At 37.6% G+C, this 72,089-nt stretch overlaps 2 protein-coding genes, 1 long non-coding RNA gene and 1 pseudogene across 3 annotated transcripts; 1 reads left to right on the top strand and 3 right to left on the bottom strand.

The window, feature by feature from the left end:
• Window positions 1-8,774: 8,774 nt before the first annotated feature.
• Window positions 8,775-15,663, bottom strand: LOC125261939. The gene is made up of 5 exons (XR_007183474.1): window positions 14,855-15,663; window positions 14,498-14,594; window positions 14,166-14,216; window positions 10,348-10,441; window positions 8,775-9,115 (listed from the first exon to the last, which is right to left on the bottom strand). It is a non-coding gene; the product is annotated as an uncharacterized LOC125261939 (long non-coding RNA).
• Window positions 15,664-19,928: 4,265 nt separating this feature from the next.
• On the bottom strand, window positions 19,929-21,219 carry LOC125261935 (somatostatin receptor type 5-like). Its single transcript, XM_048180520.1, has one exon. It carries the CDS (start codon window positions 21,002-21,004, stop codon window positions 20,069-20,071), a length of 936 nt encoding a protein of 311 aa, XP_048036477.1. The 5' UTR covers window positions 21,005-21,219; the 3' UTR covers window positions 19,929-20,068.
• A 4,283-nt stretch (window positions 21,220-25,502) lies between these two features.
• On the bottom strand, window positions 25,503-53,139 carry LOC125261936 (annotated as a pseudogene).
• Window positions 53,140-53,147: 8 nt separating this feature from the next.
• On the top strand, window positions 53,148-55,680 carry LOC125261938. Its single transcript, XM_048180521.1, has 8 exons — window positions 53,148-53,166; window positions 53,421-53,583; window positions 53,658-53,836; window positions 53,945-54,104; window positions 54,207-54,319; window positions 54,600-54,807; window positions 54,915-55,008; window positions 55,587-55,680. The coding sequence occupies exons 2-8, from the start codon at window positions 53,424-53,426 to the stop codon at window positions 55,597-55,599; spliced, it is 927 nt and encodes a 308-aa protein (XP_048036478.1). The 5' UTR covers window positions 53,148-53,166; window positions 53,421-53,423; the 3' UTR covers window positions 55,600-55,680.
• The last annotated feature ends 16,409 nt before the right edge of the window (window positions 55,681-72,089 follow it).

Raw genomic sequence — 72,089 nt, 5'->3', positions numbered from 1 at the left:
GATGATAGGAGTTAACCTGCATGGGTTCAGGCGTCTCTTCATGACGCGGTGGTGCAGTGACAACGGGGCGTCGCGCGCTGGTGCGGCGCGCCCGCTGCAAATTATCAATGGTAATAGCCAGTTCAATGAAGCTGTTGAGGTCCCTGCCCTCATCACGGCATGCGAGTTCGGTTTGCAACTCATGAGAAAGACCCTTGCGAAACAGAACTTTTAGCGTGTCACTCACCCAGGTAGTCTGTGCGGCCAGCGTGCGGAAATTCATGGCGTATTCCGCTGCCGTTAGTTTCCCCTGGGACAATTCCAGCAAACGTTCGCCTGCTCCCTTACCCTCTCGGGATGGTCAAAGACCTCACGGAACTGTCCAAGGAACTCGTTAAAAGAGGCAAAAGCCATTCCCTCAGCGGACCAGACAGCAGTAATCCAGTCCAGAGCTCTGCCCGTCAGAAGAGAGCAAACAAAAGCGATCTTACCCCTCTCTGTGTTATAAAGGGTAGGCTGTTGCTCGACGAACAAGGAGCATTGCAGAAGGAAACCTTTGCACTTGGAAGCATCCCCGTCGAACTTCTCCGGGAACGCCAGGCGGGGGTTGACGTGGGATGGCGTCTCCGCCGCGTGTGTAATGGCGGACGCTGCCGGCGGTGGCACCGCTGCCGCGGTGCTGTGAAGACTCTGAACGGCCTTAGCCAGCTCCTCCGTGATAGTGGTCAGGCGGTTCAGCTGGTTTTGGTTGGCAGCGATCTGACTTGCTTGGGCCGCCATGTGAGCACACAGACGATCATAAGCCGCTGGATCGGATGTGGGCGAAGTCTTCTGTAATAGTTCATCACTCGACATGGGATCCATTTTGCAAGCTTTATTAAGAGATATCGTGATCGTACAGGCAGGGGTCAGAACCAGCAAACACAGCAATGTAGAACAGACAGAATCGTGGTCAGGGGCAGGCAAGAGGTCGAGGCAACAGGCAAGATACACAGTCCAGAGAACAGGCAGAGGGTCGGTAGGCAGGCAGCAACGGGTCAATACACGATAAGCAGACAGAAACAGCAACAGGTAATCCAACAGGGTACAAACGCTCAGAAATGACAGCCGGGGCAATGATCAAGACTTCGCGTCAGACCAGTGTCTGGGAGCCGCTTAAATAGCGGTCTAAACGAGCTGCAGCTGGCAAGCAATCAGAGTCCAAGGCACGGGGTTATGGGAAATGTAGTGAGGATCAGTATACGTGGCTGAGTGGATGCGTGAGTGTCAGTATTCTGGGGATGGGGCCCTCTGCTGGCCAGTAGAGGGACTCACGGGGTTCGTCTCCGTGACAGTGACATTGTTGCAGTATTGTTGAGGTTAAAAACAAGAAAATTAAATTAAAAGAGTAGTTTGTCACCTGAATAGTGAAAGCCCAGTCTCTGGATGTATATATGCATCTCTGTGCTTGTAGACACTGACTTCACGAAATATATATATATATATATATATATATATATATATATATATATAGTAAAGGGGAGGGGGGTGCACTGTACAGAAAGATACCAATGTGGCAACTGAAATACATGAAAAATTTGTGAAAGAAGTGACGTTAGATGTGCGTGTAAGTAGAATGAAGTTAAAGTGTGTTTACACCAATTGTGGACACAAAATAACAATAATTGCACTACGTGCCTGATTTCATCTGTTGATTTTAATGGCTGGCTTAAAAGTTTTTACACATGATTAGAATTGTTTCCTTTAATGTCTGCAACGCCATGATTTTACATTATAGCTCTAACTTTAATTTTATGGAATTTGAAGGTGTTCTGAATTTGTAACTTATGCTATCCACATGGTGTAAATTAATGTCTGTCTGTAACCGAGAAGAGCAGCATGAAGTAGTTTGTAACATGTAGACATCAGTTTAAATTTTGTTCAATGCATGCATTTATTTTTGTTCAAAATATGTTTTATAGCATCCCCAATCAATCCCTACAACACCACTGCTGTTTCAAAAGTTTAAGAAAATCAATTAATTAAAAAGAGCTAACTTTAAGAATCAGCATGTTGAAAATACTGGATAAATATATAGCATATATTCCACAACAAAAAAATGTACTATAAAAAACAACTTGATAAGAGACTAAAGTGTATTTACAGAGCACTCACAATGTATCACACAGCATGTTACATTTAAAACACAGTTTAACCTTTAAAAAAGGCATTTTCCAGCCCGGCGCAGGTAAAGAACAGGCTGAACAAAACCACCCAGCACATAACAAATCAAACCAGTGAACCAAAGTGAATTAATAACCTGTTGTTTCAGAAAGGTAACAACTCCTATGACTATATATGGGACATACATGATAGTCATGCTCACAATAGTTATTAGAATGAGATAAAACGCTCTTCTCTTTAAGTGGTTTTCCTCCTCTCTCCCTCTCTTTCCTGGTCCTGACTGCTTCAGAGCTCTGAGAACAGCCACAAGACAAAACAACTGGATGGAGAGGAAGAGGAGGAAATTCATTGTCAAGAATAATGTATATTCAAAGTTTTCCAAAGCGAAAGTAAACATGCTTACAAAACAAGAGCCAAGAATCATTATCCAGACCACAGTGCAGCAGATCACTCTATATCTGAGAGGTTTGAACTTCAGAAAGGTTACAGGATGAACCACTGCCAGGTAACGCTCAACACAGATCAGACACTGAAACAGAGGACGACCAGTGAATGTAAGGCCTAGTAAAAATGCTTTTAATATTGAAAAACTAAAAAAATAATTTGACAGTGCAAAGATCAAACCATTCAGACAGATACCAATCTCACAAACAGAGAGATTGAGGATGAAGAACTCTGATGCAACGCCACTTCCTTTTCCTGTGATGATGAGCCAGATAACATAGGAGTGTGTAGGAAGACCAAACAGAAAAGCGATGCTGTACCCAATATCCAGACTGTCTATTAGCCCAATGGACTGATTTGTGGAATTTGTAGATGCTTCAGGTGTGGTGAAGTTCACTGTAGAGTTATTCATGTCTTGTGTGTTTGTCTTCTCAAATTAACAGCTTACAAAACATATATAATGTAGCTGTGATTTATGGGAGGAGACGAGAGTAAATTAAGTTTAAATCCAGTCTGAAAGTCTACAAAATTAACAATTTAATCCCAAACAACCAATGCACATTATTATTATTAAATCTATAAAATATTGTTCTACAAATGCAGTATTTAATTGCGTATACTCATATGAAAACCACCATTTTTTCTTGAATGGATTTTGCATTATTTTTAATGAAATATAATACTAAGTTTCTATTTACTCAAAAAAACTTGCCCCAGGGGGGAAAAGCAGCACAGTGGCAATGCTGCTTCTTATTAAAATCGAAAAATAGAATAAAAATGTAGTTTATCACCTGAAGAGTGTATGTTCAGTCTCTCTGGTTGTGTATAAATCTCTGTTCTGTATTTTGTAGACTGACTTCACAGCTGTCACAAGAATAGATGTGCATGACTTCATCTGCTACACTCACATAAAACATCTGATATGCAAAAGGTAACATTTATAATAAAAAGGCAGATAGTCTCAGTAAATATTTCAACAGCAAATGCAGTTTACTTCTATGCAGAAAACATTCATTTGAATGCTTGTGATACTTTATTTAAATTCATCTGAATAATATGAAATGTGAATTGATTCATATTTATGGAATGTTGTGCTCAAGTAAAATCAGTTAATATTAAATAACATTTAAATCATTAATTATGTTTCATGACACTTTATGTCTAATATTAATTTGCAGACTTGTGGTTTAATTCCTCCAAACTTCACTGACTTGACTTTGAAAATGTACATAACATTTATCAACTGACAGCAGCAGGATTATTGTTTTACATTACATTTTATTTTTAAGCTTTTGGCAGACTTTTTTAAGCAAAGTGACTTATAGCACACTATAAAATTAGTTCCTGTCCTTAATTCTTCTTAATTTTAACAGTTAAGGGGTTTTCCCGTGACTGACAGCGCTAGTCAAAGCATTTGTCAGTTGCGTCTTTTCAATGTAAAAGTCTTCGCTACTGACTGACACACTCATGACAGTCTTTGCCGCCATCTAATAGCATAATAATGTAACTTCTGTTGCTGTTCACGGTCAGGGACTATTTTTTCGTGCGGAAGGAAGGCTTTTGGTGAAAGTTTAATTCATGAAAGTTGCATTTATACATATTTTTGGCTTTAATATGTGTATTGTGTGGTAACTGTTTTATAAAAGCAATAAGGTACTCAAGGCTAGTGCTGTATCGTGAATAAGTTACGGCTGAAGGGCGTTGTTTGGCATGACGCAAAGCGGAGTGACTTATTCACGATACAGCACAGCCTCTCTTACCTTATTCCTTACTTCAAGGTATGCATTTTGCTATTATAAATATTCAAATCAATAATGACTCAAATCTGTAAAAAAAAAAAAAAAAAAAAAAAAAAAAAAAAGAAAGAAAGAAAGAAAGAAAGAGAAAGAAAGAAAAAAGGAAAGAGCACAGGTGCCACTTATTCAGCACCAATGCAAATTCTTAGACTGGGCGTTTAGAAATCAAAGAGGGAATAAATACTTTAGACATTTGTGTTGACAGGAAGCCAAGTTTATTCATTTCTGTGGTAACAATCAATCAGTAAATCAATTTGTGAATAAACAGTGAACACTAACATATTCTGAAGCACTTTACAATGCAAAGACTCAGATGCTGCATTGACGTAGCATATATACTACAAAAAGGTACATTTACACAGACTCTTCAATGCGAAACTCAGTGCATTTTGGGAGGGATCACAATGCAACGTGTATGTTACTCTTATGACACAATGTTGCTATATTAAATCTAGTAAAGGGTGATGCAGCAATTGGCATGGCATCAGAAACTTTAAGGTGACTCTTATGATGGACCACAACCAGAATTTGGAAACAGCATTGAGCTGCTTTAATTTGCCAGAGTAATGATGATTGAGGCGTCAAAGACACTAATTCAGAGAAATTACTCAAAAACTGTTAGTTGGAGTTTTCACAGAGCAATAAACATTATCGATAAGTTCACTATCTTAATCTACTAAAATATTGCAGTTGTAAATTATGGCAACCGTATGCATTATGATAAATCTATAGAAAAAAAATATTTGACTCTTTTTCTTTTCTTAGAATGGCTTTAAAAAAAAATTGGAAAAAAATATTATTTTAAGGTACTTTATGATATGTTGCCATATGGCAACAACATACAATAGTGGAAATAACTTAGAATAAGTATAAGTGTATATAGTTAATATTTTTCCTCAGAAATGTTTTTTGTATTGAATCAATTGGTGCTATTATAAGCTTTAGCAGTAATTATAAACAACACCTTATACATATTTTCCAACATCTTGTGCTTTTATTTATTCCATTCTCTTTTGTTGAATAATGCTTTATATTCTTTGAATTTCATTACGTTTTTTGTGAATATTATTTAAATTGCAAATGTAGACAGTTAAAAACAAATATAATACTGTTTATCATGTATCATAAAACACGGACATAAAACGTCTCAGGTTACGTATGTAACCATGGTTCCCTGAGAACAGGGAACGAGACTCTGCGTTGACAGAACGCATTGGGGAACGTCACGTGACCCAGGTGTCTGAAAGCACTATCCAACAACTCCAATTCCTATTGGCCGGCGACAGCCTATGACGTCATACGGCGCGACCCGAAAGTATAAAGGAGCGCCTGGAGAGACAGTCACCATCTATCGTCTTGAGGGACTGTTCTGTAGGCAGGCAACCTGAAGCATGGCAAGGAAACGCAGAGTCTCGTACCCTGTTCTCAGGGAACCATGGTTACATACGTAACCTGAGACGTTCCCTTTCGAAAGGGAACTCCACTCTGCGTTGACAGAACGCATTGGGGAACGATATACCCACGCCGCCATGCTGGAGGGGAGTGCCTGCCAAAAATATGGCTGAGGCAAAGGCCTCAAAGCAGTTCTCAAACTGCCCAGCAACTCCCCCTCGCGTCACACCAGGCTGTCAGTGACAGCATTCCCTTTGGCCAACAGCCCAAGCTGAACTTCCCAAAGGCTTCTTTCTTTCTCTTTTAACAAATAGAGCCTAGAGAAAATGCTAAGGCGTCTAGAACCCAAATTTTCTTGTAAGAAAAGTGGTCCCTTTAAGGGAATATGGCCAAGGAACCAAAGGGAACTTCGGCCAGTCACTCTCGAGGGGAACGGGGTCACCCTCATTGCCACCAGGGAGGCCGACCTGGTCTTCTCAGGGAACAGACTCAGTTCAGGCCAACCCTGTCTGAATACAGAGCCTCTAAAACGCATTCTTCAGGAAGATAGTAGGTAAGAGTGACTGCAGAAAGGCAGAAACCAGCTCAGACCCACACGTAGAGACGGGCATCCTGGAGAGCAGAACTCAGCTGAGTGCTATGAACCCTCATATCGAGGGGAGATAATCCGCGCAACCTAGGATCTACCCAGTGCTTAATTAACGCACTGAGGAGGCTGTGCGCTGAAAACCCTGAAAAGGGGAGCACAAACCAGCCTGGGGCTGACTTCTAAGACGGGGCCTGATCAAGGCCTAACCATCATAATCAGCTTAGGGAGCTAAGCACTATTACAAACCCAACCCCAAGGGGGAAGCGCAGAGCTCACCTAACAGGTAGACTATGCCAAGAGCACATACTCATGGAGGCCCGAGAGGGGCTTACAACATGACAACAGTTTTATATATATAAAAACAGAAGTAAACTTCAGAAAGTGGCCTGTTTTTGGTAAAGCCATTCTGAACATCTGTCTAAGCCTGCGGCAGACAGACAACTTCCATGGCAGCAATAGAAAGCTGCACAGTGCTCTTATGATAATCCACCCAACACAATCCAACAAGCAGTGTACTCAGTAAAAGCACCTTTTACTCTTTAAGCAAGAGGAGTACAGCGTACGCCAACACGTATTAAGGAAGGCCTGGAAGGCCTATAACCTCAACAGACACGTGGCATCAGCTCGTGGCAGTGTTTAGGTCCCAAGCCTGGTAAACAACCCGCAAAAGAGGGGGTTGAATCTACCACTTGGGCCCCTGGCCAACGAAGTGTATAGAAATAGTTCTCAGAGAGAAATACACCTAAACAAACACCAGTGTATCCAAAAAAGGCGGCCCGCAGGCTTAGCATCCTTCAGGACACATGGCGTAAGTCTCGTGGCCGTTTCCAGGAGCACAAAGATCCAATCCTAAGTGCTAGGTGGCTCTTAGCTCAACTAGAATCATCGACTCAAAAAGGCAACAATAGGTTAAACCAAACCTCAGTAAGGTTTCACTACTGACATCTCATCCTGAGCCGCACAGAAAAAACACAATCTGTGCCAACATGTAAACTAAAAAGGAGGCCTGAAGGGGCCTGCTGATTCAATGACATGTGGCTTCAGCTCGTGAATTCCCAGGGAACCAAGCTACAGGGAACCAGCTCTAACCCACTAACTATGGGAAGCTATCTACTACCTGTGCTAGGCTACACTTTCCAAACAGGCAAAGTACCCTAAGTTCTGTGACTAAAGGGAACCAACACAACCAACATGGTCTAAGGGAGGCTAATTAAGCCTGCTACCTCAAACAGACAAGCTGCAGGGCCTGAAGCAGTGTAATAATAAAACAGTATGTGAGCAAACTGATATCCATTAAACAGCCAATACGAAACTATTGCTAACTAGAAGGAGGCTGAACAGTCCAGCCTACAATCACTGTTATATGCAATATAGCTGATAAACCAGGGGTGTCCAAACTACGGCCTGCGGGCCGCAGTGAATTTTAAGCGGCCCGCAGCTTGTCTATTAAAATATATTATGTGTGGCCCGCCATGCATTATTTACAAATCGTGCAGTTTCACAATGTCAACACAAGGCGGCAGTACTAGATTTTAGGCAAGGGAAGCATTAATGCACCAAAAGCGGAACGAAACAGCGCTACTTGTGCACACCGCGCGACTCACAAGCTCACAAATGTGTTTACTTGCTGAGCGTCTCGAGACCACCAAACAGCTGGTGAGAAGTGTTCAAGTTCGGCGTAGAGGTCTCAGGTACAAGCTGCAAATCTCTCTGTGATTTAATTCAGTTTATAGCCAGCCAGTTGAAACAGCGCTGACTATCAACAACACTAACGTGCAAATCAGGAGAAACATTGAGCCGATCCATACTTTTAAACCAACAATTCACCATGGATTTACTGTGGTAACACTAACTGTAACCATGGTATATTGTCAGAAATTTAAGTTAATATCTTATTTTATTTCATTTTAAATGTAGACTTGTACACTGTAAAACCCGATAAGTTGCGGTAACTCAAACCATTTGAGGAAACTAATTGCTTCAAACCATTTAAGTTTTAAAACTAATATGTATAAGTACTCTAAACTCATATGCATTGAGTTAAATTCACTTAAATTTTAGAGTTGGTTTAGTCAATCATAAGAGTAAAGTCAACTTAAAGATTTTAAGTTTATTCCACTTATTCAGTTTGAGTTCAGATAACAAATCTAACTAAGTCTTAACAACTATATCGTTACTTAAACGGTTTTAGGAAACAGATTGCGGCAAATGGTTTAAGTTAATCCAACTCAAAGTAATAAAGTTATGTAAGACTAAGCAAAACTTAACATTGGCACAAAATTATGACAGAACAAGAGGGTATTCTTAAGTATTTATTGAAAAACAACAGTTACTTCACAAAATGTTCAAGCATAAAATAATTGGGCTGTCAAGTCAAAAATATAACTTTAATAACAATCTTAGATTTTTTCCCCTCCAAGTATAAGACCGCACAAACAAGGAAATATGTTTGTTTAAAAATTTTAATTTTAAAATTGTAAAAGTTTGTAAAATTAAAATAATAATATAAAATAACTATGTTCTAACACCACCAGAAACAGAGTAGATAATTTTTATGTAAGAAAGGAAATTCAACAGTACTTTCTGTACGAACTAAGTGTACTCCAAAGGCAGTGCACTGACTTGGCAGACATCACCTCATCTTCAAAGACAATCAAAATATCCAGTGGGTTAAAAGGTAAAAAGTTCCCTCTTCCTCCTCAACAGCAATGATGGTGAGTGTTGCCTTCTGCACCTGGTCAAGCTCCTTTTTCTAAACGCATTGGAAAAAAAAATTGTGTTAGTGTATGTCACCACACATAAAAACAACCCTTGTCAGAGCAGACACCATATTTAAATTTTCATAAATGAAAATAACATTGTGAAGGTTTTGGAGTATTGTTTACTCAATAGGGTGCGCTTATTTAAAACCCTGTAGTACTTTAATTTTCACAACATGTCTTCCAGAGTTGGTTGAATGTTCATTTTTATTAATAAAAATTTAATTTGGCATCAACCTAAAGTTATTAATTTTTTACACTAAAGAAAAGTGGTGCTTAAAGGGTTAGTTCACCCAAAAATGAAAATTCTGTCATTTATTACTCACCCTCATGCCGTACCACACCCGTAAGACCTTCTTTCATCTTCAGAACATAAATTAAGGTATTTTTCATAAAATCTGATGGCTCAGTGAGGCCTGCATCGCCAGCAAGATATTGAAGACTTTCAGATGTCTAAAAAGCTACTAAAAACATATTTAAAACAGTTCATGACTACAGTGGTTCAACCTTAATATTATAAAGCGATGAGAATACTTTTTGTAAGCCAAAAAACAAAATGACTTTATTCAACAATATCTATTAATGGTCGATTTCAAAACACTGCTTAATGAAGCTTTACGAATCTTGTTTCGTATCAGTGGTTTGGAGCGGCTATCAAACTGCCAAAGTCACATGAACCATTGACATTTCAAAACACTTGATGTAACAAAGCCTCGTTTACTGAAATCAGTGACTTCGGCGCTCTGAATCACTGATTCGAAACAAAAGATTCGTAAAACTTTGAAGATTCATGAAGCAGTGTTTTGAAATCGGCAATCATTAGATATTGTTGAAAAGTAGTTATTTTGTTTTTTTGGTGCACAAAGTATTCTAGCCACTTTATAATATTAAGGTTGAACCACTGTAGTCACATGAACTGTTTTAAATGTTTTTAGTAGCTTTCTGGGCATTAAAAGTGTTCAATATCTTGCTGGCGATGCAGGCCTTACTAACATCTGATTTCATCAAAAACATCTTAATTTGTGTTCTGAAGATGAACGAAGGTCTTACGGGTGTGGAACAACATGAGGGAGAGTAATTAATGATAGAATTTTTGGGTGAACTAACCCTTTAAAAGGATAGTTCAGCTTCAAGAGGAACATAAAAACCCACACCATGCATTTATGCTCATGTCAGCAAAAAGCTTAAAATGTTGCTAAGTAAATATAATGTTGTTTTGACCTACCTTGTGTCTTAAAAACATCGGCAGACTCTTCTTTACAGATAGTAAGACCCGCCAGATCGTAGTTCGAATGACATCAAAGCCAAAAAATGCAGCCCTTGAAAACAAAACAAAAAATTAGGTTAGTTTAACTCACAATTAAACAAAATTTATGGTCAGTTTATTTTTATGATTCATGATAAGACAATTTTCAATCACTGCAACCTAGGATTAGCAATTAATTGACACCTTTATACAAACCCAAGTCAACTTCAGGATAACTGCCAGTGGAAAATAACACAAAAGATAATTTTTCTATCCATATTAATAAAGTCAGCTATAACCAGAACTTAAGACGTAACCAGTATTCTTCTGAAGCAATACAACATGACAAGACAGACTGAAATTTAAGTTGTTATTCACTCTGCCAATACAGAAAATGGTGACAATACATTATCAAACATCATTGGTCCTTGGAGGTCATGATGCCATTCATGTGGTGTGCAAGAACCAATATAGCTTGATGTTAGTTGAGGTTTGTATTATTTTTTGTGTGGGCTGTGTATGCATTGATCAATATGTTTAGATTTAAATTTCATTATAATAAGTTGCAAAAACAAATATTGTATTGCTTCAGTATACTTACCATTTGTGCTGCAATAAAATTCTGATCATCATACATTTGCAAAAATTATGGAAGTAAATTAATGCCAAATGTTTTTGAAATAAAAAGCTTGTTGAATTGCTCTAACTGAAAAAAAATATGCATTACATTAGCTGTACTTGCATTTAGATGCACTGTATTTTTAAGGCTTGCATTTTTATGGGATGAAATTCAACACAGTCGTATATTTAAGCTGTGAATATTTCAATTAAAAATATTTCACACACATTTTCATTATTAAAAATTAAATAATTCATATTCACATTTCAAATTTCACTTCCAAGATATTTATTCTGTTTAAAAATACAACCTATAAAATTCGACTAGCAATTTTCAGTCCATTTTATTTCACTTTACAAATTCGCTTCCACAAATTCAGTGGCTCAAATTCGGCAGAAAATTCAACATTTCACATCCGGGAACTGCAGGAAGAGCAGTAGAGTGCCGATGCATCATCTCTATCTGCTGTTAGTCTTCTTCACCAGCAGGTGCCGCTAGCGGCTGTTTAGGAAGACCAAAGCAACGCTAGTAAGTCATTCATTCATAAAAACGGATTTACAGAATTAGAGCAAGCGGTAAGTGAATGTGTGATGATTATCAGGGCCAGTATAAATGCAGAAAAGCTGATAAAGACACAAAAGCTGCATTTATGTTTAATTCAGTGTCTTTACGCTTACTTTCCCTGTGTAGCTACAGCTTTCTCTACAGTGAACAAGATAACGTTATTGCCCGATGCTGGTGTATAGATCAAACGTTAAATCTGAGATAGACATATATTTCTCTCTGTTGTTTAGTTTCCTTAACTTTATATCGCAGCGCTGTGTTGTAATACTAGGGCTTCCCTCATCCGTCATAGCTGCCATCAGGACATATAAACTCTTAACACAGCTTAATGGACTCGTACAGTGATATAAAAGACCAAACTCGCACCTCATTTGTGATGTAGGTTAGACTATATAGGCTCCAAGAAAGCAGATACTGGCATAAAGTTGATTTGACGCTGAACGTTTGATTATGATATTCGCAAATTTAGGGACTGTCTCTAAAGTTACAACATTCTGTATTCACGTTTCTACCTTCTACCAAACTCTTGTAGACACACATGCACATATACATATTCAAACACACCTCACTCAAAGTACATGCATATATACTATTTCTTTTCTTTTTTTTTACACGTTCATCACACAATTTTTTTACTTTGTTCATTTTTTATTTTACCTGATCATAGATTATCCTGCTTATACAAATTTTAAATAAAATTTAGAAATAAAATTAACTAAGTAGAACTAATTGTGTGATGAATGTGTAAAAAAAAAGAAAAAGTATATGTGCATGTACTTTGAGTTGAGTGTGTTTGAATATGTGTGTGTGTGTGTGTGTGTGAGAGAGAGAGAGAGAGAGAGAGAGAGAGAGAGAGAGAGAGAGAGAGAGAGAGAAGGGTGCATCACTCTTCGACCTGGCACCTATAGATGAACACTTCACAGGTAGTTTTGGTGATTGTAAATCATTCTCATCAAATGCTATTGAGCTTTAAATTATGGCATTTTTTGTATGATCCAATACAGTAGTGAAATACATAGCAATCTTTACATATTACTTGACAGTTTATTTGGAAACACTTTACAGTAAGGTTCATAATGTATTAACTAATGTGAACTATCCATGAGCAACACATTTGTTGTTGTATTTGTTAATCTTTGTTAACGTTAATAAAAATACAGCAGTTCATTGTTCATGTTACTTCACTGTGCATTAACTAAAGTTGACAAATACAACTCTTGATTTTAATACTGTATTAGTAAATGCTGGAATTAACATTAACAAAGATTAGTAAGTGCTGTAGAAGTGCAGTTCATTGTTCGTTCATATCAACTATTTAATATAAAGTGTTACCTTTTATTTTAATAAACATCAAAAATCTAAAAGGTTTGCATTATACCTGACACCTAGATGAACAATTTACAGTTGGTTTTGTGACTAAGTCATTCTCTTTAAATGCTATTGAAGATAGAAACGTGAATACAGAATGTTGTAACTTTAGAGACAGTCCCTAAATTTGCGAATATCATAATCAAACGTTCAGCGTCAAATCAACTTAATGCCAGTATCTGCTTTCTTGGAGCCTATATAGTCTAACCTACATCACAAATGAGGTGCGAGTTTGGTCTTTTATATCACTGTACGAGTCCATTAAGCTGTGTTAAGAGTTTATATGTCCTGATGGCAGCTATGACGGATGAGGGAAGCCCTAGTATTACAACACAGCGCTGCGATATAAAGTTAAGGAAACTAAACAACAGAGAGAAATATATGTCTATCTCAGATTTAACGTTTGATCTATACACCAGCATCGGGCAATAACGTTATCTTGTTCACTGGAGAGAAAGCTGTAGCTACACTGGGAAAGTAAGCGTAAATACACTGAATTAAACATAAATGCAGCTTTTGTGTCTTTATCAGCTTTTCTGCATTTATACTGGCCCTGATAATCATCACACATTCACTTACCGCTTGCTCTAATTCTGTAAATCCGTTTTTATGAATGAATGACTTACTAGCGTTGCTTTGGTCTTCCTAAACAGCCGCTAGCGGCACCTGCTGGTGAAGAAGACGAACAGCAGATAGAGATGATGCATCGGCACTCTACTGCTCTTCCTGCAGTTCCCGGATGTGAAATGTTGAATTTTCTGCCGAATTTGAGCCACTGAATTTGTGGAAGCGAATTTGTAAAGCGAAATAAAATGGACTGAAAATTGCTAGTCGAATTTTATAGGTTGTATTTTTAAACAGAATGAATATTTTGGAAGTGAAATCTAAAAGGTGAATATGAATTACTGAATTTTTAATAATGAAAATGTGTGTGAAATATTTTTAATTGAAATATTCACAGCCTAAATATACGACCATGTTGAATTTCAGCCCATAAAAATGCAAGCCTTAAAAATACAGTGCATCTAAATGCAAGTACAGCTAATGTAATGCATATTTTTTTCAAATAGTGCAATTCAACAAGCTTTTTATTTCAAAAACATTTGGCATTATTTTACTTCCATAAAAAATGGCAATTTAAAAATTTAAATTGAAGAAAGATGTATTTAACATGTTCATAAAGTGACAATTTGTATTTCGTACCATACTAAAGCCCATCGATTTGTTCAATGTGAATTATACTTACTCATATTATTGTAGCCATGTTGATATCACACCACCTTTCAACGTCTTTGCTCTGAAAAGATTAATTTCAAAAGCATGACAACAAACTGTTATTATGAGTTTCACATTAGAAAACGTGAAGAGCAAATAACAGTCTTAAATGTTAACTAACGTTAGCAAAACAGCCATCATAAACGACCCTCGAGCCTCTGTTCACCGGGGCTTCGGCTTGCTTTAGTAAACTGAATTAGCATTACAAGGATATATTATATGAAACTTATGAAGCGGGTCATAAATAAATATTAACAATAAGTTTAAAGGTTGTAATATAGGGAATGGGTGGGTTTACATTACCTGTTGCTGTAGTTTCTGTGGCGCCGCGCGCGCGAGAGATGTGGAAGAAGGTCTGCCAACCGTCTCAAAATATAAAAGTCGCGTTATCTGAGTCCGACTGTGAGAAAGCACAAAAAATATTTCTTAATTTACCACAGACAACCTGTGGGGTACAAAAACACAGCATTTCACCTGCCGTCGATAACTTGGATAGCGTGTTGGCTGGCGGCCTGGCGGCTCGACTGTCTGCTAGCAAACGTTAAACAAATTAGTATTACTGAGCTGGTTAATCTTCAATTAAATAGGTACGAGAATAAAACCGAAAACGTTCAAAAGTGCCACAAATATGAATAAAGTAAGTTAGTTAGAAATGCTTACCTGTTATTTTTCTTGACCGTTGCGTGAGCCCGTCCTCCTGCTGCGACTGAAGGAGGGAAAATGGCGCCGGCGCGATTTTTGTTGCCTAGAAACGCACTTGGATAATACTTTGACATGAATAAATGTAATTAATTTAAAAAGGCTTAATGTAGGTGTGTAGGCTTAATATGAAACAGATCAATGTATTTATTATTGTTTGTGTGTTTATTTGATAGCTTTTAGTTATTTATTTATAGCGTAAGATACTAGATTAAATTAATTTCTGTAACTTAAACCATTAAAGTTAAAATAACATAGTGACTCATTTAGTTTGAGTTCTACTTAATATAATACGTTTTTGAGTTCACATCACAAAATCTGTTAAGTTGAATTAACTTTTTTAAAGTTTTAAGTAAAATGAACTTATTTCATTTAGTGAATTCCACATTTAGGTTTTACAGTGTATTAAATGCCAATAAGGCCATATACGGACTATTTCTGTCATAAATTTGCAGTTTTGTGCATTCGTATTTATATTAAATGTGTTTATAGACTAAATACCTTAAAGCCTTTCTAGATATAGAAACAATATTTTTACTTTTTACCATGTAGTTAAGTGACATGTGTGGTTTTACCTGTGGTGATCTAATTAGAGTACTTTTAATTTAAATAAGAATAGAGTTCTAACTCAGTAATAATAAATTTCACCCTTTAAAAACGAGGTTAAGTTTTATAGATATAGTTTGTGTATTAAATTTGCATCTGTGTCCTATCTCAAACTACTCTACTGTCAGCTCAAGCTTTTGTCAAATCTGTTATGATTTCAAGAAACAAAACATGTAGGCCTATATATATATATATATATATATATATATATATACCGGCCCCCAGATGTGTCCACGACATCGAATCTGGCCCCCTTTTAAAAAAGTTTGGACACCCCTGTGATAAACAGATAACTGAAAGGGAGCTGACAGATACACACTTTCTTCAAAAAGTGATCTAGCTACCCTGAGTATGCAATCCAACAGGTGATGCACTCAGTAACACTGGGGAAAGGGTTACCAAACACTTAAATAGAGGCTGCTTTTTTTTTAACCCTTTAACGCGTACGATCACACCGGTGTGATTAGAACGTTCAGCGCATCACGTGATCAACTGCCAAATTCAAATGTGCGTGCGCGCTTTGGCTGGCGCTAAACCAGAGACGGACGCGCGCAGCGCTTTTCATACATCAAATGCAGTGTTTTAAATTAAAACAGGGGCGTAGGAGCCATTATACGTGGGGGGACACGTCCCCCCCCCCCACATTTCAAAATCTAAGTTTTGTCCCCTCACTATTTCCCAATGTCAGATTTTGTTTTGCATTGCCTGCCTATCTCTGACGATTTCAGAGTCTCCAAATTAATCCATTCTGCAACTTTTAAATGCATAATTACATTTTTAAAAACGAAATTATAGGCTTAAGTGCAGGTTCCGAAAGTTGGTCGTTTTGTCGCTATGGTTACACACACACACACACACACACACACACACACCGTAAATGGCAAAAGTGGGAGACATAGAGCAAAATAAGTAGACTAGCACCAATTAAGTTTTCGTGCACTATATTCAAAGTCATCTGAAGCCATTCCATAGCTTCATGTGAGGGACAGAAGAAATATACATCGATAAGTTCACGGTCAGAAACTCGTCTTCCCTCCGCTACAGCTGTCAATCATTCAGCATTTAAACAGCGCGTCGCGTTCGGTAACGACAGTCAGCACGGTAAAACTCTCCAATATGATATTCCCATTATAATACTTGATATGTAGATAAAGAGCTGTGGATTTGCATAAAATGACTTTATCTTGCTGGAGTTTATTGCTGTTTCTGAACGATGTCATCATACTGGCTACAGGGTGTCTGTTAGATCGCACAACACAAGGACTATGAATTCGTGTCACACGCACAATAACTGGAATTTAAAAATGAAAGAAACATATGATTAATAAACTGTTAGATACAGTCAGATGTACACAGGGATTCTCTTTGTGCCGTGAACTTTTCAATGCGCAATGAAACTGCGCGCTCTGACTCGATATTGCTTCAAGCACATCATTCTGCACCCGGGATGTGCATTAGCGTTTTTTTGCTGTTGTTTTGAAGCGTTTCATATTATCATGGTTTTGCACACTGAAAGATTATTAATAGCCTATTTTGTTCTGTCGTATCTATAGCTTGTTGCCCCATTAAAAAGCTGCACAATACATTTAAAATAAGCGTCTTTTAATGTTACATTAATATAAATACATATAATTATTTACATATAAATCTAATTTCATAATACAAATAGTACTTTTTATTAACATTTGGATTTATAAAATTACTGTGCAAAGTTTTTAGGCTAGAATATTTTTTGCTGCTGAATTATATACTCGCCTAGTTTACTTATTTATTTGTTGGTCAGCTTATGAATATATTTTTATTCATTTGTTATTTTTCTCTATAATGAGATGTTGTGTTTAGTGCATTCTGGATTGGTTAACAAATCAAAGATACAGGCTCCCACTAATAAATTAATTCAACAAAGGTAACCTCTTTTGCTACATATTTTTAATGGTTTAAATGTGTACTCTACATGTTTGACCACTTATGTACTATCATTTAGCCTACTACATGCTGTGTACGTGATTAATGTGCCCTACTATCACCAATAAATAAATTACTTTTAGAGCACAAAATTGTTTACAAGAGAACAAATTTCTTTATTGATTTAGTCACGTAATTTTGCTCTCAGAATACACCAGATTTATGCATTTAAATTTAAAATGTACAAAATTTTCCTCCGGGGGGCATGCCCCCGGACCCCCCTAGAGGAACCGATGTCACCACCACAGTCTCTCAAAATCCTGTGGGAAACACTGCAATCCGTTCCCAAAAGTCATTAGAAATTATATATATCTATCCGGGGAATTTCCCCCGAACCCCCCTGGCATTTACTGTCCCCCCCAGGTTCAAAATCGCTCCTACGCCCCTGAATTAAAATGATGTTTATTTTAGGTTTCAGACATTTAAATACACATGAGTACTAACAAAACAATATATTTAGAGTTTGTAAAATACACAATGATGTCTATAGAAGCGGAAATAACAACGCTTTCCATTATAATTAGACGACACATTTTATTCATATCAGATACCCATTGTGAAAGTAACTTTAAAGCTTACTCTGTTCTTCCCCAGTTCACCGACTCACTTAGTTTCATGTATTTCGGGAGAAGTGGATGAATTGTAAATCCAACAGATCCGATTCTCTGTGCGGCGCAAACTAACATGGCGGCGCCCATCGCGCATGCAGCTCAACTAACATGATCATTATAAAGGTGTTTAAACAGCAAAACACATCCACTTGCACATATTTGGCAATCGGAATATTAGATATTTCATGCTATAGTTAACAAATTTGTGAATATTTTGAATAAAAAAGGAAAAAATAAATAAAAGGAGATCATCAGTCTTACAGCGCTGCTGTGTGTCACGTATCAAGCAATGACGCGTCACCATGGAAACCATAAAGCGATACGTTCTAAATAACGGTCGCCTTAAAAAACTCACGCTGGGGGGTCAGCCAGAATATTTTAAACTTACGTGCGAAAGGGATAATAACCATGTTCACTGTTGTTATTAAAATTAGATAAAATGCTCTTCTCTTCGTGTGGTTTTCTTCCCCTCTCTCTCTCCCTCTCTCTCCTGGTCCTGACTGCTTCAGAGCTCTGAGAACAGCCACAAGACAAAACAACTGGATGGAGAGGAAGAGGAGGAACTGCATCGAGATGAACCATTTATGTGCATTGATTGAAACAGAAAATAACATGAACCACAAACAGGAACCAAAAGTGATTATCCAGACCACAGTGCAGCAGAAAGGTTACAGGATGAACCACTGCCAGGTAACGCTCAACACACATCAGACACTGAAACAGAGGACGACCAGTGACCGAGAGTCCTGTTAAAAACATTAACAGTGTAAAGACACTTGAAAACCAATTTGAAAGTACAAAGAGCAAACAGTTCAAAGAGTTTCCAATCTCGCAAATGGAGAGATTGAGGATGAAGAACTCTGATGCAACTCCGCTTCCTGTTCCTGTGATGATGAGCCATATAACATAGGAGTGTGTAGGAACACCAACCAGGAAACTGATGATGTACACACAGATTTCCAGACTTATCATTTGTCCAATGGATTGAGTTGCTTGGAGTTGAGATGCTTCGGGTGCTGTGAAGTTCACTGAGTTATTCATCTCTGGGTTTGTCTTTTAAGTTCATAAAAAAATAATTGTGTGATCTACACAAAGAGAGCTGTAATTGAACCATATCTGTAAAAAAAACAAAAAACAAAAAAAAAACATCATTAAATGATGAAAAATAGATGGCTTAGCAATGTAATATTTGCAGGCTACATTCATCTGCAAAATCTAATTTTCTATAATATTTCTCTAGAATTAATTTAAACTGTTAGTTCTCTTCGATGAAACAAATATCAGTCCCATTTTACTCAGTAGCTAAAGCGTTAACTCCTTCCCAAATCTTTGTACATTATCAGATAAACACAGTGACACTCTTGCTTATTAAGGGTATAAACAAGAAGAATCAAAGAGAGGAGTTTATCACCTGAAGAGTGAATGTTCAGTCTCTCTGGATGTGTATAAATCTCTGCTGTGTTTTGTAGACTGACTTCACTGCTGTTACAAGTATACATGTGCAAGACTTCATCTGCTACATGTCACATAAAACATCAGATATGCAAATATTTGAAGCTGAAAAAAGATAAACAAAATATATATTTATATATAATTTTCATATAAAATACAATGGTGAGTCAGTTTTCCCAAACAATCTTTATATATCTGCACATGTACTCACTGAGCACCAAATATATAAAAATAATGAGATGGAAAATTGAGGCTTGGTAATTGATTAAGTGATTTATTGGAAAAACAAACTAATAGCAACCACTCACATTATAAACAGGACAATGAAGATTTTCATGCACTCATGCTGTGACTGTCTAAATTGCCTTAAATAAGTTCAAATATCACAGATATTCTGCTAAGCATTTTTTAGAAGTCAGTCAAAGTGTACAGGTTGTTGTGTTGTTGAGTTTGAAAGGTATCAGGTTGATATACAGTAAGTACATTTGAAGGACACCCTAATCCCTAGATTTGAAAAGTAAAATAATAGCATTAGCTGGTTTTATGGAGAAAAGAGACAGGAGAGTTTTCCAGTCCGGTGCAGATAAAGAACAGGCTGAACAAAACCAGCCAACACATAACAAATCACAGAAGGAAACCAAACTTCCTGAATAATCAGATTTGTCAGAATGGTATATAACGCTGTGAGAGTAAGTGGCACATATATGATAACCATGGTTGCAGTAGTTATTAGAATGAGATAAAATGCTCTTCTCTTCGTGTTGTTTTCTTCCTTTCTCTTTCTCCCTCTCTCTCCTGGTCCTGACTGCTTCAGAGCTCTGAGAACAGCCACAAGACAAAACAACTGGATGGAGACAAAGAGTAAAAACTGCAGCGAGAGAAACCACAGATATACAATGTATAGTGAAACTATAAACATGCAACTCAAGCAGGATCCAAGAGTGATTATCCAGGCCGCAGTGCAGCAGATCACTCTATATCTGAGAGGTTTGTACTTCAGAAAGGTTACAGGATGAACCACTGCCAGGTAATGCTCAACACAGATCAGACACTGAAACAGAGGACGGCCAGTGATAGTTAGTCCTGTTAAACAATTTTTTAATGTTGAGAGGCCTGAATACCAAAATAACTGTAGATTGATCAAACTATTCAGACAGTTACCAATCTCAGAAACAGAGAGATTGAGGAAGAAAAACTCTAATGCAAATCCACTTGCTGTTCTTGTCATGATGAACCATGTAACAAATGTGTGTGTCGGAAGACCAAACACAAAACTGATGCTGTGCAGACACATTTCCAAAATCTGCAGTGGCCCAAAGGACTGAGTTGTGGAGTTTGTAGATGTTTCAGGTGTGGTGAAGTTCACTGTAGAGTTATTCATCTCCTCTGTGTTTTTCTTCTCCACAGCACACAAAATATAGTCATTTAACACTTTTCTATAGAAAGAGAGAAATATATATACACATTTACATTGCATTCAGTATAATTGATTTCAGCAAGCGAATCTTCCTTAGGTGATTCCATTTCAAAATGTCAGTGGTTCACCGCTGATAAAGTGAGCCCATAAACCAGTGTCTTATAGGATTTAACTGATCTCAGGTCGGTTCCATTAATGACAAATGTTTGTATAATGAAGATAGAGATTAATTGTCTCCAATTAGCAAACACAAAACAAGTACTACAAAGTAATAAAAGAGCGCTGGCTTTAAAATCCATACGCTTTATATTTAGTGGTGTTTTACTATTAATGCATTACACTTTCATGAAAACATTAGCAATTGGTTGTAATGTTTGGGTTGTGTTCAATGTCTTTTATCATTTTATATGTGTTTGTGCTACACATAAAATGTTGCACTTTGGAATTATTATGTTGGCTTTTTCACAGCAATATCTCATAGGATTAAACAATCTGAATTACATTTTTTTTTTATTATTTAATTAGTAGCATAATGACCCCTTCCAAGAAACTGTTGAAATCCCAACAAATCAGAACATTAAACATTAACAAGTTTCAACATTTTTCATCTCACTCAAAAGAACTTCATTTATTCATATCCAAAATAGCATTTTGATTATATCATCATCAAATTATGTTGTTACCAGAGCCTATTTTCTCTGACCATAACAAATGTGCTTTTCAAACACAAAGTTGGAGCAGCCAGAGAAAAATTACTAGCAAAAAAGTAAAGAGTCAAGAGCCCCACTAAAGCAAACGCTGACCTCTTTCATGGTGACTTGAAATGAAACATTCCATAAAACATTAATTAACACCTTTTTTCTCTCTTTCCTTCGGTGATTCTGCTTATTAACATCAGGTGTCACCACTAATTGTAAATCATCACTCAATCATCAATCAGTTATCTCATTAACTTTAACACTGCTCCAGTGTTCATTTTTAACACCCGGTAAGATGCCTCTGCTAAGCCTTTTTTTTGTTTTTGTTTTTGTTTTTGTTTTTTTGTAAAAGTTGTTGTTTGAAGATTTTAATGATATATCATTAAAATCTTTAAACAACAACTTTATATATCATTAAAATCTTTAATGATATATATAATTTATATATCATTTATATCATTTATATATCATTAAAGTCTTTAAAAAACAACTTTTACAAAAAAAAAAAAAAATGGCTTAGCAGAGGCTGTCTCTTGATATTGTACCTTAACCTTTAAAAGAAAAGGTATGTACCTTTTAATGCTTGGGAACATATATGTACCTTTTTGACCCTCAAAAAGGTACAAACATGACCTTGAGGTCCAATAATAAGCCCTATGGGGTACGTTAGTGTAGATTGTACCTTGGGGGACAGAAATGGACTCCTACTGTACCCCTATTTCTGACAGTGTAGTTATTAGAATAAGATTAAATGCTCTTCTCTTCATGTGGTTTTCCTCCTCTCTCCCTCTCTCTCCTGGTCCTGACTGCTTCAGAGCTCTGAGAACAGCCACAAGACAAAACAACTGGATGAAGAAGAAGAGTAGAAACTGCAGCAAGAACAACCATGTATGTGCATTAATATTATATGTCATTAATGTGATCACGCTGACCAAACAGGAGCCAAGAATCATTATCCAGGCCGTAGTGCAGCAGATCGCTCTATATCTGAGAGGTTTGAACTTCAGAAAGGTTACAGGATGAACCACTGCCAGGTAACGCTCAACACACATCAGACACTGAAACAGAGGACGACCAGTGATGCCTAGTCCTTGCAAAAGCAGTGCTAATGGCGCAAAAACTGAAATCCAATGAAACAGTATAAAAAACAAATTATCCAGACAGATACCAATCTCACAAACAGACAGATTGAGGATGAAGAACTCTGATGCAAATCCACTTGCTGTTCCTGTGATGATGAGCCATATAATATAGGAGTGTGTAGGAAGACCAAACAGCAAATTGATGCTGAACACACAGATTTCCAGATTCCCCATTAGCAATGTGGAAGGGGTTGTGGAGTTGGTGGAAGCTCCTGGTGTGGTGGAGTTCATTTTCTTCCTCGTTTGGCTGAGCACAGCTCACAAAACATGAATAGTATTGCTATAGGAAGAGAACATTATAAAAGTATGTGGTCACTCAGACTGCAGTTGAACATAAGCAAAATTAAAAATAAACAAATAAATAAAATTGACAGAAGGCACATTTGCAGTCCACCCCAGCAATTCAACAGGTAAAACAGTTTACAGGTAAAAGAACCATTTTTTGCTTTGAAGAACATTTTTTAAAATCTAAAGAATATTTTTCCAATATAAAGAACATTTTGTGCAAATAAGGTTCTTTATGAAACCGCAGATGCCAATAGAACCTTTATTTTTGAGTGTACTTATTCACTTTGATGAAACGAATAGAGATCAGTTCTGTTTTGCTCAAGTTATGCATCTAATATGCCCATAAGCGCTTTAATATGACTCATGACCACATCAACATTGTCATATATCATTCAGCAGTAAAAAGAAAAATAATTAAATTTAAAATAGGAGTTTATCACCTGAAGAGTGAATGTCCAGTCTCTCTGGTTGTGTATAAATCTCTGTTCTGTGTTTTACAGACTGACTTCACAGCTGTCATAAGAATATATGTGCATGACTTCATGTGCTACACGTCACATAAAACATCAGACATGCAAATATTAAAAGGAAAAAGAAGGTTTAAAGAAGTTCAAAAAGATATATACTCTTATCTGATACTTTAATTTTATCCCCAAAAAGTTTTTGATATTTTGATAAACATCTTGTTCATTGAACTGTTGCATTAAAGCAATATCACACAGCAAAATCAGCAAAGCTGTGTGTGTGTGTGTGAGTATATACTCTGTATATATACAATATCAGGAAGGCGTCGGTCTCCCTTTTGCTGCCAAAACAGCTCTGACCCATCGAAGCATGGACTCCACTAGACCCCTGAAGGTGTGCTGTGGTATCTGCACCAAGATGTTAGCAGTAGATCCTTTAAGTCCTGTAAGTTGCGAGGTGGGGCCTCCATAGATCAGACTTGTTTGTTCAGCACTTCCCACAGGTGCTTGATTGGATTGAGATCTCAAGAATTTGGAGGCCAAGTGAACAGTGGACAGGGGTCAGCATGGGCACTCTGACTGGTCTGCTGCTATGTATGTCGTGGCAGATTCGATGTCTCTTTGTTTCTTCAGTTCTGGTCTTGAAGAAAAACTCAGAGTCGAAGTTCCAGGTCTCAGAAGTATTTAACTTGTCAAGCAAAAAAGTGAGATGCCAGCTCCGCATCTGAGGCTCTCTTAGCCGTTTTTATACATTTTAATTAGCTCTTAAAAACCCACCAAAATAATATCATTAGCTGGTAATATTCGCATTGTCCCATATTCTCGCTTACGGGGGCTCTCCTCCTACACCTCCTTCCCATGTACTCCCCGACCTTTTCACCATAGACATTTCACCAATTAAAATTTCAGGTGTTGCTTATGTAAGGGACAATTTTCTTAGTAAGGGTGGCCGACTGCCAACTACTGTACATCATTTACCTTAATCTTTCATGGCCTTCTGCCAATTGATGGTCAACCCTTTTCCCATTGGCCAAATGAAACATCATATCAAAACAGTCAATACTCCCCGGAGGCAAGAAGCCTTCACCTGACACCCTTTAATGATGGTCTTGTTCATTTCACAGCCACCTGTTGTCTGGTGGAAAATTACCAACAAAATATGCTCAGTGGCCAAGTAAACTTGTTTGACCCTTACAATTACATAGGCCAAGAGGCCTCACAACACTTCTAGCTTTTATAGTAAGCAAACAAATTCTACAATTGTTTTCTATAGAGTGGATAAAATACTCCATCACTATGTAGCCCCATACGCAACAAACTGCGATCCACTGTGTATTCTGACACCTTTTATCAGAACCAGCATTAACTTCTTGAGCAGTTTGAGCTACAGTATCTCGTCTGTTGGATCAGACCACACAGGCCAGCCTTCGCTCCCCACGTGCATCAATGAACCTTGGCCGCCCATGACTATGACACAAAAAGCCAAGAGTCGAACCGCCCAACTAAAGGAAACACTGACCACCAAAATGGTGACTAAATATTTTCAATAAAACCAACATCTAAACCTCTGTTAATTCTCAAAAATAACTTCTGCTGAGATCTTGAGAGATGTATTGTCTTCTTTTATTTTCAGTTTATTTCAGGCTGTGTGTCTTTAAATTGTGCAAGCATGATGTTGAACCAACAACACATCGTAACACTGATTCAGTGCCATTACCATTGATTTTTCTTGTTGAAATTTCAACATTTTTTCAACATTAATTGCTGGTGCAAAAGTGATATTCAATTAATGATTCAATGAGGTTAACGTTGACACATTAACATTGATTTAACATTATTTCGATCATTGCTTGCTATCTGGGGTTGTACTTGGTGAAATCACGTTCACCTGTAACATATTTACCCAGTAACAATAAGTAGATTCAGTAACTGGACTGGAGTAAGTAAAATATTAAAATTGCAGATTTTAAGATGAACAGAGGCAGGAGAGTTTTCCAGTTCTGTGCAGATAAATAACAGGCTGAACAAAACCAGCCAGAATAAAACAAGTCAAACTAGTGAACCAAACTGTTGGAGAATTGTCTGCTGTCAGAATGACAGAGATTCCTGTGATTGTAAGTGGGAAATATAGGATAATCATGGTCACAGTAGTTACTAGAATGAGATGAAATGCTCTTCTCTTCATGTGGTTTTCCTCCTCTCTCGCTCTCCTTCTCTCTCCTGGTCCTGACTGCTTCAGAGCTCTGAGAACAGCCACAAGACAAAACAACTGGATGGAGATGACCAGTGTAAGCTGCATGGTCAAGAACCATACATGTGCACGAATTTTGTCTGAGGCTAAATTATATATGCAGACCAAACATGAGCCAAGAATAATAATCCAAATAGCAGTGCAGCAGATCACTCTATATCTGAGAGGTTTGTACTTCAGAAAGGTTACAGGATGAACCACTGCCAGGTAACGCTCAACACACATCACTGAAACAGAGGATGCCCTGTGAATGTAAGTCCCATTAAAAAACCATCAGTTATCTCAAGGCTTGAGATCCACCTTGACAGTCTAAAAACCAAACCATTCAGACAGATACCAAGTTCACAAACAGAGAGATTGAGGATGAAGAACTCTGATGCAACTCCACTTAGTGTTCCTGTGATGATGAGCCATATAATATAGGAGTTTGCAGGAAGACTAAAAAACAAATTGATGCTGTACACACAGATTTCCAGACTGTCCATTAGACCAATGGACTGAGTTGTGGAGTTTGTAAATTTTTCAGGTGTGGTGATGTTATTCGTCTCCTCTGTGTTTGTCTTCACAGTTCAGCAGCTCACAAAATGTGGTAAAATAATTTTAAACTGTTACTTCTGTTAAAAGTGCAATACTGTAATTACTAATCCTTGTTAACATTAAAAATACAGCTGTTTGTTGGTTGTTTACTTCACAGTGCATTTACTAATGTTAACAAGTACAACTTTTGATTTTAATAATGTATTAGTAAATGTTGAAATTAACATTAACAAATATTAATAAATGCTGTAGAAGTGCAGTTCATTATTAGTTAATGTTAACTAAATGCAGTTAAATAATGTTAATGAAACCTTATTGTAAAGTATTATCAATAGGGATGTCCAGATCCGATCACGTGATCGGAAATCGGGCCCGATCTCGTGATTTCAGACTCGATCGGAATCGGACGTTACCTCCCGATCAGGACTCGGATATATATGTATTAGGGGTGCAACGGTTCTTCTCAGTAAAAAATCGAACCGTACGGTTCTCCACTTACGGTTCGGTACGCACTTGCACCGCGGTCCATCTCGAATGACGACGCATCTATTGGTTAATATGGTTTGTTTAAAATAGCAACGTGGAAAACAGACAGACAGAGTTCAGATAATGTATGTTTCAGTCGATGGATGCGCAAAACGTTACAACAACGATAATCAGAAAGCGTGGACAAAACCGTCACTCTTTGTAAACTGTTAACTGCGAGTGCCGTCTGCTCTAATGTCCAGTCATTTACGCCGTCATCACCCGGGTGTTGATAGCGCACGAGCACAGGTGAGACCTGAACAGCACACGTTTCTATCTGTGTTTAAACTAACTCATTTAAGCCTTGCTGATTTAAACCTTCAAGAACAAGACGCGAAAGAGAACTCGCACGCGCTGTGAGAAGATTTGTGTGCGCTCATCCGAAGCGTGCACACGCTTATTTCAGTCAGCGCGCAAATACTGAGTTCTCTTTCAAGTCTTGCGCTTCAGCGGACAAATTCATACAAAAATTATGTCAACATGCCCGTCTTAGCGAGTATCCTAGCAAACATAGTCGGTTCCCACTGAGCAAATTACGTCCAGAAGACGTCTTTTTGAGGTCTTGTCTCAGGTTGAAAAGACGTCCACTGAGGGGCCAGAATGAAAGTTTTTATGACGTCTTTTTTTGACGTCTTCTGGACATCCGATATAGACGAACACGCAGAATCACCAAAGGAGAAAAAGCACAATTTTTAAGCCACCATCGTGGAGATGAGTGTTTGCTTTAGTTGGGCTCTTGACCCTTGCCTTATTAATATTAGAGTTTGTTTGGGCTGTAACTGAGTCATAACAGCCAGACAAGTAAAGAGAAATGATCAGGTGTTGGTTATGGTCTCACATAACCATTATTTGACCTGAACTCATGAAGAGCCCAATCTCTGAGTTAGATTTACATTATTGATTACAGCAGAACTGTGATTCTACAGTACAAGATCAGTTTTTACAATATGATTCAATTGATTTCAGAAAAGGTGTGATGAACAAAGTATTCATTTTAGGCACACACAGACATCAAGAATCAGCCTGTGAATCTCAACAGTGGTGACCATCAAAAAGCATGTTGCAGTGCATTCTGGGAGCCACCAATCAAAATTCATCAATGGCTCCCATCATGCATTGCTGCATGAATAAATTATGAGCTTAATTGTCTTAGTAATTTCCTTTATTCTCATATTTTATTTTGTTCTGTTTATGTGACTTTTTAGTAGCTTGTTTTCTAATGTTCAGAGTTGATCTGTTGATCAGAATATGTTGCTTGTCACCATCATTGAGATTCACAGGCTGATTCTTGATGTCTGTGTGTGCCTAAGAGAAAAAAAATTTTATCATGTGAAATCCTTTATATTACATTGATAAAGCTGATCTTGTGCTGTACAATCACAGATCAATGCTGTAATCAATAATGTAAATCTAACTCAGAGATTGGGCTCTAAATGAGTTCAGTGATTCAAATCAAATAATGATTATGTGAAAACATAACCAACACCTGATCATTTCTCTTTGCTTGTCTGGCTGTTATGACTCAGTTAAAACTGCCCAAACAAACACTAATATTAATAAGGCAAGGGTCAAGAGTCCAACTAAAGCAAACACTCATCTCCACGATGGTGGCTTAAAAATTGTGATTTTTTCTCCTTTGGTGATTCTGCGTGTTCGTCTATATCGGATGTCCAGAAGACGTCAAAAAAAGACGTCATAAAAACTTTCATTCTGGCCCCTCAGTGGACGTCTTTTCAACCTGAGACAAGACCTCAAAAAGACGTCTTCTGGATGTAATTTGCTCAGTGGGTTATGTCTTAAGTGAACGTATATTAGTCGAGAAAGACAGCGCATGTGTAACAGTATATGTACTGGATCGTGCATGTCTTATAGGGAAAAAAACTATTCCTGCTGCCTGTATTTAATGTTAAATCAAACAACAAATGAAATCACTCACTGCTCTTGACTGAATAGTTTTTGTAACTTCAATAATGATTAATCTTTATTTATTTTATACAGTAAAGATAATATGCAGTGATATTTTATATTTGATTACTTTATCCATTTTCTGTACGTGAAAACGACTGTTAGATACCTGAAAAACCTGAAAAGCACTGTTCCTGGATCCTGGATCTGTTTTTTCGCTCTTCTTTATTCTTTTTCATGTATTATAGAAGTATCGGATCGGGACTCGGTATCGGTAGATACTCAAAATCAAATGACTCGGACTCGGACTCGAGGGCAAAAAAACGTGATCGGGACATCCCTAATTATCAACAAACATATCTTCTGATTTAAGACCGAGCAAGATCAGGGTCAAATCATCATTCCCTAAAAACTTAAAATGTGGAGATCACATATACCACCATAGTCAATTTCTTTTGAGGTCTGGTATAAAACATGACAAAAATACTTAAGCTCTTATGTATGCACGATTAATCAAAAGAACGCGATCTTATTCCTAAATGACAACGATTCAGTTATGTCTATTAAACCTTTGAAATTACGATCATACCGGAATATTTAAAGGTGCCCTAGAACTTTTTTTTAAAAGATGTAATATAAGTCTAAGGTGTCCCCTGAATGTGTCTGTGAAGTTTCAGCTCAAAATACCCCATAGTTTTTTTTTTAATAAATTTTTTTAACTGCCTATTTTGGGGCATAATTAGAAACGAGCCGATTTCAGGTTGCGACCCCTTTAAATCGCGTGCTCTCCGCCCCCTCCAGAGCTCTCGACTCTATCACAGCATAAACAAAGTTTACACAGCTAATATAACCCTCAAAATGGATCTTTACAAAGTGTTCGTCATGCAGCATGTCTAATCGCGTAAGTATGGTATTTATTTGGGTGTTTACATTTGATATTGAATGAGTTTGAGGCTGTGCTCCGTGGCTAACACACTGTTGGAGAGATTTATAAAGAATGAAGTTGTGTTTATGAATCATACAGACTGCAAGTGTTTAAAAATGAAAATAACGACGGCTCTTGTCTCCGTGAATACAGTAAGAAACGATGGTAACTTTAACCACATTTAACAGTACATTAGCAACATGCTAACGAAACATTTAGAAAGACAATTCACAAATATCACTAAAAATATCATGTTTGAAATATCATGGAGTTTGAAACTCACTGTATGTCTTTTCCATGTACTGAACTCTTGCTATTTAACTATGCCAATATAAATTCAATTTTTAATTCTAGGGCACCTTTAAACCTGCTTTTGCATTGCTGATGAAAGCAGTGGTCATGTAAGCTATATGTTTTAAACAGCTTCACAAAGTGTTTTCAACAACACACTATTGTTACTTCTGTGTTGCAAACATTAAATAATAATGCAAGCATTGCAATAACAATTTATAGTCCGAATATACACTGATTTCAGCAACAAATGACCTTTGAAACTAATGTTATTACACTGTTCTGCCAGTAGGTGGTGACCAGTGACTGTTAAAATGTATTTGATGTATCAGAATCATTAATTCAAGAAATTTGTTTAAAAACACTGGACGAAACATATCTTCATTAATTTCAAACGATATTGTAATGAATTCATTTAAATTAATACATATTTTTTAATAGGCTTTATAACATTTTACACATTTCTAAATAGACTGATTTATAACATTAAATTAGTTGTTTAATTTTTTTGTTATTAATTAATGTTTAATTTAATGTTTTGGTCCATAATATTAGCTAATATGATGGTTTTGGATAAATCGTTCAGTGGGGTTTGACCTGTAATGTGATGGAGTTAGACAAACAATCTTGTTAAGAAAAAAAGCAAAAGGCATCAAAAATCAAGTTCAATCCTTCTTTGCATTAGTTTTTATCATGCCCTTCACCTTTGTTACTATTTTCTTAAGACAATATCGCTTTTCTGTCTGCTGAGTTCTTCAAGGGTTGCCTTGTTCAATGCAGTTTTACATACAATTTTTATTTTTATTTTACATTAGTGTTGCTTTCGTCAACGAAAATTATGACTTAATATCGTCGTCAACGAACCTTTATCACGTGACGAAAACGAGACGAGACGCAACGTAAATGCTGGTCATGTGACAATGACGATAATTAAATGTATAATGCAATATTGTTGACGAATAAAAACGAGACTAAATGTGGTTTACCAAATAAAAACTATGCTAAAATATCTCTTCATTTTCATTAACCAAAACGAGATGAGACTAATGTTATAACGTTATTTTAGTCGCGTTATTATTATTATTTTGCAGTATTTCTGTTTCCTGTGTCTCACTTCAGGGGCTGCATCAGGTCGCACTGCGCAGACGCAGTCGATGTCACTTCCTCTGACATAGAGAAAGGGGCCGATATGTAGGTAAATATGTAGGCTGCGTCCGAAAACCTAGGTAGCTGTCTTGCTGCCTCGCTATCTTATAAGAGAATTACTTGTACGGCAGCATTTGTGCATGAAGGTACCTCACGAAATTGATTTCGGACAGACTTCTGAGGCAGTGTAATGATCTACAGCAATATAGCGCGAGCTTTGGTGAGAACTAAAATATTTAATTACTACAGTAGTAATTTCTTGATAGAAATGATATCAAAATTGAAATATGTTGATCAAAATCTTACATTTATACACAAACTGAGCAGCAAACGCAACTTTCGGACGCCATCTTTATTTTTCTAGCTCAACTGTCACAGAATGGAAAGCACAGGATTGTGGAATATCAAAGGCAGCTAAGGATATATCTATGCTTCCTTCAAAATCGATCAGATGAAGGTATCTCATGAGACAGGAAGTGAAGCTAACATTGGATTCGGACGTGCCTTGATGCCTTACTACCTTGAAATGTGTCCTCAGAAGGCAGCATTTTCCAGTTTTCGGACGCAGCCGTAGATTTTATAACGAAAACAAGCAGAATGTCTGTTTCCTTTCCTAGATCGCTGGAGTGCGCCACAATGAACCACTTTCGTTTTGTTAATATGTAACGTTAGACCTAATTATATGGTGAAATATTTCGCGTAGCCTATAGGCCTAAATATTCCCTTTTGTTGTATATGTGTTATGTTAGCCTATAGTTTTATTCTGAACCGCTGGATGTGCGTGATGTGGCGTTGTGTGAACTCATGTTTTACATATCCTGTAATTTTCGCTGGTTTCAAAACGCACAACAAGCTGCATATTAGCCTACTTGACATTCATTTTCACTTAAATGTAGGCCTAATGGTGACATATATCATCGGAAAAACTAATGCCAGGGCATTGCCATTGTAACTTACCTAACCTATGATGACATGACAGCTGAGCCTGAGCGCGTCAGTGCGGGCATATCTCACTTTAGAGTGTCAGCGCGGGCATTTCGCTCACGTTGGATGCGTCAGCGTCACATTTGCATAGGCTGTACTATTTGAATTCGTGATTGGTTGACTGCCAAAGCAAAATATTAAATAGAACGAAAAAAATAATGTTATTAACCGGTTAATGGCCATGGTTTCTGTTCAAAACGATTAAATCTGATTCAGTTTCCATTTCTGGTTACGTTCCGGTCAAAATTTCGTTCGTTTCCGGTTTTCGTTTTCGTTCCTTGGTTCAGAGCCCTGCAACCTGGTATCGGATCAGTACTCGGTATCGGCCGATACCCTGAGCTCAGGTATCGGAATCGGTATCGGGAATGGAAAAGGGGTATCGGAACATCTCTAGTGGCTAACATTTTCTTTTTAATATTTTTTCCAATACATGTAATCTTTTAAACACTTATTTTTTTAACTGCATTTGTGCAGTAAAATTAACTTGAATGAATATTATAACAAAATTTAGCCTCCTCAGGTTAAAGTTTGAACTAAATTGTCATATGCAATATGCTAGTGCAAGTATATAACAATTGGTTCAAACTTTGACCTGTGGAGGGCAGTAATACACTTAGCAGTGTCTACACTGCTGGAATTCAAATAGAGAAGAAGAAGAGAGCTAGTTCAAGATGAGCATTTATGGTTAAAACGTATCTAATTTTAAATTTCTTTTAGAAAGTGAGTGATGGTTTCTCTAGATAAGACTCTTATTCCTCGTCTGGGATTGTGTAGAACGCTTTGAAGCTGCACTGAAACTGTAATTTTGACCTTCAACCATTTTATCAGGAAATTTTAATTTGAAAGTGAACTAATCCTTTAATGCCGTCTGAGACACAATCTCTGACCTGGAGTCTCAGATTCATCGAGGCCAATAAACCTACAGCTGCAAACATAATTTACATTTACATAATGCGCCACCGTAGATAATAAATAAATAAATAAATAAACACACACATATATATTATACATACAGTGGGTACGGAAAGTATTCAGACCCCCTTAAATTTTTCACTCTTTGTTATATTGCAGCCATTTGCTAAAATCATTTAAGTTCATTTTTTTCCCTCATTAATGTACACACAGCACCCCATATTGACAGAAAAACACAGAATTGTTGACATTTTTGCAGATTTATTAAAAAAGACAAACTGAAATATCACATGATCCTAAGTATTCAGACCCTTTGCTGTGACACTCATATATTTAACTCAGGTGCTGTCCATTTCTTCTGATCATCCTTGAGATGGTTCTACACCTTCATTTGAGTCCAGCTGTGTTTGATTATACTGATTGGACTTGATTAGGAAAGCCATACACCTGTCTATATAAGACCTTACAGCTCACAGTGCATGTCAGAGCAAATGAGAATCATGAGGTCAAAGGAACTGCCTGAAGAGCTCAGAGACAGAATTGTGGCAAGGCACAGATCTGGCCAAGGTTACAAAAAAATTTCTGCTGCACTTAAGGTTCCTAAGAGCACAGTTGCCTCCATAATCCTTAAATGGAAGACATTTGGGACGACAAAAACCCTTCCTAGAGCTGGCCGTCCGGCCAAACTGAGCTATCGGGGGAGAAGAGCCTTGGTGAGAGAGGTAAAGAAGAACCCAAAGATCACTGTGGCTGAGCTCCAGAGATGCAGTCGGGAGATGGGAGAAAGTTATAGAAAGTCAACCATCACTGCAGCCCTCCACCAGCCGGGGCTTTATGGCAGAGTGGCCCGACGAAAGCCTCTCCTCAGTGCAAGACACATGAAAGCCCACATGGAGTTTGCCAAGATGGTGAGAAATAAGATTCTCTGGTCTGATGAGACCAAGATAGAACTTTTTGGCCTTAATTTTAAGTGGTATGTGTGGAGAAAACCAGGCACTGCTCATCACCTGTCCAATACAGTCCCAACAGTGAAGCATGGTGGTGGCAGCATCATGCTGTGGGGGTGTTTTTCAGCTGCAGGGACAGGACGACTGGTTGCAATCGAGGGAAAGATGAATGCGGCCAAGTACAGGGATATCCTGGATGAAAACCTTCTCCAGAGTGCTCAGGACCTCAGACTGGGCCGAAGGTTTACCTTCCAACAAGACAATGACCCTAAGCACACAGCTAAAATAACGAAGGAGTGGCTTCACAACAACTCTGTGACTGTTCTTGAATGGCCCAGCCAGAGCCCTGACTTAAACCCAATTGAGCATCTCTGGAGAGACCTAAAAATGGCTGTCCACCAACGTTTACCATCCAACCTGACAGAACTGGAGAGGATCTGCAAGGAGGAATGGCAGAGGATCCCCAAATCCAGGTGTGAAAAACTTGTTGCATCTTTCCCAAAAAGACTCATGGCTGTATTAGATCAAAAGGGTGTTTCTACTAAATACTGAGCAAAGGGTCTGAATACTTAGGACCATGTGATATTTCAGTTTTTCTTTTTTAATAAATCTGCAAAAATGTCAACAATTCTGTGTTTTTCTGTCAATATGGGGTGCTATGTGTACATTAATGAGGAAAAAAATGAACTTAAATGATTTTAGCAAATGGCTGCAATATAACAAAGAGTGAAAAATTTAAGGGGGTCTGAATACTTTCCGTACCCACTGTATATTATATATATATATATATATATATATATATATATATATATATATATATATATATATATATATATATATATATATATATATATATATATGTGTGTGTGTGTGTGTGTGTGTGTGTGTATTTCCATCGCAGGTTTGGTCTTAAATTTCATGTAAGGTGGTATTAAAAAGATCTTAAAAAGTCTTAAATTTAACTTATTCATATCTGTAGACACCCTGAGCCAATGGAGAATATGAATCAGCACTCAACATTTCACATCCAGGAACTGCAGGAATAGCAGTCTATTCCTGCAGTTCCTGGATGTGAAATGTTGAATTTTGTGTCAAATTTGAACAACTGAATTTGTAAAGGGAAATAAAATGGACAGAAAATTGCCTGCCGAATATTTACCTTTCAGATTTCACTTCCAAAATATTTGGTCTGTTTAAAAATACAACCTATAGATTATCTGATTTTTAATAATGAAAATGTGTGTGAAATGTTTTGATGTGAATTTATATTTCATACCATCTGTAAACTCTTGTTAGGCAATGACAGACACATTTGTATAACATTGTGCTGTTATCAGTTCCATAGTGGAAAATAACATTCCAGCATGGAATGGATCAATTAAGCAATGAGAACGGTTTGGCCCGATGGTGGAAAAGCAGCTATTGTTGTGTAGTCCTGTGGTAGTTGTTTGCAACCCAATCTCCTGGTACTGCATATCTATAGCACAAGTTCATGCTTTCATTTAGAGTGCTCTTCATATGCAGAAATCACCGTTAACGTGCATCCAATACACAATATTCAGTTAAATTTAATTTGAGTTTTCTTTAAATCAATAGTAAGTGGAATTATTTGGCTTTTAGTGTTCTTGTTATTATGGGAAAATTATACTGAGAAAATTTATATTTTATCAAATATATTGTACTCTAAATTTGCTATCAAATGAAAGTTATGTCTAATCAAGTTGAGCTCTAAATTTGAAGTTTAGGAGATTTTGTTTAGGCGCTGTACCAAAAATAGCCACTGGGTGTCACTGACATTTTATTGAAATTTTTTATGCAAATAAAATGAGCACCAAGCGGCCTGCCGGTGACACTTAAGGGTTAATAAATTAATATTTATTTAAGGATGACCAAAAAAAGTGTGGAATTAAGAAATGATCATATTAACCTATATTATACTATTAGGCCTATTTTACATCGTGCCTATAGAGAGCATTTTTAAGTTTATCAACAAATGTTTTAAGAATGCGTAAGAACATAAAATAATAAAGGCTTAGAAGAAAACATTTTTATATCTCCCATCCCACAGCCTTGTAAGACCATTCACTGATCGTGTCTTTTTTGCTTAATATTTTATTATTATTATTATTATTATTATATTGACCCATATAGGCGATTACTTACTAGCTCAATTAAATAGCATAATGTGTATAAATAAGTATATACCAGAATTTTAAATTCCCATAAGTTTCCCACAAGTGCACCTTCAGAAATAGTCATAAAGCTTTATTGCCATGACTGTCCGGCATTTACTGTATTTACAAAACACAGTTTATATGGTAACACAAAATGTGAATTGGGTAAAGAGATAATGAGATCAAGTGGAAAATAAAATAAATATATAGAAACATTAAGCAAAAATAAGAGAGCTTACATATCGGTAAATGGATTTTAAAGACTTTGGAATAAGATTTTTTTTTTTTTTTGTGGCTTAAATATTTTTTTAACATAGCCTATTAATAATAACAAATTTCAAAAAGAGTTTCGATATTTTTCCTATTTAAAAGTTGACTCTTCTGTAGTTACATTGTGTACTAATGGCTAGGAACTATACTCTCATTCTGGTCTTAGTACACGATGTAACTACAGAAAAACTACAATCAAGTTTTAAATAGGAAAAATATTGAAACTCTTTGGTCATTTTTGAGCGAGATGCTAACGGTCTAATCAGATTCAATGAACTATGCTAAGCTATGCTAAAAGTGGTACCGCCAGACCCAGAGATCGGCTGAATGGATTCAAATATGGTAAAACTCAACTGTTTAACTCTAGGGGAGTTGGAAAATGAGCCTATTTTCAAAAAAAGTTGAGTGTTCCTTTAATTTGTGCCTTTAGCCCCTTTGTAGCCTATGCGGTGCCAGAAAATGGGGTTGGATAATCTCATGCAGTTTCAGAAACTGTTAGCTACATCTTAAATCAAGTGCCTGTGAGAGAAAGCGTACTTACATTGATGACTGCAGTCTGAACTTCTTCTCAAGAGCAGCTGTTCTGGTCAAAGCTGGAAAAGTGAAATGTGTTTGGTCAGGCTGCTGCTTAAATAGAGCTCCAAAAGAGGACAGGCAGTACCTAAAACACACCCTAGTCAGTGTAATCAGCTCCTCCCACCTCTTGCAAATGCAAATTCAGTATTACATTATTTTAAGGGTGTGTACAGAGTATAAACTAACATATACACAATTTAGCTCAAAATTACTTAAGGTTTTGATTTCCTTTGACTAATAGCCTACACAATATAAATAAATATATATATATATATATATATATATATATATATATATATATATATATATATATATATATATAGTATCTGCTCAAAAAGAAAAGATAACCAGTCCATTCTCATGTGCGTAAATCAAAAAAGTTAGATCAACCAAATAGCCAAAATTGTCCGCACACTGAAAAACATACAATTAGACTAAAGCAAGGGTCTATCACTAAAAATACAGGTGCTGGTCATATAATTAGAATATCATCAAAATGTTGATTTATTTCACTAATTCCATTCAAAAAGTGAAACTTGTATATTATATTCATTCATTACACACAGACTGATATATTTCAAATGTTTCTTTCTTTTAATTTTGATGATTATAACAACTATAACTAAGGAAAATCCCAAATTCAGTATCTCAGAAAATTAGAATATTGTGAAAAGGTTCATTATTGAAGACACCTGGTGCCACACTCTAATCAGCTAATTAACTCAAAATACCTGCAAAGGCCTTTAAATGGTCTCTCAGTCTAGTTCTGTAGGCTACACAGTCATGGGGAAGACTGCTGACTTGAAAGTTGTCCAAAAGACGACCATTGACATCTTGCACAAGGAGGGCAAGACACAAAAGGTCATTGCAAAAGAGGCTGGCTGTTCACAGAGCTCTGTGTCCAAGCACATTAATAGAGAGGCGAAGGGAAGGAAAAGATGTGGTAGAAAAAAAAGTGTACAAGCAATAGGGATAACCGCACCCTGGAGAGGATTGTGAAACAAAACCCATTCAAAAATGTGGGGGAGATTCACAAAGAGTGGACTGCAGCTGGAGTCAGTGCTTCAAGAACCACTACGCACAGATGTATGCAAGACATGGGTTTCAGCTGTCGCATTCCTTGTGTCAAGCCACTCTTGAACAACAGACAGCGTCAGAAGCGTCTAAAGACAAAAAGGACTGGACTGCTGCTGAGTGGTCCAAAGTTATGTTCTCTGATGAAAGTAAATTTTGCATTTCCTTTGGAAATCAGGGTCCCAGAGTCCGGAGGAAGAGAGGGGAGGCACACAATCCACGTTGCTTGAGGTCCAGTGTAAAGTTTCCACAGTCAGTGATGGTTTGGGGTGCCATGTCATCTGCTGGTGTTGGTCCACTGTGTTTTCTGAGGTCCAAGGTCAACGCAGCCGTATACCAGGAAGTTTTAGAGCACTTCATGCTTCCTGCTGCTGACCAACTTTTTGGAGATGCAGATTTCATTTTCCAACAGGACTTGGCACCTGCACACAGTGCCAAAGCTACCAGTACCTGGTTTAAGGACCATGGTATCCCTGTTCTTAATTGGCCAGCAAACTTGCCGTTTCAGCTCATGCTTTCTTCAGTGCTCATGGAACAAAAAGCAACACCAATCTACTATAGTCACAATTACAAATTGCCAGCTGTGCTTAATCAATAGGTTGTTGGTGATTACAAAAAATAAAAAAATACGGGAAAATAAAATAAATAACAAATAACCCCTACTGGATTGAATGAAGAGATGGATCTTGCCTGTTTCTAGTATTTTTTTTCTAGTCATTTAATTTTCTTCCTTGTCATTTATTTTATTTGTTAATTCCCCCTTCCCTCCTTAGTATTTCCTTATTCTTTATTTTGTTCCCCTCATCATTTTTTCCCCATTGCCATTTTTTTATTATTATTATTATTATTTTCCTTTTCCCTTATTTATTTTATTTTTCTTTCTTTTCCTTTTTTCACCTATTGATTAAAGGGATAGTTCACCCAAAAATGAAAATTCTGTCATCATTCACTTGCCCTCAAGTTGTTCCAAACCTGTATTAATTTCTTTGTTCTACTGAACACGAAGGAAGATATTTTGAAGGAAAGTTGTAACCAAGCCGCTTTGGGGCACCATTGACTTCCATAGTAGGGAAAAGAAATAAAAAAATAATGGAAGTCAATGATGCCCCAGAATTGTTCAGTTTCCCACATTCTTCGAAATATATTCCTGTGTTCACAATGCTTTTTAATGCTTGTGGCAGTTTAGGTGCACAACCGAATGCTTGTCAAATCATGTTCCACACGGAGCGAGCGCACAGATAGTATCCTGTCAGTAGTGGATTCAGTTCTCTTTCGCAGCTTGTTATTGCGCTTTTAATATTTCTTTTTAACACCAAGCACATTCAGCTCTTTTCTTTCTCATTCATTCATGTTTCATTATTAATAACTTTAAACTGTATCATCAACTGAACTGGGGTGCGTTTCCCAAAAGCATCATTAGCCAACTAACATCACAAGTTCCGTCGTTACTTACATAGTTCAACGATTTGGTGTTTCCCGAAACCACAGTTCAAACGAACATTGGCAAACTGCATCGCAAACTTGTGTGGTTGGAACGACAGCTCTCAAGCTGTGTTAAGAAGCATAGTTTCCTGTTTTTATGACGTGGACTTAATAAATTGTTATCTTGAGCAAAATAAGCAAGATAACATTAAGTAAAATGTATATGTTTTATTTTGAATATATACAAATGTCATTTATATATTTTAGTTTGTCAAGCGATTTGAAGCACCGTTTTTGAAGAGTGTGCATATGCGTACGTACTCTAGTACGTTGGAACAAGCATTTGTTTTAATCTGGAAATAAAGCAAAATAACTGAGGAAAATGAGAATTAGTCCTCTTATGTCATGTCTGTAATTTATAGCAGAAATTCTAGCATTAATTCAATCACAAACGGATTCATTAAAAAGAAGTTATTACTCTACCAGCAGCGTGACGTCATTCACCAACGTGGTTGAACGACAGGTTTGTGACAATATGGTTTCGGGAAACAGTCGTGACTAGCCAGTTGATTTGTTCAACGATGCATCGTACTATGGTAGTTCAGCAGCGAGTTACATCGTTGTTCGGGAAACGCACCCCAGGGCGGATCATAAATAGGCTATGACACATTTAGGACATAAAAGGTCTGTGTGACAAGTAGCTTACCTGCAGGTGAAATGTTTAGAAATAGTTGGCTTATGATCCTTCTGAGAAAAAACACCCAGGTGTTACAGCATTTCATGAGAATGGGCAGGTAAATAGTTCTGGTGAATGTTGGCTGCCTGAATATATCATGTGAACATGTCTTGGGAAACAACAAATCTCATATTGGACAGGTCTGCCATGGTGTTCCTCAGGGATCTGTCCTGGGTCCCATATTGTTTATATGCTTCCTTTGGGGCAAATCATTAGGAAATATGGTTTGAGGAATCACTTTTATGCTGATGATACCCAAATTTACATCAGCTCCAAGTCTGATCCTACGGTCACCTCTACAGTTCTCTCAGAGTGTGTGCAGGAAATAAAAAAGTGTATGCACCATCATTTTTAAATATTGAATTGTTTTAAGACGGAGGTTCTACTTATTGGCACACCAACATTCACAAAGGTAGCAATTTTAATTTAGCCCTATGGTTATTTTTTCCCAGTCAGCCATATAGTTATTTCTTTTATTCTGTATTTTTTCAGAACAAAAACCATGATGCTATAAAGCAGTAGTCAGATGACCCAAAGACACAAGATTTTAAATAGTTATACATTTGAGTGTTGCATAAGCAAAAGTCTGTTTACTTTAAAACTTTTATGCTTTAAAACCAGCATTATTTCTGTGATTGAGGAGTGATTAGTGATGTAGCCAGTTTCCTCACATGAGTAAAAACTCTTTGAATGTGTTTGTTACAAACACATCATTTTCCAGCCTGGTCTCATTGTTAATACATAGGTAATTAATGCAAAACTTTCAACGACACAAATCGTAAATTTTTGCATTTTTAGAAAGGTGCTGAAATGTACAATATTGACGTATTTATAGCACTAAAACATAAAAAATACTTGCATATTTCCAGCGAAAAGTGACAGTATACAGTTAGATATTCTTCTACTTCGTATGAGTAAATAGTTGTGCTAAAATCTTTGAAAAGAGCCAATTAGCTATAAAGAATACAGAAATCCTCTCTCCTGGTCTATTGTGAAAGTCTATGTTGATTTGTAAATGACATTTTTTCCACTAGTCGATGACGCTGTTTACATTTTGTTGCTTTGTAAAGACTATTCTCTGAGCGTTGTCAAATGTGTTCACAGGAATGAATGAGAACATGAACAAATACAGCAGAGAGAGAATTAAAGGATTAATCCACTTTCAAATAAAATTTTCTGATAATTTACTCACCCCCATGTCATCCAAGATGTTCATGTCTTTCTTTCTTCAGTCGAAAAGAAATAAAGGTTTTTGATGAAAACATTCCAGGATTTTTCTCCTTATAGTGGACTTCAATGGCCTCCAGACAGTTGAAGGTCAAAATTACAGTTTCAGTGCAGCTTCAAAGGGCTTTAAACAATCCCAGACGAGGAATAAGGCTCTTATCTAGTGAAACGATCAGTCATTTTTGAAAAAAATACAACTGTATATCTTCAAAAAGCTTATGCTGTATATCCTACGCCTTCCCTATTGTACTTACGGAACTGGCGCCGCATTCGTTCCGTAACTTAAAAAAGGGAAGGTGCAGGACATACAGCGTAAGCTTTTTGAAGAATACGGAAGGTGGTCTGACGGAAGCACTTGTGAGGTCAGCATTTGTATTTATAAAGCAAAATCTATTTATTTATTTATTTTTTAAATGACCGATCGCTTCACCACGGGTATCCAATAAAGGTCTTCGGCCTTGTCCCTTACTCAGAGATTTCTCCAGTTTCTCTGAATCTTTTGATGATGTTACGCACTGCAGATGATGAGATTTGCAAAGCCTTTGCAATTTGATGTTGAGGAGCATTGTTTTTAAAGTATTCCACAATCTTTTTACACACTCTTTCACAGATTGGAGAGACTCTGCCTCTCTAAAGACCGGGATACACTGCACGATTTTAGCAATCCTATAAGGTCATTACAAATCACACTGAGCGAACTGAATCTATTAAACTTGGGTACGACAAGCATGTAGCCTGTACGATCATGACACCTATTGACTCGTAGACTTCGATGCAAGTTTCTATAGAAGAATAAAATGTCATCAGCATGCGCTAGTGGTAAACAAAAAGATCATGTTGAATCATACTTTGGCAGTTGTAGTTTTTATGTGCTGAAAAAAAGGAAGTAGCAAAAGAAAAAGAGGTAAACAGTTTTAAGTTTTAGCGCCATGTCGCATTGATTTCATGTCGTATTTTTATTGGCTGGTCAGTAGATGTAGGTCGTAGCAGCAAACACACTGCGATGATCATGCTGAATTTCTGATACTGTCAGAAAACTATTGTAGACTACCTTTGGTCGCAAGACAGGGAAAATTGCCGTCTTTGATCCCCTCTCATTGTACGACATAGGACCACCGATTAAGAGCCACGATCACAGAAATTGGGTTGTTACAGATTTCCATGAAATAGTTTAAAGGTCCCCTAGAACCCTATTTCAAAGGTGTAATATAAGGTCTCCCCAGAATGTACCTCTGAAGTTTCAGCTAAAAATACCCCATAGATTTTTTATTGTACAATTTTTAACTGCCTATTTTAGGGCATAATTAAATATGCGCCGATTCAGTGCACGTCCCCTTTAAATACTCGTGATTCCCGTCCCCAAGCTCGCAACTCTATAATACATTGCACAAACAAAGTTCACACAACTAATATAACCCTCAAAATGGCTCTTTACAAAGTGTTCGTCATGCAGCATATCAGATCATGTAAGTATAGTATTTATTTGGATGTTTACATTTGATTCTGAATGAGTTTGATAGTAGCCTATGTGTGGCTAATGGGGCTAAAGCTAACATTACACACTGTTGGAGAGATTTATAAAGAATGAAGTTGTGTTTATGAATTATACAGACTACAAGTGTTTAAAAATGAAAATAATGACGGCTCTCTTGTCTCCGTGAATACAGTAAGAAACAAAGGTAACTTTAACCACATTTAACAGTACATTAGCAACATGCTAATGAAACATTTAGAAAGACAATTTACAAATATCACTAAAAATAACATGATATCATGGATAATGTCAGTTATTATTGCTCCATCTGCCATTTTTCGCTATTGTCCTTGCTTGCTTACCTAGTCTGATGATTCAGCTGTGCAGATCCAGACGTTAATACTGGCTTGTCTAATGCCTTGAACATGGGCTGGCATATGCAAATATTGGGGGCGTACATATTAATGATCCCGACTGTTACGTAACAGTTGGTGTTATGTTGAGATTCACCTGTTCTTCGGAGGTCTTTTGCAGGAATGAGATTTACATAAGGAGGAGGAAACAATGGTGTTTGAAACTCACTGTATGTCATTTCCATGTACTGAACTCTTAAAGCAGAACTAAGTAACTTTTTTACCTTCATAAATAGTTTTCTAAGTCCTTACGATGGTTAATTGTCTTGTAGTGGTGTGTTTGAGGCGAGCACTAACCCCCTCTGGCACGTCTACGCCAGAAAACAGCACTTGCAAGTTGAGCTGCATCGAACCGACACAATCTGGCCTCATGTTCACGTTCACGCGAGAGTGACAAAATGCTTTACGGTAATTCAAAAACAATGTATATATTATGACTTTTCAAGACAATTTCGAAAATTACCCACCTCCATCGAGATTTCTTGTACTGTATTTGCAAAACTACTGCGCTGGTGAGTGTTGTAGTCGTTGTAGTCCAGAGCTGCGCTTGGAGTATTTACGACAGTGTGATTCACTGAAGGAACCTGTAGGGGGAGCTTCGCAAATCTTACTGAGTTCCCCTTTAATATTCAACTATGCCGAGGTAAATTCAATTTTCAATTTTAGGGTACCTTTAAAGTTACCTGTCGCTTGCAATAACCTAATGTTACACGTCTCAGCATTAACGCTCCAGATAAATGATTTGTTAAATGAAATTCACAAATCATTGTTAATTTTAACATAAAAACAAGCATACTGTATGCGTGATTTGGCATGGCAGCCGAATCAAATAACAGTTTCGAGTGTGAATCCAGAATTTATATGTGGATGGAACTATGTATTAAAGCATGATTGGCCATTGCGTTCAAGAAATCAGCAAACATGCCTGTGATTGGCTACATTGCTCACTGAAACGAAAACACGTCGGATATTAAATGATTCGGTGTTCTCCAGAGCGCAAACACAGATACGCATTGGATCATTTGCCAACTATTTTTCTCTAATAATACGATATTATTATAAAGAAAACAGATCCTAGAAGAGCGGTTATGGGTAGATTTTCTCTATAAAAGTCTGGGCTGTTTTGGCAGAAAAAGGGGCACCAACATAATATTAGGAAGGTGGTCAATATTTTAAAGGAGATTAAAGGTGTTTTGGGGATTTCAGGATGCTTTTCTTACAACTTCAAGACTGTTCAAATTAGCATGACGCTTACCTCTAACTACTCACTTACAAGAAGATCCTTCATTCAAGCTCTTATTTTATGAAGCTTTAGGCTCTTATGGTAGTTAAAAAATTTAATCTCAGGGATGACCTGGGAGAGGGAGCTTTGAGTGGACATTTCAAGAGAGGAATGGGAGGAGGTTTGAACTCTCTCTATGCAATAGGACGAGAGTGATTCACCTAAAGATCTTGTATAGGTTGGATATCAATCCTTATTCAAAAGCAAGGTACAGAGGATTATACATGTTGTTTATGGGGATGTCACATAATTAAAGCCTCCTGGACTAAAGTTGTCATTGAATTGAGTCACATATTCCTTGTAAATTAATTTCCAATGAATATGCCAGATGACTTTTTAACTAGGTATGTCCCGATCACGTTTTTTTGCCCTCGAGTCCGAGTCATTTGATTTTGAGTATCTACCGATCCCGAGTCCCGATCCGATACTTCTATAATACATGAAAAAGAATAAAGAAGAGCGAAAAAACAGATCCAGGAACAGTGCTTTTCAGGTTTTTCAGGTATCTAACAGTCGTTTTCACAGACAGAAAATGGATAAAGTAATCAAATATAAAATATCACTGCATATTATCTTTACTGTATAAAATAAATAAAGATTAATCATTATTGAAGTTACAAAAACTATTCAGTCAAGAGCAGTGAGTGATTTCTTTGTTATTTGTTGTTTGATTTAACATTAAAAACAGGCAGCAGGAATAGTTTTTTTCCTCTTTAAGACATGCACGATCCATACTGTTACACATGCACTGTTACACATGCTGTCTTTCTCGACTAATATACGTTCACTTAAGACATAACTGACTATGAACTGACTAGGATACTCGCTAAGACGGGCATGTTGACATAATTGTTGTATGAATTTGTCCGCTGAAGCGCAAGACTTGAAAGAGAACTCAGTATTTACGCGCTGACTGAAATAAGCGTGTGCGCGTCGGATGAGCGCACACAAATCTTCTCACAGCGCGTGCGAGTTCTCTTTCGCGTCTTGTTCTTGAAGGTTTAAATCAGCAAGGCTTAAATGAGTTAGTTTAAACACAGACAGCAACGTGTGCTGTTCAGGTCTTACCTGTATCAACACCCGGGTGATGACGGCGTAAATGACTGGACATTAGAGCATACGGCACTCGCAGTGAAGGGTTTACAAAGAGTGTCCACGCTTTCTGATTATCATTGTTGTAACATTTTGCGCATCCATCGACTGAAACATATATTATTTTAACTCTCTCTGTTTTCCACGTTGCTATTTTAAACAAACCATATTAACCAATAGATGCGTCATCATTCGAGATGGACCGCGGACCAAGTGCGTACCTAACCATAAGTGAGGAACCGTATGGTTCGATTTTTTACTGAGAACCGTTGCACCCCTAATACATATATATCCGAGTCCTGATCGGGAGGTAACGTCCGATTCCGATCGAGTCTGAACCCACGTGATCGGGCCCGATTTCCGATCACGTGATCGGATCTGGACATCCCTATTTTTAACTTAAAGGTGCTAAAGAGGATGTTTTGTTTTATACATTTTTGCAATATTACTTGAAACTGTCTTTACTAACTGATAAAAGACTATTTATTAGGTGCACTGAAATGAATAATATTAATATACATCATCTGTGCACGAGGTAGGGCCTTAAAAACATCAGCCAATCATTTACGCGATCATCACGTAAACGATTGGCCCTCTGGCTTGTCACTCACTGCCATGATGTTCATTGTGAGAGACGTGCGCAGCTGCGTGCTCCAGTAACTTTCCACACTCTACAGGTGCTGCATGCAATGTTTTTGTCAGGAGACAGGAGTAACAACTGCAGATTATGAGTTACCTGCGGTGAGTCCGACATAATGAATCCACTAACACGACACAGCGAATGCCGGTGGTAAACACTCGTGTTCCAATACTCGTGCACGAGTTTTGGGAGGCATTCCCTCGAAATGAGCTGTGAAGGAGGGGGGTTGCTTTTATGTGGCAGAGGCGAACTAAAGTTCTTGTTTGTCGTTTTTATGGCAAATAAAGCCAATAACACTAAAGAGTAGCCGACTACGCCACCTGGATTTATTATTATAATTTCAATCACTCACTTTTCCACAGAGGGCTGGACAATCACACTTTGACACTCAGAAGTATATTGAATTACAAAGATTTTATTCATATAAAAAATAAAACTCTAAAATATTATGAATGAGGAAGATGCAGCAAGGTATTCAGTCTGTGGAAGAATGTAGCAGTGTGATTTATTTTTAGACGAATGCAGCAAGAAGTTTTGGTCTTTGGGAACAGTCCGATTATCTTCAGGTCAGAGCAACGGTCTTGTTCAGTCCCACAGTGGCAAACTTCGGTAAAGTTGGTTTTATATTCGCACATTCGGACTTCTAATAAATTCAGACTTTCCAATAAATGTGCAATAAATTAATGTTTGCGAATTTTAAGCAGCGACATGATACTGACAACCAACGATTGTCAACTTACAACATTTTTCACAGTCGATCAAAATAGGCAAGTATTGTTTTAATGGCATATTTACTTGTGAATGTCCAGTGAATGTCCAATGTAGTGTGATTAACAAGGCTATTGAAAACGGATGTCTGAATGTGCGAATATAAAACCAACTTTACCGAAGTCAGTGGCAAGGGCCTCCACAAAATCTGGCCAGCAGTTAACTGGAAAACATAAGAAACAGACTGCCAGTATCTCCAGTCCAATAAAAGCAATCCAACAACCCAATTACTATTCACACTTGTGCACACAATAACCAACCACAGCACAATACATCAAAACCCAGTATCACAGCACTAAATGGAAAAAAAATAAAATACATAAAAAAAGAGAAGTGACTATTGGCTGGCACACTGGCACTTAGTTATCTCAGTCTTTACTAATTAAAAAAAGATAGATGAGAATGAACCACAAGGGTCTTTATCCAGCAATCTCGTTCAATACAACAGTTATTAGAATGGTACTCACAATATGACCGGGTAGCGATTTTCACTACCCAGTCCAGATTAAATCCAGCGTTGTGAATGGAATACTCTGCGTCGCCGTCGTGTTCACTGCACCTCGAATCACTCGCGCTCTCTGCACCGTCGTGGATGGATTTACTCTGCGTCACCGTCGTGTTCACTGCACCTCAATCTAGTAATGTTACGGTCTGGCTTCGGAGCGTGTGTCGAGAAATCCCGGAAGCTTTCAGTGAAGCGCGAATCAAGGCTTGTATCGCTTTAGTTCAATGACGTCATTGATGACGTTCGAAGCCTCGCTTCTGCCTGACTGGTTCGACTGGATCAGACTGGATGCGGTTCAAATCTTGGCGCGACTTTTTGACAGACATATAAACCATGGGATCCCCTCAGAATTTGTGGTTTTAGAATAATAATATCGCCCCTCCTGCCTGTTGTGACCAAAAAATTTGTTTACACACATTTGATAGCCCCATTCATTTTAAGCCAATACGTTTATTACACAGTTATGTTATACAATCATTATATACAACCAGAAAATACACATTACATTCAAATAAATATATAGGTATTTGTGGAAATTGATTTTTTCTTCACTGTTATTTCTAAGCCATAACTGCTGCAAAATACAGTGTATCACAGATCACCCCTTACAAAAATAACCTACAGGAATCCTGCAGGATTTTCATTTTTTCTGCAGGTATCCTGCAGGAATTATAAAATTTTTTCACTTGTACTGCACAGCAGTCCTGCAGGAAGGAAAAACCCTGCAGGATTTTTTAAAAAATCTGCAGGAATTATAAAATCCTGCAGGATTTTTCACTTGTACTGCACAGCAGTCCTGCAGGAATTATAAAATCCTGCAGGATTTTTTTTAAAATCTGCATCTGCAGGAATTATAAAATCCTGCAGGATTTTTCACTTGTACTGCACAGCAGTCCTGCAGGAATTATAGTCCTGCAGGATTTTTTACTTGTGTTGCATGTTTCTGTTGTACTGAAGGGTTCATTCTAGAACATGTAGGAATGTCCTACACATACTGCTGCACATACTGCGCTGTACAGCACAAGTGAAAAATCATACAGGAATTTTAAAAAAATCCTGCAGGACTGCCGTGCACCTCACACAGAAACAAAATGTTTGCTTACAGGAGTTTTCCCTGTAAATGAAAAATAAATAAGTCAAAAAATATATATAAAAAAACCCTACAGGTTTTGGATTCAGGATAGGTTATGTCTAGACTAGAGAATAAAACTCTGATAGTTGCTGTAGTTTTATTCATACAATTTTTATTTAATTAGATTCAAGTACATTTCATGGAACTATTTTGGATATATTATGCTCTGGCTGTTGGCAGCAATGAGACAAAACAATGAGTCTTAACAAGTAAATTAAAAAAATTAAGAGTAAGAATAAATAGGCAATTATAAAAAAAAAAAAAAAACATTTCTCTAAATCATTTCAAAATTATACATTTCTGCAAACATCCACGACATGTCAACATTCAAGAGATATGAGTCTGTATACTGTACATTTTTACCTTTTATAACATGAAGATGCAGCTATTTTGTTTTTAATCCAACTCCCATCTATTTGGTTGGATGCAAAAAAAATTATTTGCAAGACCTGGTAGGTCCTTGAGGTAGACACAGGTTGAATGTATGTCTGTGCATTTGATAAGTTCAACTGAGTCAATCCCTCTTTCTTTTAAAATGCTTTTTGCCGTTATCCCTGATTCTCTGTCTTTGCTGATGTCATTACTTGTTGTTTTCATAACATCAATGAAGGCATGACCCTCTCCTTGCGCATTGCCTACGTCTATAAATGATCGTACTAATGCTATAGACCCATGTTTGGTTTGAACTTGCATGGTTGATTCTTTTAGATAAAGATTTAGCTCCTTTTGAATGAATTCGCTTGCCATTAACCACAGCCCTAGAATAAAAACTGAAAGCTTTATTTGCACTAAAACCTGACTCTTGAAGGATATGAGACTCTCTTGGGGTTGGCTGTCGTACATGTGGGCATCCAAGAAACATCACGCTAGAACTACCAATACACTTTGTCACAATATTGGTGCCTCCCAACATTTTTTCAACAAAGCTTTTGCTTTGCCGTGTTTGTTCATCATTGAATACAGCAGCAATGAGTCGTGGAACATGTTGGTAAAGGTTAAACATGTTAACAATTTGTTCTGCTACAGCTTGTGTGCCATGAAAGAGTTTCTGAAGGTGTCCATTCTGGGACTCATATAAGAATGCACTGTGACTCCATAAAGGACCCCAATTTTTCACAGATGCTGCTGCATGTACAAGTATGTGGACATTATAAGACACATGACACTTTCCATACTGAGACTCAAAACGGCCCACAAATGCTTTTAAAAGGCCATCAGCTTTGTCAATGTCGTGGGGGGAAATTGAATCTTGAAGGAGAATGTATGTAGCCTGTACTAGAAGTAGTAAATGGTCAAGATATTGTCTGGGTAAAATGCCGAACAAACAGGGAAGGCTGTAAAATAAGAGAAAGTGTCTGTATTCCGAAGCTTTCCAATATTTACGCAAAGAAATTGAACGGGGTGGTCTTGTTATACTTGTAGGTGGTTTAATGGCAAGTAACCTTCTTTCAATCTGCTCGTTTTCTCTTCCAATGTACCAAGGCTCTGTATGGTATTTGGAGTCAAACCATAGGGTAGTCAGCTGGCGACAAACACCAAGTAATATGCCATGCATGTAATCATATGCAAATCCAGAAACCATATTAAAAAACATCAGCAGCATTAGAGGAGATGGACCTTTTACGCCATTTATGCATGTTCCAGAACCAACAGCTTGCTGAGCATCTTCAGTGTGTTTTCTGTGTGATCTCAGCTCTGGCCCTGTTGACTGCAAAGGATACACCCTAGTAAACCCATTACCCTTTTCTACAACTTCACCCTTTTGATAACACCAGTTACAACCATGCTCTCCATTAAACTTGTTTGACATTCTGTACAGCACAACGAGCCACTGAATCACAAATGCAAAGCAAACTGTATACATGGACTACTGTTTTTTCACCTTTCCACTGACAAGGTAACCCTTGGTTTTCAAGACTACGCAATTCATCAACAAATGATTGCAGAAACGAGTTCATTTCTGGCTTTTTTGGCCCAAACCACAAACCGCCAAGAATGACATGCTTTGCCCTCAGATTAGGGGGGAGCTCGTTGATTGTGACTTGAAGAGGCCAGATATGAAAAGGAGAAGATTTGAAAATTGGAACACCATCAACATTCCAGGACACTGAAATATTCAACAATTTTGGGTCATTTAGTGCATCAATCGATTTGTACATAGTGCCATCAAATATGTCTTCAACATTTTGTGAGTTGCGCTTTGTCCTTGACCATTTGTAATTCAAAGACTGACAAAAATCTGTATCTTGAAATTTACCTCTTAATTGATCTGAAATAGATAACTTTGATAAAGACAGAGCCAGATTTGATTAAGTTTTCCATGTCCCCTGGGGTACCATTGCATGAAGCACAATGGGTGGGGATTTCACTACCAAAGAAATGTTGGCAGGATGGGCAAATATACTGGACTTCAAAAGTGTCACAGTGAAAGGATTTCATGAACTTGTATAAGCTATCTGGAACACCATTGGTTGAATCAGGACAGTGGAGATTGATAAGATCTAACAAGTCACTCAAAGCCACTTTGGATGTTGTATGCCTGAGGCTGTAGGCAAGTATGCACAGCAGAGATTCTTCATTAGTGATTTTGGCATTTGGATATATTTTTTCCTCACTGGCACACTCCTCTCTTTCTTCTGTGCTTCCCTCACAAACTGCACTGTGGTTTCTGACAATCTAGAAAGTAAATATTGCACTAATTACAAGCTGACACATAAAGAAGTGTGAGCTTTAAAAAAAAAAGCATGAGGCTATAGACTAGATACATATTCTAAACTTTATTCTCACATGAGTCTGTGGAAAGTTCTCATCAGCTGTGCTAAAAACATCACCCTCGTCATCAGCAGAAAAGCCTTCCTGTCAGAAATTGTGCATTTATTGCACATTAAAACAAAATCCATATGAACACCGATATTTACAAATGTATGCAAAAAGCATTGGATTAAAAAAAATATCAGAAATCCATTCTCACATCAGCATCTGAAAAGTTTCCATCAGCATCGCTGACGACCTCATTCTCTTCATCAGTAGAAAAGTTTCCCTGTGAGACATGTACAGGTACTTGGACCACTAGTTTTATGCATGTACTTAAATTTTGTAAATGTTCTGGCTGATAAAGGATCAAAGAATTGCCAACCTTATGACAACAAGGAAGCACAATTCTAAAGAAGATTAACTTTGAAAAATAAAAAAATTAAAAAAGCCTATTCTCACATGAGCATCAGGGCAGTTCCTGTCAGATTTGCTGATATTGTCACCACTGTCATCATTGGAAATGTTTTCCTATAAGTATGAAATTATAAACATACAGGAGCATGTTAGACATGGTTTCTTGACTACAACAAATGGCCATGAATTTATCACTGAAAATGTTTTTTAGGCCAACATTAAAACCTGAAATACTTCAACTATATCGGGAATAAGCCATGTCTTGTATGATCTTCTCTTTTTTGCTCCTGAAGAAGAAAAAAGAGCAGATTTCTTGCTTATTTGATTAATGTAAGTCAATATGCAATTGTACAATAAGAAACAAATTGCCTAAAATACAGTTATTTGCATTCAGCAACCTATTATATTCTGTGTCCATCGCCTTTTTGTAGCTGCGGGAACAGGTGCCTCTTCATTTAAGTACACTTTATACTCCATATCCTTCAAAAAGAAACACGTTAGTGTTATTTCTTTGTAAATATAATAAAGAATATATTTTTTTGCATTACCCGAATAGCTTAATCCAAATGAGAACATTTCCTAAAAATGACTACAATAACGAATCTGGGTATTGACAAAATTGACTTAGTTAATTGGAAGACATATTTTATTTTAGAAGGCTATTTTTTTAAAGAAAAGAAAAGTTTGGTCGTAAAAGTCTTAGTGTTGTCTTTCACCCTGAAAAAGAGGCTCGTGTAATTTACATAAAGAACCGGTAAATTAATCTTTTCACTGAGGTGACGTGTTTCATTGACGCTCACTTGCTTCGCGCAGCCGATTCACGTGACATCATTGCACGTCATTCATCAACTGTCACTTTGTATCGTGAAGGTAAGTCCGCCTTTTATTATATAATTATATCGTTATAATGCTTTAAATTACTGTTTTGTTATACATTTCTAAAATAATGTGTATTTGTAACACTAAAACATATGAAGATGTTTTTCTTTTCTTTCTTTTTTTTTTTTTTTTGCTGTCGATACATTATAGGCCAGTATTATATTATAGCCTATAACTACCATATACCGCCTACATCAAAACTTTTTTTAATAAATGACTATAAAAAGTAAGCCGTAACTATTGCTAACAAAAAACATTATTTTTTTTTTTTGCTAATAATTGATATCATTGTACCTTTTCGTTACCTTAGATTAGAAATAAATTATCTGCACCGGACGAGACCGTGAGCTCGCTGGCTGGCCTGGTTGCGTTAAGGTAACACTGTTGTCATGGATACAATCAGCTGAAGGCAACAGATGAATGTGAATGAGGAGACTTTAGAAGTTTTGTACACCTTTGGATTAATAATTATATATATATATATATATATATATATATATATATATATATATATATATATATATACATACATATATAATGTTATTATTATTATTAATGAATAAATGTATTCATGTTCGTTCAATTGTATGTATGTAAATATGTATGCATTTAATTATTTATTTATTTAGAAAATGAGCAAAACATGGGTTCTGGTGGAATGGAGGGAGGAGCCTCCCACCTATGATATTGTCCCTAAAAAGGACATACTAAAAAAAAAGTTTGAATCTGGAGATGTTGTGGATGTGGCTTATGAAGAGGAAAGTTCCCCAGCCACAGTTATAGATATTGATGGTAAAAGTTCAGCAAACAAGACTTAATCATGATATAGAAGATATGTATTTCCTAATTTATTTTTGTCCCTTCAGAGAGCAAAGATACCCTCAGGAGGAGGATGTTTAGGCTAGAGGGGAAAAGAAAAAATCAGCCATGTTTGCAAAATGATGCAAAAAGAGTAGCAAAGAAAAAAAAAACGTACACTCCAACTCAGTCCCCATCTCACTCCAAAACGTCCTCATCTGATCAAGAGCCTCCAGTCAAACATCAAGTAATACCTACATCTTTTAAATGGCTACTCTTATTTTTCATTATGCTTATTTAAATAACAAATATTAATGACACCGATATGACACTAATATTGTGTGTCCATCTTTAGGTCATCCACCGAAAGGACAGTATGTTAATGCAAGAGATTAACAGCATGGAGAGTCAAGCTGAAGAGCATTCAAGCCGAGAAACTCAACTTGAGAGAGAAATTCTCAAATTAAAAAAAGAAAATGAGAATCTAAGAACACTTAATATAGCTCTGCAACAAGGTATTATTTTTTTCTTCATGTATTTCTGTCTATTCATCTATATATTAATTTATCAGTCAGTGTGGTTGTCTGTTAGTAATCATTTATTTTGTATTTTTTAAGAAATTCTTCCAATGCTCAAGTGCAGCATGAACCAGGACACTCGTCTTGTTGCTCAACAACCACAAGTTGCTCAACAACCACAAGATTCAAGTCAGAAGAATCCTCCTGAAAAGGTGAATACAAATATATTAGTTTGTTTATATAGCCTATATTCACGTAAAGTGTTGTGCAGAAGTCGTAGAAGGCATGTTAACTTCTTCATGTTTCATTTTACTTTTGTAACAAAATACACATTTGATATGATCACCCCCTTGACTATAAAACAGCTGGCACACTAAACCAAAATATATCACTTTTTTGTTGAAGAATCTAACAAGCCTAACACTTTTGCACAGTATGTAGTCAAAGTTATATGCTTTTAGATACAGTGTCCCTAACTTTTTTTCTTGACAGACACAGGGGCTAGGAATTAGTTCAGCTGTACTGACAAGTTGTGGACGGGGGGGCACATCATGTTCTGCCATGGTGAAAGATCTGGCAGTGGCAGTGTTTGGGAGAGAGACACTGGCCACACATGGGCTGTCTGGAAGGGCTGGCAATGCTAACACAGGCACTTTGGCAAAGCCAGCTCTTGACCAGGACAAAGTTGTAATGATCCTAGGTGAGAAAAATGTCCTGCTTTTTTCTTTACGCAAACATGATGTTTGCAGTTATAGTGCAAAATTGTAATAATGTTATCACATATGATAAGTGGAATTGCATTTACAGACACAGTACAAAAAAAGTTCCCAGATGTTCCAAAAAAGTTCATCAGGGCAGCACTAAGAGAAAAGTTAAATGATGAGCACAAGTTACGAGTAAGGTAATAATTTGTCATACACACAACACACTCGCTCATGCTCTTTCTCTCTCTCTTTCTCTCTCTCTCTCACCTCACACACCCTCATGCTCTCTCACACACACACACACATACTCATGCTCTCTCTCTCTCTCTCTCTCCTCTCTCTCACACACACACACACACACACACACACACACACACACACGCTCATGCTCTCTCACACACACACACACACACACACACACGCTCATGCTCTCTCTCTCTCTCTCTCACACACACACACACACATGCTCATGCTCTCTCTCTCTCTCACACACACACAAACACGCTCATGCTCTCTCTCTCTCTCTCTCTCTCACACACACACACACACACACACACACGCTCATGCTCTCTCTCTCTCTCACACACACACACACACACACACACGCTCATGCTCTCTCTCTCTCTCTCTCTCACACACACACACACACACACGCTCATGCTCTCTCTCTCTCTCTCTCTCACACACACACACACACACACACACTCTACACACACGTTTCTTCAGGAAAACACACAAACAAATTTTTAAATTTCTCTTTTTTCTTGTTTTTCAGGAAAACAGTGTAGAGGCTTCATTTGGCTGTGAATTGGTCTCTGCTTCGCTCTGCTCTTACAGTTTCAATAAATACAATAAATAATTTGTGAAAATGCATTGTTTGTTGTGAAGTTATTCCCCCTGCATTAATCCTACAGAAGACATAAGAAGACCTGTATAATTGCATATATATCCACAACAGTCCTGCAGGAACTTTGAATATTATATTTTAAAACCCTGCAGGGATATAATTCCTGCAGGTATTCCTTCATAAAATTCCTGCAGGTATTCCTTCAGGAAAATGAGCTGAAAATCCTGTAGGAAATCCTGTAGGAAATCTGCATAATATTCCTGCAGGATTCCTGTAGGTTATTTTTGTAAGGGACATCAGGTCATGTGTAATGTTATCTACTTGTTTTACACTCTTTGACCACCAGGTGGTATTGTGAGCAAATGAAGCCTCGAGAAATGAACCCTTTTGTGAATCACTTGGCTGAAAAGCTTCAATGCTTCATGAGGCTTCATCTCGCCATCACTACCTCAATCACTTGCACGTTCCTCCAACGCCAGCACCTGCGCACCACCGCTCTACCACCCGACGGCAACTTCCGACGTACAATGCCAGCATGTGACTAAATGTCTTCCAATAGGGGCACACCTCGCAGTCTCCACAGTGTGCTCTTAAAGGGCAACAGTCTCCACCCTTTCCTCAATCAGCCTATCACGCTGGCATACGGATTAGTCTATCAAGAGTTTGTCAAAGAGAGCAAAATATGGCGATACACAGACACTGATAAATAAACAATAAAAGTATACATCATAATGCATTCATGTAAAAACATTTCAATAATACATTAGTCCCAGCACACTTACGCATGGGCTCATTTCAAAAACTCAGTAACAGTCTTTGGTTTCTCAGTCGACGAAAAGATCCTCTTTAGCACCTTTAACTATTTGGAAAAATATTTTAATGTCTTGTATTAGCAATAAATCACCCTTTCTAAAAGGTTGGCATAACATTCTGTTTTCTACACATTTTCTGTTTGTTCAATTGTATTTTTATTTATCTATTTATATTGTGTTGTAATACTTGATTTTGTTATTATTCATTTCCCCCTTTACTATGTCTCAGGCAATGTTTGCTGTGTTTTTTAAAATATTATTTAAATACATACATACATACATATATATACAATATATATACAAATATATATATATATATTTTGAGCATTGCATTGTAAATGTTATTTACTCTGTAAGGTATTTCTATATCGTTAGTAAATTAATAATTAATAAATTGTTTATTTTAACTATTTTAATGCATCTGCTTGAAGATTGGGAAAATTTTCCTAGAACATTCCTATATACACACACACACACACAGTACCGCTCAACAGTTTGGAATGGGTAAGATTTTTAATGTTTTTAGAAGAAGTTTCGTCTGCTCACCAAGGCTGCATTTATTTAATTAAAAATACAGTAAAAACAGTAATATTGTGAAATATATTATTTATACATATATATATAAAATATAATAATTTCTATTTGATTATATTTTACAAAGTAATTTATTCCTGTGATTAAAGCTGAATTTTCAGCATCATTACTCCAGTCTTCAGTGTCAGTGTAAATAATAATAATAAAAACCTGTAAAATCTGTGATTATGTCAATTATGCGAATATCTCAGTATCTTCAGTTTTATATTTTTCTTGGGAGTTGCATTTACCAGTTCACATACTGTGCAATATTTCTAATGAAACTTCACTGAAGGGCAGCCCTTTTTGAGAAAAATGAGAAAACCTGTGGATGAACTTCATGACATAGTATCTATACACATATATATATTAGAGTGTAGCACTACTGTTGACAGAAAAATAACGCAAACCAGATTTGTATTTGATAATGCCATTTAAGTGACAAGACAATCAAATGATTAGCACATAAAATGATCTGTACATAAATCATTTTTGAATGTTTTTTCTATTCTTACTCCATTCACTATCTGGATGGCAGAAGATACTGATAACTTTTAAGTTTGCTTTCCTTTTTTATTCATCAATTCCTTGAAGACTGGAGTAATGATGCTGAAAATTCAACTTTGATCACAAGATTAAATTACATTTTACAATATGTTCACATAGAAAAGTTGTTTTTAAGTTGTAAAAATCTTTCCAAAAAAACAACAACTCTCCAACAGAATTGTTTTTTAAAGAAATACAAAGTGGACATGTGGTCAATATTATATCTATCTAAAGTATATATGTTATTTCTAAGAACCCAAATAACACATTACAGATAAAGGAGAAATGGAATGAAACAGTTCCTCTCAAACTTGGGAGGAATTTTGCAGAGAGGTACACCTTGTGACAACTCTAATATCTGGAGGGAATTCAAGTGGAAGATAATAACCAGATTTTTTTGAAAACCACAAATAATTGCAAAATGGAATTCCTCCTGCTCAGACAAGTGCAGGAGAAACTGTGGCCAGCATGTTGGCAACCACACCCATATTTTGTGGTCATGTTATTGGAAAGCGTCTCAGGTTACGCATGTAACCATGGTTCCCTGAGAACAGGGAACGAGACTCTGCGCTGAATTCGCGTATGGGGAACGTCACCCGTGACAGGTGTTCGAAATGCCAAGAATCACACAACTCCAATCCTATTGGCCGGTGACAGCCTATGACGTTGAATGGCGCGAACCATGACGTATAAAGGGAGCGCCTGAGGAAGCAGTCAACACCTTCTCGTCTTTGCGGGACTGTTCCGCAGGCACCCCGAAGCATGGCAGGGAAGTGCAGAGTCTCGTTCCCTGTTCTCAGGGAACCATGGTTACATGCGTAACCTGAGATGTTCCCTTTCGAAAGGGAACTTCGACTCTGCGCTGAATTCGCGCTATGGGGAACGATATACCCACGCCGCCATGCTAGAGGAGAGTGCATGCCCAAAATATCTGGACAAACGTCCGGCAGTTCCAGGGAAAAACTGGGAGCAACTCTCCAAGGCTGTCAGTGACAGCATTCCCTATGGCCAACTGCCCAAGCTGAGCCTAAAGAGGCCTTTCGTAAAGGCATCTGGGACCGACAACCCATAGGAAGTGGTCACTTAAAGGGAATGTGGCCAGGGAACCAGAGGAACCCCGGCCAGTCACTAGGGGAAAAAAAAATTGAACCCTCGTATTGAGGGGAGTAAAACCACTCATCCTAGGATCTACTCAGCTTCTGGTAAGTGCTGAGGAGGCTGTGCACTAAAAACCCTGGCACAGGGGAGCACAAACCAGCCTGGGGCCAGTCTGAACGGGAGACCTCACAGAAGTCTACAACCAATGACCAGCTTAGGAAGCTAAGCACAATTACGCAGTCAACCCAGAGGGAAGTACGAAGCTCAACCTAACAGACAGACTGTACTGTAGGCACATAACCATGGAGGCCGAACAAAAGGGGCCTACAACATAGCTACGAGTTCTATAGAGAACTAACATCACAACACGAACCCAACACACCAGGTGGTATTCAGGATGGCCGATAAGGCCAAAGAACTGAAAACAAAGCATGCTGAGCACATGACCAACCAAGTAATTAGGTAGCTGTGAGTGCCCACAAGACAGCCCATCCAACACAATCCGACGAGCAGTGTACTCGGTAAAAGCACCCTTTTACTCTTTAAGCAAGAGGAGTACAATGTATGCCAACACGCGCTAAAGAACCTATAACCTCAGCAGACACGTGGCATCAGCTCGTGGCAGTGTTATCGAGGTTCAGTCTAGACAGACCGACTACGAAGGAGGTCATAAGCCAGCCCGAGCCCCGGCCAGCCAGCGACATAAGACCCTTTACTGTAAGTAAATAAAAACTGAAAGGGAAAAAGCCAACATGCTTACAAAGGAGGCCCTCAAGCCTACCCGTCGCACGCAGCGTCAGCTAGCGGCCACTAAAGTTCTAGGAGCAAAATAGAACCAGGTCATAGACAGGGTAGCTATTTAGCTCGACTAGAGCTAAAGGAAACCAAGCTCAAGGCAGCAAATGCATAAAACCAGACCAAAAATTGGTCTTAGTACAAAAGCTCACCTCAAGAGGCAAGCCACTTCAGAAATGTACTCAGTGAAAGCACCTTTTACTCTCTAAGTAAGAGGAGTACAAAGCCAAACTCCAGCATCACACAAAGGAGGCCTGCGAAGGCCTACAACCCGTATACATGCGGTGTCAGCTAGTGGCATCAAGACCCATCCGTGGTGATGAGTTGTATAGAAACCCACATGAAGCTGTGCCAATATGCAGACAGAAAGGAGGCCCTGACGGGGGCCTACAACCTCTATGAACACATGGCATCAACCAGTGGTAGCTTCATGACTAGGGCCAGCCCGCAGGCAAGGTACTTGAAAACCCTTGGGTATAAGTACACACTACGCCATAGAACTCAATGAAAGGCCCAACATAGGGCCTATTCGAACAGAGGTGGGCGAAGGCGGCGAGAGTCAAAGACATAACTCAACCATGGAATGAGTCCAGAAATGACGAACCCGGCTGGGTCAACACAGTGGAGGCCTGGCAAGGCCTACTATTCGCGCCATGTGGCGCCAGCCCATGGTCATAACAGGACCCAAGCTCAAGGGGGCAGGTCTAGATCCTACACGATAAGTGGGGAACTAACTTACCAAACCTGAGCTCAAGCCTGCACATTCCAACAGGCAATGTACCTCGGTACATAAAAATGCTATCACGGTCTGAGGAAGGCAGAACAGGCCTATTACCTCAGACAACGTGAGCAAAAGCCAGAGGCAGTGCTACAAATACATGAGCAAACTCATGATCATAACCAACAGTGCCTAAACACAAGCTGTGATAAGAAAGAGGCTACAATAAAGGGCCAACAAGACAGCTGCTGTGGTCACGATCGACTGGGAGTTAACAGAGATAGCTATTCTAACCAGAATAAGACTCTCTACACTCAACCAGAGTGTGCAATCCAACAGGTGATGCACTCAGTGAAACGTATTCCCTATCTGGGGAGTACAACAAAACACCACGTTCATAGATAGAGGCTAATCACAGCCTGCTATCACAGAAACAGGCATTAACCTGTGGCAGCACATGAGTAAGCTCACATATGTATGTAGGGCAAAAGCTTATAACCCAAAGCAAACATGAATGCTTTGTAATACATGCCACCCAGACAGGATAAAGGTTTCACAGAACAGAACTGGAATCTATAATGAACCCTAGAGAACGAAAGCTAGAATATTTAGCATTGTAGCGATGTACAGTTATTAATCAATTTATGGATGAAATATGAATATCATAATTCAGAAAGCTTTATGACGTTCATATATCGACCCAACGGGGAATTAAACATATATGGTGAATTAACTACAACGAATTATAATCAATCACATATATGATTAGTTCTGGTTTAATAATTATGTGGAAAACTATCAGTTCGTCCACCGAAACGGAAAATTATCCACAGATTATCACGACAGAAATGTTATTCTCGGGCCGGGAGACTAACTTTCTATCATAGCCTCCAAATATAGAGCAAGGATATTAGAATCAGAACGTTAAAGTGACTCGGTTGTTGCTAAAATGAGCAAGTGAACAAAAAGCATGGATATAATGAGTTTAATATACGAAACGGGTAATACACAGGTTATACGGCTAAATGGACACAAGTAAATACAAATACATACAAAGTAGAAGGAAAGGCAGAAACAAAAGAGATGATCAAAGCAGGTCAAATTGCAACAGTTCACCTTTAAGAGCCAGCAAGGAAACTCAGTACTTAAAATCGTAAAAACGTTATACTTGCATAGGTTAGTCAGGGTGCTTGGAGTTTCGGAGCGCTCGGTTTGATAGTTGCTTCTTCTTCCGGAGGTTGTTTCGGCGAAGTTTCAAACGAAGGTTTAACTGTTGTAATATGACCGGAAAATAAAGAAGAGAGTCCGTCTTGACGGCAGGAACTCGTGCAGAAAACTTGTGCCACCAAAAGACGCGTGTCATGGTGTTTTAAAGACAACAGACCAGAACGCCTTCTTGATAACGTCCTCCAATGCTAGCGTTGCAATTTGGCGGGTTTCCACATTCCTTTGTCCTGTCTCCCAAATAAATTTATGGTATGTTGAATCAGTGCATTTTCTTCATAGTGTTATTAAACATTGAACGATGCATTTGACAGAAATGTAACGTACATCAGTGAATAGCTCGGATTCACAGCTTTACGGAGAAATCAAACTCGACAGGTGTCTCTCGTCATATAAAGAAGATACCCTTTACACTCTATTACTACAGTTTCACATGGAAACTAACCTACTACAGTCAATTCTACAATTCTACACTAGTAACACATACATGCAGCGAGCACTACAATGGCAGATACATTCATATTTGTAGGTATAATGTTTGTGCATACAGTCTCTATGTAGGGGAGCCGTGTGTGTGTGTGTGTCTGTGGGTGTGTGCGTGTATTTTCCTTTTATGACTGTTTGGAATTTGGACCTGGTCCCTAGAAACCCGATCCGTGGTGTTGCACCCCCTTTGAAGTCGCAGAGGAGAGGTTAGGGGACTTATCGAAACAGTCATAAAAAGAGTCTCGTGATCCATTAGTCTCATTAGTGTCTGCCGGGCCGGAATCGATGTAAGATTTACAAACCAAAGTTCCGTGAATTGAGGCTTAAACACAGTTTATGGTGGGACCTGCTCATCCTTGAGACTGTGCAGACCCTACAGCATCGTAATCTGAAACTTGAATATAATTCAAGGGGCTCATGTGAAGACATTATAGGCATGACAAAAATTCTAAAAAGTGGGGCCTAGCAGCACTGCATAACTCATCTTCTCGAAGATAAGGGCCTACCACCTGGGAGAAACAGCACCAGGAAGGCTAATAACAGCCTATAACCTTAGCTGTTAACCTCAGCCATAAAAAGTGGGGCCTAGCAGCACTGCATAACTCATCTTCTCGAAGATAAGGGCCTACCACCTGGGAAAAACAGCACCAGGAAGGCTAATAACAGCCTATAACCTTAGCTGTTAACCTCAGCCATAGCACCTACATTTTCACATCGAAGGGGAAATGGGCATGCGGCCTGCAACTCCCTCAGGAGGAGGCCAGAACTAGGAACTATACAACCTCACAGGGATAGTAATAATAAGGGTGATGTAACAAACACACACCTAAACCTAGTTCTAGCCTAGCCGCTAGCTAAGGCCTACTGGGCCAAGCCAAGCTTGGGCTTCATTTTGAAACCTTCAAATATGAGGAGAAAATGAAGCCTGCAAGCAAACAGTGTCAGGCGGCCGATAAGCCATCCTGTACACAAATAACTGAAGCGACGAGTGCCAACTCAAAACAAATTAAAGTATTAGCTGAGAAGCTACTCTAACATAGGAGGCTACAAAATAGCGGCCATAAAGCGGCCTGCATGTTTTGAAAATTAGCCAACCTAATGCTACAGTTATTTTGCCCAAAAGAACCCCTTCTAACTTTACTGACTACATGCTCAGGAAAGCTATACAGGAAAAACAAGGTCTACACTTTTTACATCAAAATATAGACCCAGCTTACCTTCCTGCGGCTCGCAGAACGAAGATTTCCCTCCTTATTTAAAATGCATGAAGAAGGAAGAAATCAAAAGTTCATTTAAGCCTAAAAGCACTTTCACTATCAAGCCAGAAGGCTTGATAGTGAAGGTTTTTGATGAAAACATTCCAGGATTATTCTCCTTATAGTGGACTTCAATGGAGTCCAAACGGTCAAAATTACAGTTTCAGTGCAGCTTCAAAGGGCTTTAAATGATACCAGACGAGGAATAACGGTCTTATCTAGAGAAACCATCGCTCATTTTCTAAAAAAAAAAAAGTTTTAACCATAAATGCTCATCTTAACTATCTCTCTTCTTCTTCTCTATTTGAATTCCAGCAATGTAGACACTGCTAAGTGTTTTACTGCCCTCCACAGGTCAAAGTTTGAACTAATTGTTATATACTTGCACTAGCATATTGTATATGACAATTTAGTTCAAACTTTGACCTGTGGAGGGCAGTAATACACTTAACAGTGTCTACACTGCTGGAATTCAAATAGAGATGAAGAGAGCTAGTTAAAGATGAGCATTGATGGTTAAAACATATCAAATTTAAAAAAAAAAAATTTAGAATGAGCGATGGTTTCTCTAGATAAGACCATTATTCCTCGTCTGGGAATGTGTAGAACGTTTTGAAGCTGCAATGAAACTAATTTTGACCTTCAACTGTATGGACTCCACTGAAGTCCACTATAAGGAGAATAATCCTGGAATGTTTTCATCAAAAACCTTAATTTCTTTTCAACTGAAGAAAGAAAGACATAAACATCTTGAATGACATGGGGGTGAGTAAATTATCAGGAAATTTTAATTTGAAAGTGAACTAATCCTTTAAAGAAATCTTCCATTTTGAAGAGGAAGATCATGAAATACTTTCAAAATTTACTAAATGAACCAAATTAATGTTTGTTTTTGTGTATTGTATTGAAAGTCAAATGAAAGTGTTTAAACATTTGAAAACACACAGCATTTTATGTTCTCTTTAGCGTTTAGTAAGTTTTTAAAAAATAATACCAAAGTGGAAAAAAATACAAAATACATCAACATAAATAAGGAGAGAATTAAATAACTTTGATTTAGTGACATTAAATTTACTTTATTTTGTATTTTTTATTATTGTTTTCCCTTTTTTCCCTTTATTATTGTTTTTCATTTTGAAATGTGTATGTTAATACACTTATTGATTATTGAAAGGTTAAAAGACATGAATGGTACATGAGTGTCACACGCTGCAATGAGTTTTTTGAACTCTAAATTTTCTTAAGAAACAGAATTCATTCTGTGTTGGTGTTTTTTTTTTTTTTTTTTGCCAAAATATCTTATTGTTTCTTTGGTGATTTCTTTGACAGATTGTGTGAAGATGGAATGCACTCAATGACTGCCAAACCAACTGCCAAACCGGTGAGTATCAGATGTGCACACATTTCAATAGCCTCTGCTTCACTATTAGTCATACATCAGGGATAAATAGTGAAGTGTCATGATATTTTTATCTTGGCACTATTTAAGTCAAAAATGAACTGTTTCAGTGTATTTTCAAATTGTTTTTACTGTGTGTGTGTGTGTGTGTGTGTGTGTGTGAGTGAATGCACACAGTGCTTACATCTACTGTGTTTACATGAATACTCATCTTGGCATTTTGAGATATTTCTGTGTATTTGGCAGTTTAGGCGCATAACCAAATGCTTGTCAAATCATGTTCCACACGGAGCGAGCGCACAGATAATATCCTGTCAGTAGTGGATTCAGTTCTCTTTTGCAGCCTGTTATTGCGCATTTAATATTTCTTTTTAATATCAAGCACATTCAGCTCTTTTCTTTCTCATTCATTCATGTGTCATCATTAATAACTTTAAACTCTATCATCAACTGAACAGGGCGGATCATAAATAGGCTATGACACATTTAGGACATAAAAGGTCTCTGCGGTAAGTAGCTTACCTGCGGGTGAAATGTTTTGAAATAGTTGGCTAATGATGCTCGTGAGAAAAAACACCCAGGTGTTACAGCATTTCATGAGAATGGGCAGTTAAATAGTTCTGGTGAATAGTTGACTGCCTGAATATATCATGTGAACATGTCTTGGGAAACAACAAATCTCATATTGGACAGGTCTGCCATGGTGTTGTCTGTTCATGGCTACATTGCAAAGAGGAACTGCTAATAGCTTTTTGAACATACTTTAAATGACAACAATTTGACCAAATTTGAACTAAAAACAGCTTGAACTAATATACCAAAGTTTACTAACAGCTGCAGTCCGTAATGTTTGGCGTTCAGTATTGGCCGGCTCCAGGCATGTGTCATGTGACGAGAGCCGGCGAATACTGAGCCCGCATTCGGACGTAAACACTGAAACTCTTATTACAGAAAATACTCAATATCATTAACAAATAATTTAGAAATAATGCATGAATAAATATTTTCATAATGAAATGATCTTCAGATTTCCAAAGCTATATACAAAATTGACAGTTTCTGTCCAAGCAATGAATTTTTCTCTGCCTGTATGGATAGGCTTCAGGGGCAGGTCTTTTTTTTACTAATACCTAAAGGAACACTCCACTTTTTTTGAAAATAGGCTCATTTTCCAACTCCCCTAGAGTTAAACAGTTGAGTTTTACTGTTTTCGAATCCATTCAGTCGATCTCCGGGTCTGGCGGTACCACTTTTAGCATAGCTTAGCATAGTTCATTGAATCTGATTAGACCGTTAGCATCTCGCTCAAAAATGACCAAAGAGTTTCAATATTTTTCCTATTTAAATCTTGACTCTTCTGTAGTTACATCGTGTACTAAGACCGACGGAAAATGAAGAGTTGTGATTTTCTGGGCCGATATGGCTAGGAACTATACTCTCATTCTGGTGTAATAATCAAGGAACTTTGCTGCCGTACCATGAGTGCAGCAGGAGCAATGATATTACGCAGTGCCTGTGACCCCCTGCTTGCCCTTGCAACCATGGAGACATTTGTGAGAGACGCTGCATAATATCATTGCTCCTGCTGCACTCATGGTACGGCAGCAAAGTGAAACGAGCTGGGGCCGGGACCCAGAAACGTTGTTTCTTATGTCATGACTTAACAAGCGGATTGCTGAAAAGTCATACTCAAAATGTACACTTGACACAGGGATGAAGTGCAGCCAGTTGACTTGGCCTGGGACACATTAGACGATTTTCAAATGTTAACTGATTTTAAAATTGTGGGAGACCACAGACATAAGGGCAGTCTCAACCAATTTTTTTAGCATTATAATCCTCTGAACGCACACACTAGATGATTTGACCGGACTGCTAGACCATCTGTTGAATGTAGGAACGATTTCACAGTGAGACGACATCTCACAGAGACTTGCAAGATCAAACGTGTCTTGAGAAGAAAAACAAATAGAAGACAATCAACATTGTCAGCTGGTTCTCCTGCCACACGTTCTGCTCAGTGTGAAAAAATAGAAAAAAATATATATGATTGTTGTTCTTTCTCAATACTCCACTTTTGTGGCATGTTTGTGGAAACACAAATTTGTGTCCTCAAAATAATGTCATTCACTAGAGCTGACGTCATTCATGAACAAGACTTTATTAACTAAACATTAGACTAACATATATGCGGCATTGCAACCTCGGGTGTACTTTATTTTCTAACGGCCCGTCGACAGTTACTTCTTACATATAACAAATATTTTAGTCTGATGCGTCTCACTCGCTACAACACATGTGAAAGGCTTATTCTCAGTGTGAACTCTCATGTGACTTTGAAGGTTTCCTTTCAATCTGCAAGTCTCTCCGCACTGAGGGCACGTGAAAGGCTTCACTTCGCTGTGAATTTTCATGTGGATCTCGAGGTTTGCTTTGTCTTTGCAGGTTTTTCCACAGTGATGACACACATAAGTCTTCATTTCAGTGTGAATTCTCATGTGCCTGTTGAAGCTTCCTTGTTGAGTGAAACTCTTTCCACACTGAAGGCATGTGTACGGCTTCTCTCCGGTGTGAATTCTCATGTGGCTTTTAAGGTTTCCCTTTTTAATGAATGTTTTCCCACATTGTTGGCAGGTGAAAGGTCTCTCTCCAGTGTGAATCCTCATGTGGATAATAAAGTTTCCTCGTTGCTCAAATCTCTTTCCACACTGAGGGCAGGTGAAAAGTTTATCTCCAGTGTGAACTCTCATGTGGACTTTCAGGTTACTGTTTGAAGAGTAACTATTTCCACACTCCTGGCAAATAAACGGCTTCTGTCCAATGTGAACACTCATGTGGACTTTAAGGTTACTTTTTCTTGTGAAAATCTTTCCACACTCTTGGCAGGTGAAAGGAGTAGTTGCTGTTTTTTGTGTCCTTTCAGTCGGTGAGCAACAAAATGATTTGTCTCCATTTATGAAATCATGATGTTTCTTGTACTGATTTTTCTCTTCCATTTCATCTAGTCCTTCACTCTCCTCTTTCAGCAGCATCCGGTCTAATGTGAACAGGGACAAATAAAAGTTAACCCCAGTTTAATGGCACAAAGAGACAAAATATTTAGATATTTAAAGCATCAAATCCAACATCATGTATGCTAGATCTTATATGCACTGATATACTTAAAGAGCTGATTTAATCTCAGAACCTCTTAACATTATTAATTCTATTCACTTTCTTAAAGACGTATCCCAACTACTTTAAGCTGGCAGTTATCAAACCACTAGTCCAAATTCAAACACCACCATATAGAACAGAAACTGTTCTTATTCAAGTTACAAATTACCTGCATTTGATATGCTATTATTTTGCATTTATGGACAAGAATTAGCACTTATTATCACGCATCTGTTTGACCGCTACCACTTTACTTGATAAAATTACTTGATTGTTGGGTAATTTTGGAGGTGGAGGAATGAAGAGTTCATTTGTTTAAAATATCAAGTTTTCAACAACACTTCTTGAAGATTGCATTATTTCCAGCTTTATTTCTTTCTCCTCGTCACTCGTAACATTAAAGGAACACTCCACTTTTTTTTGAAAATAGGCTCATTTTACAACTCTCCTAGAGTTAAACAGTTGAGTTTTACAGTTTTCTAATCCATTCAGGCGATCTCCGGGTCTGGCGGTACCACTTTTAGCATAGCTTAGCATAGTTCATTGAATCTGATTAGACCGTTAGCATCTCGCTCAAAAATGACCAAAGAGTCTGTCTAAGTACACGACGTAACTACAAAGAGTCAAGCTTTAAATAGGAAAAATATTGAAACTCTTTGGTCATTTTTGAGCGAGATGCTAAGGGTCTAATCAGATTCAATGAACTATGCTAAGCTATGCTAAAAGTGGTACCGCCAGACCCGGAGATTTGGAAAACTGTAAAACTCAACTGTTTAACGCTAGGGGAGTTGGAAAATGAGCCTATTTTCACAAAAAGTGGAGTGTTCCTGTAAGGTTTAACCACTGTAGTCACATAAACTGTTTTTAAATATGTCTTTAGTGTCTTTCTGGGCATCTGAAAGTGTTATTTATCTTGCTGTCAATGCAGGCCTCACTGAGCCATCAGATTTCATCAAAAATATCTTAATTTGTGTTGTGAAGATGAACGAAGGTCTTACGGGTGTGGAACGACATGAGGGTGAGTAATTAATGACAGAAATTTCATTTTGGGGCGAACTGTAATGACTGAGACAAATCAGACACAATTATTTGTTAGTTCACCAATAGTTTTAAGCTCACTCTGGGATTTAACTGTCCCCATCCCCCCGAGAAGTTATCAGTTAAAAGTTTATTGCACCAAGGAATGTGCTGCCGCATGGAGAGCAGAGAAGAGACACACAAAATGTGCATCTCTCCTGCATTATCCACACATAACACAGACTCTCTTGCATTAATGTATAGACAGACTGTTTTATAAATGAACATTAACAATCCCAGGAGATTAAATATTATCCATTATTACCATTGCTGTATTACAATCATTGTATTCACGTATGTATGTGGTTTTATGATACATTTAAAGTAATTTCAATTATGCCATGTTTAGTGTCTATGGGTTCCCAGCGGGAAGATTTGAATGCTCGCGTGTGCGGTATGTCCATACCTGCGCAATTGGATTGTTTATCCAGCTCTGTCTACTAATGGTAATTATGATTACTTTTATCATGTATGATGTTGATTTGAATTACTCTCTGGATTAGTAAGTTTAAGTATTTATGGAAAATTGGAATTGTGAAATTGAAGATTGCCGTCCATGGGTTAAAACCCCTTGTCTAAAATTCAACTTGGGGTCTGAATTTAAACACTGTCAGTTATGTGTGATCACAATGTAAAATGTAGACTTGACGGCAGAGAAACAGTGACACACTGGCAGTAAACAAAATTATCCAGAGAGCCCAGTAACCTTCATAGAACGAAGGATGATGAGAAGAAAGATCATTGTTGTTTGACAATCCTTGATCAAGTCTGTACATCATGACTTGACCTGCTAGATAAACCATTTGATAACTGTGAGGACGTGTTGTTTGTCGATGGCTCTGTCTTCAGAGACAAAACAATAGACCGGAATAGCGAAGGATAAGTTGTGACCATGGAATGTGAAGTGTTGGTTTCAGGGCTACTGTCCTCTATTTGGCATAAGCAGATGAGTTTTGACCCTCACTGGAGGGGGTAGACTGACTGAAAGAACTGTAATATCAATTCAAAAACAGAGTAAAGACAAATCATTCAACAGTAAACAATTGTGCTTCAGAAGTACACCAAGCATTGGCTGAGGTACCTGCTAAATTTTGAGCTAAACATAAGAATAAAGTGGTCCGGTTTGTCAGAGAAGTGTGTTGAGACTGCAGACTGGAGTCTCAAGAAAAGAGTGACAATGTGAATTATAGTGAGAAGTTATGAGCTTTTATGACAGAATACAAGGGAGAAGTCAAGGTGGAAAGAATTGTGATTATCTATACAAGTGCTCATTATTAGTTTGGGGTGGTAGACGATCTTTGGGGTGCTGTGGTTTGAATTTCTGGTTGTGCCCAAAACTAATGAAAAAAGTTTCTGTTTCTTTAGGAAGTGCTGGAGCAGACACAGGAGATTGTGTGTAATCTGTCATCTGAAAATAACCTTGGATTTTTCAAACTCTTTACAGAGCATGTTCAGAGACAGAGAAAGCTGGAGAAAATCTGGTTACAGAATTGAAGATGGATTTTAGTTTAGTGTTGATGGCAAATGTTGTTTAGAGAAACATGTCTCCAACCACTATGATCAATTGATGATGAACAATGCAAAAAAAAAAAAAAAGGGGGGGGATGGTAACTAACGAATGTATGGCTGAAAATATGCCTGGAAATTTTAAATTAGGTTGGAAGAACCCATTTTTGGGAATAGAAGGGGCTAAACAATGAGTGGCATCAACAGAATTGTGTGAACATGACATGTTGAACTATTGCAAAGCAATGTTTTCTATTTTCTATTATGTTTTCTATTTCTATCTGTATCCTGTCTCAAGTTTGTGTACAGGTGAAATGAGCTCAAGGAATTCCAAATCACCACTGAGGATGGACAATGACACATCGTGGGCTACAAAATGGACCTGTTGTGATAAGATGTTATAGAACCTAAATTTGCATACTATATGTCTGTAAAATGAAGGATTTCTATGATTGGGTGATGTATCTGAATTTGTTGTTTGTATGAAGATCAGAGATGAAGAGCATAAATGTGACGTAAGAACTTAAATTTACTGTATAAGATACTTTAAGTTGAATATGGATGATTAGTGGTTAATCCTCAAAGAATGTGATAGTAAAATGTAACCGAGGTATTTGACTTCATGGTAAAGCCCATTCTTTATCTATCCTATTTAGCTTGCTAAAACACAGGGTCTATCCCCACAGAAAAAGCCTTAAGCATTTTCTAACTTTCTTCACAAATGTAAGACTGTGATGTTAAATGAAGTAGAAGTAATCATTAGTTATCAATGAATGATAAGAAGAGGGAATTGTTGTGGAAATTTTAATTTTTCATATGCTTTTTACCTGTATTCTTGTGAAATATGATGCTTATGGAACATGGTATGATGTTGGCTTAAGTGGTAATGTTTAACATAGTGTTAACATAGATGTCAGAAATAGAAAGAGCAAGATATGTATGGGGAAATGCAAGATGTATGTTAAAAACATGTCTGTGCTAACAATGTGTGGAAAGTTACAGCCACTAAGGGATGTTCCAAATATGGTAAAAGGACAGAGGCTTCGGCCTTGGAGGTTAGAGATATAAAAGTGAGGGGAAGCTTTCGTTCTGGGTCTTACACTCTGCAGCTACTTGTGTTTCTGTATGACCTGTCTGACCTTTCTTGCAAGAAATAAAAGCTTTAAAGACAATTGGACGTGTTTGTCTCTTATGCAGTAGAGTCGGAGTTGATTTTTTTGCCACAACAATTTCTTAAAATAACCATTTTTATCAAACAGAATTTCTTACTTTCTGAATATTTTTTCAAGTACATGTATTGCCATCTCATGTAGAAGTCTCATTTGTAATATATTCTCAATCGATTTATCTTCCTCTGTAATGTGAGTGACTTTAAATACAAATGAGTAAAAAATATTTTTGTACAGTAAGGCATGTTTTGTCTTTCATTATGATAATCTAAAGCACATTTTTAGTTAAGTCAGTCTTTTAATTTTAAATGGGGACCTATTATGCCATTTTTCAAAGTCTTGAATTTGTTTTTGGGCTCAACTAGGTTGTCATGTTTGAATGCTCAAAAAAACACTTTATTTTTCACATTCTTTTATATTGTTGCAGCACCTTTCTTCCCAGTCTGTCAGTAATGCTTTGTTTAGTTCCTGTCTCTGTGAAGCCCCTCCTACTGTAAAGCTCAATGTGCTCTGATTGGTGGTGTGTTGTGATTGGTCAACCATTCTGAGTGTTTGGAAATGTCACTCCCCTTACCATAACTGTGAGTTTCAACCAGTCTATGGTTTCAACACACTA

The sequence above is a fragment of the Megalobrama amblycephala genome, unplaced genomic scaffold, assembly GCF_018812025.1.
Source record: "Megalobrama amblycephala isolate DHTTF-2021 unplaced genomic scaffold, ASM1881202v1 scaffold532, whole genome shotgun sequence".
Taxonomy (NCBI): domain Eukaryota; kingdom Metazoa; phylum Chordata; class Actinopteri; order Cypriniformes; family Xenocyprididae; genus Megalobrama; species Megalobrama amblycephala.
The sequence above is the reverse complement of the archived record's forward strand: the minus strand, read 5'-3'. Positions and strand labels throughout refer to the sequence as shown.

Coding starts and splice junctions, on each gene's coding strand:
- LOC125261935 (XM_048180520.1), bottom strand. CDS start 21,004: ATGCAATGTAAATGTGTATATATATTTCTCTCTTTCTATAGAAAAGTG.
- LOC125261938 (XM_048180521.1), top strand. CDS start 53,424: ATGAGCAAAACATGGGTTCTGGTGGAATGGAGGGAGGAGCCTCCCACC. Junction 53,837..53,944: donor AGCCTCCAGTCAAACATCAA/GTAATACCTACA, acceptor GTCCATCTTTAG/GTCATCCACCGAAAGGACAG. Junction 54,320..54,599: donor AGAAGAATCCTCCTGAAAAG/GTGAATACAAAT, acceptor TTTTCTTGACAG/ACACAGGGGCTAGGAATTAG.